This window comes from Triturus cristatus, chromosome 11 (assembly GCF_964204655.1).
Source record: "Triturus cristatus chromosome 11, aTriCri1.1, whole genome shotgun sequence".
Lineage (NCBI taxonomy): Eukaryota > Metazoa > Chordata > Amphibia > Caudata > Salamandridae > Triturus > Triturus cristatus.
Genome location: NC_140594.1, coordinates 478,602,123 through 478,674,211, shown reverse-complemented (window position 1 = coordinate 478,674,211; position 72,089 = coordinate 478,602,123). Strand labels below are relative to the sequence as shown.

The 72,089-nt window shown below is 45.2% G+C and overlaps 1 long non-coding RNA gene across 1 annotated transcript; it reads left to right on the top strand.

Moving 5' to 3' along the window:
* Nucleotides 1-13,019: 13,019 nt before the first annotated feature.
* On the top strand, nucleotides 13,020-62,679 carry LOC146784448 (uncharacterized). Its single transcript, XR_014970460.1, has 3 exons — nucleotides 13,020-13,062; nucleotides 31,099-31,191; nucleotides 62,382-62,679. It is a non-coding gene; the product is annotated as an uncharacterized LOC146784448 (long non-coding RNA).
* The last annotated feature ends 9,410 nt before the right edge of the window (nucleotides 62,680-72,089 follow it).

Here is a 72,089-nt window from a genome sequence, read left to right as displayed (position 1 = left end):
TGAGCTTCCAATCTGTACGATCTGAGAGGAATCTTGAGTTCCAATCTGCAGCAAGATTCGACTTCCCTGGAAGATATTCCGCCTTCAGGGAAATCTTGTGTTCTAGACAGAACATCCAAAGTTTCTTCGCTAAGGCGGATAAATCTGCAGATTTGGTTCCGCCGAGGCGGTTGATATAGGATACTGCAGAGACGTTGTCCATCTTGAGGAGGACAGATCTGCCTTGAAGAGAGTGTTTGAAGCTCATTAGAGCATATAATCCAGCTGTCAGTTCCAAGAAATTTATGTGGTGGGAGGATTCCGAGGAGGACCATGTGCCACCGGTGTTCTGATCGAGGAAACGAGCGCCCCAACCGTGGAGGCTCGCATCCGATTCCAAGACAAATTCCGGGACAGAACCGAAAATTGCTTTGCCATTCCACGCGTCCAGGTTCTCTAGCCACCATGAGAGTTCTAATCTCCCTTCTTGGTCGAGAGTCACAGGATCCTCGTACCAGAGACCAGAATTCAGAGCTTTCCTCTTTATTCTCTGAAGGGCACGGTAGTTCAGAGGCCCAGGAAAGATAGCTTGGATGCTGGAAGAGAGGAGACCAAGAAGATGGGCTAACTCTCGAAGAGTTAAAGAATCTTTTTTTAGGACATACCTGATTTCTTTGCGGATCTTGGCGATCTTCTTGGGAGGGAGAAGGAGGAGACAGTTCGAGGTATCTACGGTGAAGCCGAGAAATTTGAGGGATTTTGAAGGTGTAAGGATGGATTTCTCTCTGTTTATAATGAAGCCGAGGCTTTCGATAAGGTGGATGGAGGTAACGAGATCTTTCTGAATTTGGGAGAAGACTTGAGACATGATAAGAATGTCGTCTAGGTAAATAATGAGCCGGATACCCCTCTCTCTTAGAATAGAGACAATAGTCCTCATTATTTTGGTAAAGCACCAGGGTGCGGAAGAGAGACCGAAAGGAAGAGCTTTGAATTGGTAAAGACGCTCCTTCCAAGTAAACTGAAGGAAGGGCTGGTGTTCTACTGCCATCAGAATCGTAAAGTAGGCGTCCTTGAGGTCTAGCTTGACCAACCAGTCTCCTTTCAAGAGAAGGTCCCTTAGAAGATGAATACCCTCCATCTTGAAGTGTCTGTAAACTAAATATTTGTTCACCTCTCGAAGATTTATAACTGGTCTCCAACCCTTGTCTTTTTTCTGAACTAAGAAAAGGGTACTGATAAATGTTTTTGATGACCAAGGTACCTCTACGATAGCTCCTTTTTTCAGCATTGAAGAGATTTCCTCTTCGACGATCTTTTGGTGATCGACAGAAAGGATTAGAGGATTCGGGGAATGACATTGAAAGGGGATTTCTAAAAAATCTATTTTGAAACCCTGGACAGTCTCTAGAACCCAAGGGTCTTGAGTTAGGGACTCCCAAATGTGATAAAAGAGTTTTAGCCTGCCCCCTACTTGGGAAGAAGGAGAAAGAGGAGGAAGACTTACTTGCAGTATTTGAGATGTTTTGATTTCCGCGGGATCTGTAGCCTCTATTACGAGGTCCTCCCCTGGCTCGGCGGGTGTAGAATTGTTGGTTTGAAGGGTAGAAGCCTCTACCAGAACCTCTGGATGAGGAAAAGGGCCGCTGTGAATTGCGGCCGAAAGAACGGCCCCTTCTTCCGGCCTGACCAAAAAGGCTTGTGTTGAATACACGTTTCATATTTGATTGAGCCCTGTCGAGGGCGGTAAAAGTGGCGACGTATTTGCCGATGGACTTGATCATGTCCTCCCCGAAGAGAAGACCTTTAGGGTTGTCTGAAGGTTCTTTTTCCGCCAGATCGCTGAGTTTTGGATTAATCTTGGACAGAATAGTCCTCCTCCTTTCGATATTCAGACTGGAGTTGGCGTTACCAAGGAGGACGATAGCTCTCTGGCTCCAACCGCGAATAAGATTGGTATCGAGAGGCATATTAGAAATATGAGATTCCTCTGCAAGATCCAAGATCCGGGTAAGGGGCCCGAGCACGTCAAGGAGGTGGTCTTGGCAGCTCTTGAGAGCTCTTTCCAGACCCTTTCTAGGGTCTTTCCCTAATTAAAATTAAAATTTAATTAGGTCGGGGTCGAGGTTGGGGGTTTGAGACACCTTATCATGAATGGTGGGTCTCGGGCACTCAGATTTGAGGGTATTCCTGGTCTCTCTTTCTAGAGAGTTTCTCAGCCATCTCTTAATGAACTTGGAAACATGTTCTTGGGGAAACCACTTAGAGCTGTTAGGGTGAGAAATACTTAGGGGGGAGAACATTTCCTCTCCTAAAGGATTGAGGATGATGTTGTCAGAAGAGGAAGGTGATTCTCCTTCGCCAGGGTTAAGATCTAGGTCTTGGTTAGGGACATCAAGGTCCAAGACGAATTCGTCATAGGGGTTGTTGAAGTTTTCTTCCTCTGAATCAGAGTCTGCAACATGCTTCCCGTCAAAACGGGATGTACCGCGAGGGGTACCAGTCAAATTTGTACCGCTAAGGGCACCCATCAGATTTATGCCGTGAGTGGCGAAATTCTCGTTTGAGGCGCGGGGGCCTCCAAAGTCGGAAGAGGAGTTCAGACCAGCTTGGTCAACCGAGGTACCACGACCTCTTGTAGTAAAATCATAAGGATGTTCACAGTATTTGATTTTTTTAGTCTTTTTTCCATGACTTGTGAGGGAAGGGTCATCAAGACCAGGGGGTAGAGGCCTTTTAGAGGAGAGCACTTCTTTGAAGGTGGATAGCATGCAGGAACGCATTTCCCTCTGTAAGAAATGTTTGAATGAATCATTATCATGGAGGGGTGAGCTAGCAGTAGCATCATCCGAGTGAAGATCTGACATTCTTGAGACCGTAGTTAAATAGAATAAAGTATTATTAGGTTCTCTCCCCTTTATTCCACACTTTTTTTTTTTTTTTTTTTTGAGATGGCAACAATTTTCAGATAAAACACACAATTTTCAGATGGCAGAGGTATGTATTAATTTTACTCCTTTTTTTTTTTTAAAGTCAAAGGTGACAGTAAGTGGTTAAAAAACGAAGTTGTATTGTTGTTTTGGGCGAAGAAATCCGTTGAGACGCGATCCCTGGCAGCAGCAGCAGCTGATCGGCGGAGTAAACGAAGCTCTCGCACGAGATCAGCTGTTGCCAGAGATGCGTCATAATTAGAGGAAAGAGCCCGGGGAAAGGGCTCGCAAACGTGCACCGTTTCGAAGGTGTATTCCTCCGAAGTATGACGCGCTCGCTCCGATTAGCGCGAGCGCGTTGGGGAGCCCAAGAGAGACTAAGAGGGTCGTGAACGTTTGGGGATAAAATTAGGTAAGCCAGTAAACAAGAAGTTGGTAAATGGGTGAAATATGAAGAATATTGATGGCATTGAAAAATGTAACAAAACACGCGAAAATTAAGGGAATCGACAACCTAAATAGGAAGTCGATCGGGGATGAGGGGGAGGGGGGGGGTGAGCCCAGAAAGGTTAATGGTGCGAGGGAAGCGCTGTGGGAAAGACGATAGTTATGAGTAAGAGCATCTCTACGAAGAAAAACACCAATGAGAGCAGCTTGAAGCATAAAGAAACAGTTAATTGCAGTAACTGTTAGCAGTAAATCCCCCTTTTAAAAGATTAAATGAATAACAAGGTAATAGTACACGAGAAGAGTAAATGTTACTTATCTGCCTGTGAGCCGCATTTAAAAGAGGCAGTCTGTTTGTGTCTCATGCCATTTGTATCCTGGGCACTACATTCTAGAACTGTTTCCTTTCTTTGTGATGTAGTGCGGCTGTCTGTGACGCGCATTAAAAGGATTAATGCATAATGTAGCCTCCGGTCTTGTAATGAAATTCAAGGATCTCAGGGATGAGATCATAAGAGATCAACTGATAAACAGAAATAATAACATCAAAATACAAGAGAAATTATTGGATTTAAAAGATCCCACTTTAGATAAAGCTATAGAGATTGCCAGACGTATAAGAAATACATCCCTGTAGGTTAAGGAATTAGCAAGTTCAGTTCAGTTCCAAAAGTTGAGGCTGACCAGCATAAAGTGTTTGTGATGAATTCCAATAAGAAGGTGGAGCGAACCACGCAAGAAGAGAATAAGGTTCCACCAAAAAGACCAGTGAGGGGAGCTTTTAGAAGGTCATGTTACAGATGCGGCAGTACCAGACACACTGCTGAAGCTGTCCTGCTATGAAAAGCAAATGTTTTAAATGTAAAAAAAATGGGCCATTTTTCAAGAGTGTGCAAAACAGAGGAGTTTTCCAAAAACTTAAAAGGTGTTAACATGGCAAATTCTTCTGCATTATCTAGCAATGAAGGAGAGGCGTGCATTGATGATGATGCTGACCTTGAGGTGATAGTTGTCAGCAATTTAGAAATTCCTGACAAAGAATGAGTTGTTGAGTATAGCCCTCCAAAGTGTATAGTGACCATTAATGATGTTAATGTACATATGTGGGCAGATTCTTGTTCCTCTTCACGCTGATTGACAGACGAACTTGGGAGTGCGTGGGATCTGTCAAGTTAAATCCTACTGATGTTGAACCACAGGGATATTGCGGTACGAAATGACCTGTTTTAGGATACTTTGAGATGGAACTTGGTTTCAAAAAGAGGAAAACCTTTGGGAAAATACACATAGTAGAGACAGAGAGGTCCCTTTTAGATTGGAGGGAACAGAAGGCATTGGGAATAATTTTAAATCCCAACCATCCTTTACAGGTGTTATTGACTGTACCTCATGAAGTTGATATGTGGGTCAAGGAGTTTCCAAATTTGTGCAAGGAGGAACTTGGGTGTCTCAAAAAGTTTGAACATCGTATCATTTTGAAAAAAGATGCAATACCCAAAGCACACAAGGTGCGCAATGTGCCAATGGCTTTAAGAGGTAAGCTTAAGGATGAGTTGCAAAGGTTGTGTGAAGAGAAAATTATAGAACCAATAGAGGCATTGGAGTGGTTAGGTCCCATTGTGATCGCACACAAGCCAAATGGAAAAATTTGTATGTGTGGAAATTTGAAGGACTTAAATAATTGTATTTGGGTGGACCAACATCCTTTGCCTCGAATCAATGAAATGTTGTCCAGTGTGGCTGGTGGGAAGTATTTTACCACTTTAGATTTGTCCAGCGCCTTCCATCAGGTAAATGTAAATGTAAATGTATGTGTCTTGTAAAGCGCACTGCTGCCCTGAGGCATCGTGGCGCTGTAGACCGCTGGGGAACCCGTCCTGGCTATCCCTGTGAGATGGTCCCTCCTGGGTATCTCCAAGGTGAAACCAGGCATCCCCGGCGAATGTGGGGGGCCGTTGTGGAGATGAGGCAAGCTAATGCCCAGAGTTGCCAAGTGTGTTCCTGGTTAGAGTAGGTACCGAGGCGAGAATTATCGAGTCCGTTTTGACCCTGGTCCACAACCCTGCCGGGAATTGAACCCTGGTCCCTGGCCGATTCTCTGCTTGCGGATCTGCCGCCTCTAACCAGTGAGCCACACCTCTCTACTCCTCTCTTCAGGTGCGGTTGCAACAAGAATCTAAACATCTAACGTCTTTCATAACGCCAGAAGGGGTGTTTCAGTTCATTCAAATGCCTTTCGGCCTTGCTTCGGTATCTGCCGTGTTTCAAAGAATAATTCAAGGAATATTAAATGGCATAGACAATGTTTTGGTATTCCAAGATGACGTTGTGGTTTGGGGTAAAGACAAATCACAACATGCCAATGTTTTGCTAGAGGTTTTGACCAAATTGGGGCTAGCAGGTTTAACTATCAGTCTACAAAAATGCAAATTTTGTGAGGAGGAAGTGGAATATTTGGGACACACTTAGTCACAAGGCAGAATTAAACCAACGTTGAATTTGGTAGAGAATTTGGAGAAAGCTACTGCCCCTCATGACAACGATCAACTAAGATCTTTCCTCGGTTTGGCTGAGTATTATGAAAAGTTTGTGCATAATTTTTCTGAAAAAGTACATAATTTGCAAAAATTGATGAAGAACTGTGTTGTTTTCAAATGGTCTGATACATGTCAGGTTGTGTTTGAGGCTTTTAAAACTGCACTTGTAAATGCCACTGCACTGAGACCTTTTGATCCAATGGACAAAACGATAATTGTAACAGATGCAAGCGGATATGGACTGGGTGCCGTGTTGATGCAAGAGAGTGAGGGTAAAGAAAGAGTCATAGCCTTTGCATCACGCACTCTTAGAGGTGCAGAAAGCACATATTACACTATAGAAAAGGAGGCATTAGCCTGCTGGTGGGGGGTCCAACATTTCTGGGTATTTGTGTGGGGCACAAAGTTCGAGCTCTGCACTGACCACAGGCCTTTAATTGATATATATTCCATGAGTGGTGCAACGAGAGCTACTCCACGTATAGCTAAGTGGCTGTAGCGCTTACAAGAATACTCTTTTGTGTTAAAATATGTTCCTGGCATTAGAAACGTTAACGCAGATTGTATGTCTCGCTTACCTGTTCAAGGAAAAAAGGATGAGTGTGTGGTAAGAGAAGACTAGGTAGTGGCTAACGTCGAGGGTGTTTGTAATGCCATTAACGCGAAAGAGTGGAAGGAAGCTATTTTGGCTGATATAATTCTTGTTAAAGTTATGGAAAAATGTCCTCATCAGAGGAGTTGGAGATTTGATGAGGACATTGTAATTTACAAGGATGTCTGGGAGGAGTTATCTGTGGTGAATAGAATTGTGAGGAGAAATGATAAGTTGGTAGTCCCTGAGAATCTTAGAGAGAAACTAATGTTATTGTGGCACGAAGGGCACGGAGGCATGTCGGCGATGAAGAGGAAAGCTAGAATGGATTTTTGGTTGCCAGGGATGGACAGACAAATCGAAAGATTTGTGAGGGATTGCGTGTCTTGCACATGTAGTGACAAGTCACGTGTTAAGTGAGACACCCATTAACCCCATACGTCTGCTTGAGAGAACATGGGACAAAATTGCTATGGATATTTGTGGTCCTTTTGTGGTTTTGGGTTTTGGAGAAAGATATGCTTTGGTGATGATGGACTATTTCTCCAAATGTCCGGAGGTGGCATTTGTTAAAGAGGTCAAATCTTCTAACATTATTAGTTTTTGTGAAGAGATTTTTCATAGGTAAGTCTGTCCTGCGGAAGTGGTGACAGATAATGGTCCTTAATTTGTATCTGTAGAGTTTGGTGATTTCTTGAAGAGGTGGGGTATCAAGCATGTCAGAACTCCTGTATATCATCCCAGGGGTAATGGTTTAGTGGAGTGTTTAACCACGTTCTAGTTGAAAATATTCAGTTAGCTATCTCCATGAATAAGTGTTGGAGGAGCCAGGTAAAGAAAATGTTATGGAACTACAGGACAACTCCCCATTCTACTAGTGGAGAGACTCCATTTTGTTTGCTTAAGGGAAGAGTTCCCTGCACTGTGGCTTTGCCTGCTTGGATGGTTAGGTGTGGTAAGAAGGATGTTGACGACAAATTATTGCATGACAAAGTAAGTAAATGTCAAGATATTTAAGAACCAAGACACAATGACAAATTAAGGAAGTTGGAGAAAGTTTTTGTGGTTGGAAATTTCGTCAGGACATGTTCAGATAACATAGTAAAGAAGGTAGGTTCCAAGTTGGCCGAACCCAAGAGAGTTGAGGAAGTCAAAGGAAATTACATGAAATTATCTGATGGAAAGTGGTGGAATGCGAGAAGAGTTGCTATGTGTAGTGATGGGAAGTACGTGAATGGAAGAAGAAGAATTATTTCCCAGTGCGGTGGTGTCTTATGGATGTAGTTTGAGACGTCCTAGTGAGCGTTTGAGAACCAACCCTAGAACATTTAATGATTACATTTGCACTTAGAGTTCTTCATCAATATGTTGTATGTATATTATTGTATGTTTTTCTTTTTAATGTTTTTTTTAAAGAAATGAAGATATCTTATGTTTGCATTTAATGATGCATCCTTTGGAAGTCTGCCATATCCTAGCAACCAGTTCTGCTGTTGGAATTCCGGTTTTTGAAGCCAATGGAAGAGCTTGGCTGGGAGCTGAGTGGTTGACTGCTGGGGGTTGCGGCCTTCATACAATAAACCTAATTCCTGGAAACCTGTGTCCTCTCATCCTAAAATATATGAACAAATATTATTTTAATAAATATAACTTTTGTCCAAAGTCATGCTTTTTGATGCCTTTGGGAAGCCATCAGAATTCATATGAAATGCATTAGTGGAACTCCGGAATTAGGCATCAGGAGCATACATTTTACACCACGAGGTCTCCTGAAACCAAACTACCTCTTGGTGTAGAAGGCCGCAGCTGTAAAGCTGCCTACTAGAGTCACCTGAGCGCTATCTTCAAAGGTCCTTCGTGGTTCAGCAGGCAAGTCTTTACAAAGTACAAAGTCTCTCCCATCAATTTAGAACAATTTTAGCATTTTGAAAGCAGGCAGGTGACATACTTACTTAAGCATCATGATGGCTCAGAACTCCGGGATACTCATTACAGGTTTCTCATTAATCCTACTTCAGCTGGCAACATAGGTTGTTGGCCCAATTGGATTACAAGTTCTGTGGTAACTCTGTGTATCTGTGGTTCTTCACAAAGAGTCTCCTCTTGCTAACCACAGGTAGAATTTCTGGGTGAAATAGCATGGGGAAAGGAAGAATTTCTGGGGAAATTGGAACCAGATATACCGATTCCCCTGGTAATGCCTCAATTGTATTCCCTGATAACTCTGAACTTCCAAAGTTACTGAGACATCCAGTATTGATAGCTCCAAGGAAGCGGAGTTACAGGGGATAAAGAGGGCCTCATGATGATGTCCCAAGTGAGCTAATTTAAATTCATCAAGCCTATTACCCCAACAGGTATAGAGGGTCATTCATGGGCCATACTAGGTCTAGCAGCAACAACTCTGGATGTTATGAAAACAGAGTGTATGCATACCAAAGGGTGTCTTGGTGCTGCGACAACCGGAGAGAAGAGAGTGTTCAGGCTAATCAAATTCTTGCTTAGACAACCAGGCCTTCATATGCTTTCTGAACCTCATGAAGTTAGGTTCCAGTCTGATTGAGGAAGGGAGTGAGTTCCATAAGTAGAGGGCCAGGAAAGATAAGCTTTTGCCCCCCGCTTTCAGTTGATTGCAGCAAGGGATCCTCGACTGGTTGGCAAGAGAGGATCTGAAAGGTCACAGAGGAACAAACCTCTTAATTTTGATTGTTACAAAGGCTGGAGCCTGCTCATGAATTGATTTTTAAATATTAAAAACTGTTTTAAATAGAGCTCTCTGTTTAATGGGGAGCTAGTGAAGCTTCATTAAGTAAGGAGAGATATGTGCATGTATATGCAATTTAAAAATTATCCTCACTGCTGTATTTTGAACTATTTGCAATGTATGTAAGGAAGTTGCAGGGAGACCCAAATACAGGGAGTTTGCCACATTCAAAGCTTTGGGTAACAGAAGAGGACTAACCTTCCTGATGGATTTCAGTAGTCCAAAGCACTTTACTGTGACTGCCTTGATCTTGGGATCATGGACATTTGATTGTCTACCATGACACCTAAGCTCTTGGCAGAGGTTGCTGGAACCAGAGAGGCACCAAGCTCATAGGGCCAGTAGGTGTGGGCCCAGAGATTTGTCCTGTGATTGAGAATAACCATCTCAGTCTTATCGGTGTTTAGCTTGAGGGAGTTAGTCCCCACCCAATTACAAATTTACTTCAGGGTAGCTTGAAATTCCTGGTGGGATTGGGCAGTGCCCTTAAGCCAGAAAATGGATTGAGAGTTATCAGCGTGGTTATAGAACCTACAACCCTGACTAGCTAGGACTAAAAGCAATGGGCAGATGTAAACATTAAACAATAAATGAGATAATGCTAAGCCCAGGGGGACACCACTTGTCATGAGCCACCCACCTGGATCGGGCACCTAGGTGAATCCAATGGGCCGGCGACGCTAGTTCCCAAATCCCCTTGAGACTTGCCCTCGGTGTACAGGAGGAGACAATGCTCTGTTGGCAAGTCCCAGGGGAAAGGGGGCTGGGATGGAGAGAGTGTGTGGAGTAAAAAGATGCTGTGGCTCGTCTACTCAACCGCAGCACTGCAGCGGGCATTAACAACAGTCTGATGAATGGTACCAGCAGGCAAGTTATCTATAAACAAACAAATAACAAAGCTTTAGTCTATTATTAGTTATTTCTTTTAAGGTAATGTAGGAAGTTGGGTTTCTGTGCCATGCCTGCATCCCACAGCCTATGGGATAGGTAAGACACGCTTCTAGCTGGGTGCACTATACCACTGGGGAGGGTACAGTTGCATGAGCACTGTACCCCTACAGTTTCTAAGTCCATTCTTAGACATTGTATGTGCAGTAAAGCCATAAAGAGTATATGGTCTGGGAGTTTGTCATTACGAACTCCACACCACCATAATGGCTTTACTCAATTCTGGGAAGTTTGGTATCAAACTTCTCAGCATAATAAACCCACACTGATGCCAGTGTGGGATTTATTATACCCTGCACTCAGTGGGCAACTTAGAGATGCCCTCTCACAAACGAAAATCTTCTGGTGGGTTCCCTGACTGGTAAACACCGGCCTGCCACCATGAGACATGTTTCTGGACCCATGGGGTGGGAGCCTTCGCTCCCTGAGCCCAGAAACAAAACCTTACCTGGGCGGGGATGTTCACACCTACCCCAGGTCAGGAAGAGCCATCTGTAGCAAGGGAGCTTTAAAGGCCGTGCCGCCTTTGTAATGCGACCCCCAGCCTCTCCTACTATCAGGCCCCCTCCTTGTCTCCCCTCCTTTTCGGCCTGAAGACAGGCAGGAAAAATTAGAGCAGTCTAGAAGGTGTGCCCACCTCTGCCAACCCCACCCCTCAGGTGGGGGAGGCGAGAGCCCACTTTTCAGTGCCTACCATCTTGTAGATGGCAGGCACTCTACAATCAGGGTTAGGGATTGTGCCCACTCCCCCACGTGGGTTGAGCACACCAAGGGTGTAGTCACCCTAAGGTCAGTAGCCCATTGGCTACTGACTATGAGACCCCTAAAATGCCCCCCGAATACTGTATTTAGAGGGGCAGCCCTAAACCAAGAAGGCAGATTCCCGCAACCTATGAAGAATAAGGACGAAAGAGGATGGCCAGCAGAGGAGACTGCAGAGAAGAACTGACTTAGCCCCAGCCCTACCGGCCCATCTGCATTTTCCAGAGATCCTGTGCCAAAAGTCATCTAGTCCTGCAGGTAGCAACCTCCAGAACCCCTGGGAGGACTGACTGTCTTCCACAAAGACCGAATCTCCTGTGAACAGCAGCTCTGTTCAAAAGAGTCTCCAAAGTAAGACTCGGAGCCTGCTAAGGACAAATAAACCCAACGCCTGGAACCACCACTGCACCTTTTGCCTATGGCTCGAGTTCGAGTGGCTCACCAGTCCCAGTGAGGTCCCCTAGTGCTCTAGAGTCTGAGTCCACTGTGGGTTGAGCCCTCCAGGACTCCCCGACATCGCCTTCCGCCTCTGCACGGAGACCCCCTCAACCGCGAGTGTTCCAGTAGGATGAATTTTGACCTCAAAAGACACCCCAGCATCCAGCCGCCCTATGCCCTGGAGAAGAGAACCCGAGGTGCACCTACATCCACAAGCTCTCCTACTTATCTGCCCAGCTGTTGGTTTCTCCCAGAAATCTTCCTGGACTGAGCCTGCAGCCAAAATCCAAAACCGCCAACTCCCATTGAAAACAACGGGGCACCCGATGCCAAATTCGCACTCATCACCCGGCCGCTCATGTGGCTCTGTGGGTGCACCTTGTGTGTTAAGTTGGCCCTGCCCTTTGCCCTGAGCTAAACCCAAGGAGCTTTGCTCCCACAACCTTGTGGCCTGTTCTTGAGCAGCCACCAACTGGCGGCCCTCATCCGCCATTGGATAACATTAGGCCCCAGCACTCTACACCCAGCCACCCTAGTGCCGCTGAGGATGCTTTGAGAGTGCATCCTTGACCCTGGGGGAACCCTCGTTCTAATCCCAGAAAACCAAATCCAAAACCTAAGTACTTACCGTAAAACCAATAACATTGTTTTCTCTCATAGGAGTGCATTGACTTCTTTCATGTGAAAATTGTTCTGTGGACTTGGTTTGTATAAAAACCTAAGAAACTGCAAATGTACAAAAAATGAATTATTTACCCTTTCTCTAGTAGTGTCCCAGTGTGATATCTAGGCATATCACACTGAGTAGGAATAGTAGCTTAAAAAGTAATCTGAAAAGTAACATACAATGTAATCACAATAGTAACTGAAAAGTAATTTTGACTGTTGACTTACCTGTAAACAAACCAATTGCATTCTACTGCATTTCAACTGTATTCAACTGCATTACTCTTGCAAAGAATTACACTTTGCTGTACCAGGCCCGGCTTGGTTCTAGAAAAATAAAATACCACTAAATAATATTTTTATACAAACAAATTGGTCTGAGTTCAGTCTTTGAGTGTGTGACATCATTTCTTGCCTGAGCATGTACAATAAATGCTTAACACTACCCTTTGATAAAGCCTTACTGCTTGCCCACACTACTACAAATGGAGAGAAAAGTACTATCTACTTTTACCTTTTCCTACTGTTGGGGCTCCACTGGACTCTGTGCACACTATACCTTACCTTGGTATAGTATAAACAGAGCCAGCTTCCTACAGGTATCACCTCTCAAAAGCTTTTTATATCCCAACCAGCCTTTAGTTTTGCTGTCAGTTGTTTTTAGATAGTCCATAGAGGTTTCTTCATTAAAGTTTAGAAACTATTGTGAGTATGATTCCAGCATCATATCCACAAGCTAATTTGGATGGGGTTAGCTTCATCCAAGTCCTTCTCGGCAGAAAGTAGAAGTTTAATAAAAACACTGGTTACCTTGTCTGCAAGCATAATGTTGTGACTGAGCTCAGCGAGTAGCGAAATGAAGTCTGGTAATGCGTCTCTCCTTTTCTACTTGTTTTTCCATCCAGGTGCAAGACTGATTTGGGACGTCCTTTGCAGTGAGGTTGAAGTGAAAGGAACAGGAAAGCTAGCTTAAACAGAGTCCTGGAAGCTGGAAAACAGGTAAATGGCAGGAGAGGCTAAGAGAAGGGTGGACGTTTTTTTAAATAAAACTGCTTTTGAACGTTAACTTCTTGTGGATTTTCTGGATGTTTCTGTGGCGCCTGACACCTGACATTGCATGTGCATGGTAAATCATTTGAAAAAGCTATTAAGCCTTTTCAAACAAACCAGGGAACACCAGCTGCAGCTAGCTATTACCAAAAGCATGTAATATGGTCAAAAGACAGAGTACAAGATGTTTGTTCATTCATGTGTTTGGAGGAATGATATGAGTAATATTGGTATATTGTGATAGTCAAGAGAGGTGAGCTGTAGCAGGAATCCTGACAGTCACCCCTCCCAAAGGCAGGTTTACAGGTCGTGGTTTGGTGGGATGGGGGGCATGAAATCGTCTCACAAGACAGGAGGGCCTGAACCAAGGTTGCCAGTTCCCAGGAACGTTCTGAAGGGTCATAACCCTTCTTATCTATAAGGTAATACAGTTTCCCTGAGAGAGTTGAGAGTCCAGCATCCAGTGTACTTCGTACTTTTGTTGGCCATTAATCAGAATGTGTGGGGGTAGGGTATCATGTGTGGAGGGTGGTATTGCTGGATCAGTGAAACTTGAAACACTGGGTGAATAGTGTATTCAGGGAGAAGCCGTAGATTGACGGTGACTGGATTAATTATCTTGATAATGTCATACGAACCTATAAACTGTGGTCATAGTTTCCTTGAGCCATCTAGTTGTAGGTGCCGTGTTGATCGCCATACCATGTCTCCTTCCTTGTATATAGGTGCTGGGGTTCTGTGCTTGTCAGCTTGTGCCTTCATTACCAATTTGGCTTTTGCTTAACTTGTCCTAGGATGTTTTTTTAGGCTTTGCAGACCTGCGTTGCAGCGCGCATGCGCTACTCGCGTCCGCGAGACATATTATGGGTGAGTATATTTCAGAAGGGGGCTTGAAGCGCCGCCCCTCATTTTTATTGGGTAGCGTCACCATTTATGGTAAACGGTGGCTTCCCATTGAAAATGAGGCTTCTGTGTTACCGTCCTTTGTCCTTTTGAGACGGCCCATCGGACTGGGTCTCCTGCTTCACGGCTGTCATGAAGCAATTTCTTATCTCAGAGGCGTGTTATGTAAACAAGCATCTGAGATCCAGTCCTGATGGGCCTACCAAAAAGGAGACAGGGCGCCGCATGCTTATTTTTGCATCGTGCTTTCGCTTTCACTGAAAGTGAAAGCGCTATGCAAACATAAACAGCGCTATGTTATTCTTTATGCTTGTGTTTATACTGAAGCTTTTTAAAGCAGTGCGATTCTCGCTACCGAAGCTGCCTGTGTAAATACTCAATGATAAACTGTAGGGCGATGCGCAGGAGTCATTGGTTAGTCTCGCCCTGCCTCTGCTCAGCCTCACCAAACTAATCCACGAGCATATTGAGAAAGTTAGAGCTGGCAGTACTTTCTTCTCTCGTTTAACTGCTAAGGTCTGCAAATTCAAAATGTATTCTAAATTGATTTCAGGCTTGTTGATCGTTCAAAGGTACGCGGGGCTGGCTCAGAGCTGCAGAGAAGCAATGATTTTACATTTTCCGCAGCACCCAGAACCACTGAACGAGAGACATTTGTATCTCGTGGGGGAAATGATAGCACAAGGTCTTGACGACTAATCTGCCTGCAGAGGATGAGTTCGATCATCCCCGCTGGCGAGCCAAAGGTGAGGAATTGAAAGCACCAGCCGGAGTGTCGGTGAATTTGTATGCCTAAACAAATGTGCAATTCAGAAAAAGGAAGTAAGACTTCCGGGCTGCAAAGACTCTTTCACCTGGAACAGGATTTTCAATCAAGAGTTTGTGCAGGCTGAGTAAAATGGGTTTGCTGTTGCTTTATTGAATAGCAAGGTGTTGTACAATCTGGGACAAACCCAACGGGCTAATAAAACACGCGTCCAGGCCACGGTAATACACCAGTGAGTTTTTGTTACCAAGACAGGGATATTGAATGGTGTCTGTAGCATGGGGTTCTCAGCGGGTCGTACATCAACAAAGTAAACATGCAGAGCCAATGTAAGTGGCACTTGCATCAGAGGTTGACGTCCTGCAGGGGGCAGCACATAGCGTGTTGTTGTGGTCTGATTACACTTCCACCAGAGAATGACCCAGTGCCCTTTAAGTGATTCACACAGAGACGGCAGTGGACAAGCCCAACAAGGACATGGTGGCTGTAGCCTTCCTTCACAATCTTTAGGTCCCCTGTTGAACTGTCAGTATAAGCCTTCTGGCGACAGGGAATCCCCCGAGGTAGCCCTAGTTTTGCGGCCAGCGACTGCAGTACAAGACAAACCATGCAATCAACTCCCAATCACTATGTTTTAATGTATTTGATTGTAATTTGCATCCTTCAACCTTGTTGCTTCACTTAACTTAGGGCCCCTAAGCGACTGCCGGGTCACCTATATAGAAAGGATACACATGGTTACTGGTTACTCACTGAGCAACTTACCCACAGCTCTACATCAGTGAGCAACTCACCCAAAGCTCTACATCTGGGAGCAACTTACCCACAGCTCTACATCTGGGAGCAACTCACCCACAGCTCTACATCTGTGAGCAACTCACCCACAGCTCTACATCTGTGTGCAAATTACCCTCAGCCATACATTTGAGAGAAACTCACCCCCAGCTCTACATCTGTGAGCAACTCACCCAGAGCTCTACATCTGTGAACAACTTACCCACAGCTCTACATCTGGGAGCAACTCACCCACAGCTCTACATCTGTGAGCAACTTACCCTCAGCCATACATTTTAGAGAAACTCACCCAACGATCTACATCTGTGAGCAACTCACCCAAAGCTCTACATCTGTGAGCAACTCACCCACAGCTCTACATCTGTGACCAACTTACCCACAGCCCTACATATGAGAAAAACTTACCAACAGCTCAACATCTGTGAGCAACTTACCCGCAGCTCCAGTTACATAGTACGCAATTCAACCTGCAACTAAAGCAAAGTAAGAGCCATCTATCTTGGCTGGAAATAATAAGAAGACACAACGCACATTCAATCACTCTATATTATGTTTCCTTTTGCTCCACCACAGTAAATATTCTGAAATGTACACTGCAATGCACGCTGATGGTGTGAAGGCTAAAGACTTTCATTAGATCCATCGACAAGGATCTGATGCTGCTTTGTGAATAATTTCCCTGATACTCTGTGGGGCTTATTTATGGGATTTTGGTGTAGGGCAGCGCAGCAAGGCATCCTATTGTTGAAGCCTGCATAACAACTGATTGCTCCCGATGCACACTGCAGCAACATTCTGCAAACTGCATTGGCAGCAGCAGGCTGACGAAATTGCTTTATGTCGGACCTCTGTGCAAAGCAACCTTTAATTAGGGTTTGACAAATGTTACAAGGCGGTTCCTAATACACCATTTGCCAATTAATTGCAAAGAAATCCTTGCTTAGAAAACCCACAACACCCTTGGTAAGGTAGTCCATACATCCCACAGATAATGACCAATGGTGTGAGTCCAATGAGCAAAGTGCTCTGAAGGGATGCCTTCGTAAGCACTAAAGAAAACAATTACTAAAATACAACAAGCATTTCCAATGCAATAGGTCTCGCATTTACGCTAGTTTGAGCTATTGGCATTGCAAATAACAATCCCTTTTATTTTTGTTTTTGTTTTTAAAACATAAATAAAAGGCATTCTTATTTACAATGCCAATAGCTTAAACTCGCATAAATGCAAGACCTATTGCATTGCAAATGCTTGTTAATCTCTTGCACTTCCTCTAATCTTTCTGTGACTGAAGGTAGCATAATAGAAACTCCTCATATATCAATGCGAAGGGCCTGAGGATGTTGTACTGACATGAAGAAGAAAAGTGTGTAGTTTGTGGCTGAGTGGGTGCTATTATTGTAAGTGAATTCATCTAGGGATAAGGCCTGATCACATTGTCCTGTGTGTGTGGATAGTAAGCATCTTAGTTTAGTTTCTAGGGATTGGTTGCCCCGTTCAGCTTGCTCATCGGTGTGTGGGTGGAAGGCAGATGACAAGGCTGCCTCCATTCTTAACTTATCACAGAGTATTCTCTAAAATTAATATGTGAACTGAACTTCGCTATCTGAGATGATTTTAGCCTTAGACTATTCAGTCTTATAATATGATCAATGAATATTTGACTAAATTCTGCGGCGGTGGGTATCTTTTAGAGGGGCTGAAATGTGACATTTTTTATAACATGTAACAACTACTAAAATGATAGTGAAAGTATTGCTTGCTAGAAGGTTAGTAATACAATCCAGTCTGGTGTGCCAAGGAACTTGGGGTATAGGCAGAGGCTGTGATAAGCCTGCAGGTGGAGTGTGAGTATTCTTGTTTTATGCACTACTTGGGCAACCAGATACATATTCTTGTATATCCTTCCGAATGTTGTTCCACCAGAAGGTTTTTTGACAATTCCTTAGGGTTCTCGTTATACCTGGGAGCCCTGCTAATGTTGTGTCATGATTCAATTGAATTACCTGATGTCTTAATTGTATAGTAGGAATGTAGAGTTTATGAGCGTAAAGGAGCAGCTTGTCTGTGATATTATGGTTAGGTGTTTTGATTCATTCTTCGGCTTTTAGTTTTTTATATTTTTCTTGTACGGCCACTATAATGGTGTCACCCTCGCTGACTGCAACTATGTTTACAGTGTAATGATAGTAGGGGAGTCTAATGTGGAATGGGAAGAGTGAGCATACCCCAGTCTAGAAAGATCATCAGACTGTAACTGCTTGGTCCCAGGCAATAGGTGAAGATGAAATCGAACCCACTAAAGAAATGCAACCATCACATTTGATGGGTGTAAGAGCCCTAACAGAGCTAAAGAATTGCACATTTTTATGATATGAGAATATTGTGACTGTCTGTTTAGCCCCCTGTAGGTAATGCCTCCATTCAGTGAACACCAGAAGTTCTCTTTCAGCCACCGTATAGTTTTGCTCCACTGGTAGATGTTTTTTTTAAATAAAAGGCTATGGGATGCAGGTGGCCAGTTCTTGGGTTATTTTGAGATAAAATTCCTCCTACAGCACCCTGTGAAGCATCATCTTTGACGTAATAGGGCTGGTCTGGATCGGGATGCTGAAGAATGGGTGCATTGGTGAATTTAGTTTTTAACAATTGCAATGCCTGGTTGGCTTCTGGAGACCACGCAAATGATTGCCCTTTTTTTAGCAGCTGTGTTATGGACACCAGTATCTCTTACAAGTGCAAGATGAAACAACAATAAGAATTGGTGATGCCAAGTATCTGTTGAATTACCTTGACATTTGTTGGAGTTGGCCAATTGGTAATGGCTTCTACCTCTTTGGGGTCCATAGCGATGCAAGATGGTACATAAATGCGGTACATGTTCCTGTTCTATGTTTGAGTAAATCTGAATGTCATCTATGTAGACGATTACACTAACATCCAAAGACTCCCTCAAGACCTCTTTAATGAAATATTGAAATGCTGCTGGAGCATTACATAGCCCAAGAGGCATAACAGTGTACTCAAACAGCCCAAACTTAGTCCCAAAGGATGGTTTTCTATTCATTGCCTTCTCAGACACGGATTAAGTGGTAAGCTTCCCATAAATCTAGTTTTGATTAAATGGTGGAATTTCTGACCTGATCAAGTAGTACCGGAATTAACGGGAGAGGATATTGGTTTTTAATAGTCACCTTATTGATTGTCCTTTAATCCACACAAGCCCTCAACTCCCCATTCTTCTTGGGTACAAAGAAGAGTGAGGAAGACACAGGTGATGTGGAGTGGAGTATAAAACCTATCTCTAGTAGTTCATCCAGATATTTTCCTAGATATTGAGTTTCAGGTTCTGTCAACACGTAAACTCTACTACAGGTCAGCGTTGCTCCCAGTAGAAGATCAATGCATCAATCAAAGGCTCAAAAAAATCTTGAAAGTCCTGGAATTCTTTGGGTAGTTTAAGGTATTCTGTTCCTTGGACAATGCAGAGGTATTCCCACTTCTGGAGCCTCTTGGTAGTAGGCAGTAGTGCAGAATGGTTAGTCCAAGGTTACCGTGTGGTGTACCCAATTGACTTTTGGATTATGGTGTTCTTGCCAAGGTACTGCCAAAATTACCCCAAAGGTGGGAGTGTCTATTAGATCAAAGACAAGTCATTCATTATGTCCATTATCTCACACTAAGGTTAAAGCCTCTGCCTGAAAACAAATTAATCCAGAAGACAACTCCGAACTATCTGCTGCTTGCACAGGCTCAGTTTTTTCTTTGGGGACTTTTGTGAGCCCGAGCCTGGCAGCTAGGGTCAGATCAAAGAAATTGACTGCGGCCCCTGAGTCAATAAGCATGGATATTATGTGCTATGCTGTGGGAATGGGATTACTGTGACTCAGATAGTCAGATGCCATGGAATTTTTGTTCCTACATTGGTCAGATATTGTAAGATCTGTACTGCTTCTCTCGACAAGACAATATCCCTTCTGGTCGAGAGTCTTAGTTTTCCCTGTTCTTGTTCAACCTCTACACTAGCCACAGCCTTAGTCTTTTTTGGTTTTGCAGAATATTCCCTAGTGAAAGGACCAGTTTTTCCACAATAAAGACATAGGCTTAATTTGTAGCCAAGTTCCTTTTTCTCATTAGATAATGGAACCCTTATACTTCCTATCTGTATAGGTTCACTGTCTGACTCCTTCTCAGTTTTGAGAACAATTACTCTAGTGCCACTGTGAGATTAGTCACCCTTTCGCTCACCCAATCGGTGATTTAGCGTAACCTCAAGATCAATCAATTCTGCACAGTCGGGGGGGGCGTGGCCAAGCTCCGACGCAAGATGGCCGCTTAAGTCTTTGGCTCCATCGAGACCGCATCCCTGACACACATCCTGATGGAAATCCGAAGCTCTAACTTCCCCGAATAGATAGCTGAGGGTGAGCGGTGCCCAATTGTACTTTTTTAGCTCTGACGCTGGTGCGGGACCGGAGATACGAGCCCCGTTGCCTAGGGCCTAGTCACACCTCCAACGCCTGGGGCTAAAGTGTCACTACAGGCCGGCATTGTGTGCAGTTGAATCGGCCCGCTCGGACCGGAAATCACCGGTCGGTGACAATACCGGAAGTGTGCGGCCGCTGCGAGGTTCGGGTGCAGAGGCTCTCAGCGGGGGTACACATAATAACACACATCCCTCCCGAACTGCTGCTGGAGTGTTTGAGCTGCCACAGTTCCGATGGCACCCACAACGGAGCCCGCCCGGAAGCTGCACCGTCTATCTGGGGAGTGCATAGCCCGGTTCATTCACCCCCTATATGATGCGGGACTGCCGCGCTCCACTAGCGGCCCGAGACTAGTATCTGGTGAGCGCATCTGGGGACATCTAAAAGTGTGAGCTCGTTTTCTGGAAGCCTCAAGGGAGACGCACACCTGGTAGTGGTGAGAACTGTGGCTCTAGATGTCACTGCCTGTGCCTGTGGGAGCCGTGTACTTTGCAGCTGAGGCCCTGAGTAAAGGTCAGTGTGGAAGAAGTCCCTCTCTGACATAAGAAATGTTGCCATGCCCTGAGTCCTGGCTGCGCTGCCTTGTGAGGGGGCGAATGCAGTTGTGGAGAGATAGCAGCGCACTTCATATACACAGTCAAAGCATGCCAGGGGCTGCCCCTGTCTCAATGCCTATAGCTAGAAGTTATATAAACTGCACTGCAACTGGTGCCCTTTAGGATGCCCTCCCGTGACTACGCTGAGACTGCGACAGGTGAGAGGCAACCACCAGGGGGAAAGTCCACGACCATCATTTGAGATCATTTTCATATCTGTCTAGGGGCCACCCTGCCAGCTCTTTCCACAACAATTACCACCTGTGCCAGTGGAGACTCAGCAGCAATACCCAATAAACGATCCCCCTTTTTATCCCCTCCCGCCCTGCTCCCCGCCAGTGGGGTGGAGGCCGGAGTGGGCGCGACCACCAAACCTAGCTCTTTGAATACGCAATGGCAGGGGGAACTGAGTTGGAGAAGGGCCAAGCCCGGGGTCCCAGAAGCATTAAACAGGTTCAATAAAATAAGCTCGATCGCTACACCCTTCCTAAGGGTTCGCCTGCAGACATGCGTAGCACACCTAAAGCAGCGGAAGACCCCGAGAGCGCCATCCCAGAACTAACGCTTCAGGACGTTATGGCAGCCATCAATGGAGTCAAAGATTCCCTAGAGCATAAAATGGACACTATCTCCATTGACGTGAACCTAATCCGAGCTGACCTCAGGAAAATGAATGAGAAAGTCAAATACTTGGATATCAAGACAGCCAGTCTAACGGACGATGTCTCCCTACTCCAAAGAGAAATGCAAGATCTTAAATCCTTCCGCGAGATGGCCGAGCGCAAACTGGATGATTACGAAGGCCGTACGCGACGCAACAACATCCGCATCCTTGGTGTGCCGGAAAAAGCGGAGGGGCCAGCACCAGATTTATTTGTGGAAGACCTCATACTTAATTACCTTAAGCCCAAAGGCTGGGGGAAATTCTTCACTGTTGAGAGGGCGCATAGAATTCCAGGCGGGCGGCCCAAACCTGGAGCTCCTCCACGCCCGTTGATAGCACGTGTCCTTAACTTTCGGGACAGAGACGCAATCCTTCAGCATGCTCAGACCGCAGCCCCCCTCCGCTATGAAAACGCGGATCTCACATTTTTTCCGGATTTTATGCAACTGGTTCAAAGACAGCGTAGGAAATTCATGACCCATCAAGAAGAGGCTCCGGGAGAGGGCACTTAAATACGCAATGATGTTCCCGGCCTGTCTCCGCGTGGAGGCGGAGGGACGGGCTTGGTTCTTTGACAATCCTGCGATGGCTTCAGACTGGCTCAATAGCCGAATGAACAATGGATCCAGAGGCGGAGATGGTGATGGTGATCCGGACTTGCAGGCTCGGGGTGAGATTTCCATGGGACCATTAGCCTTCATGTAGATTTACTCAGGTTGCGGGATGTAAATGATTCAATTGCCAGATTCAGATTACTATGTTCAACCTCGCACCTGGGGTGCTCAGTAGACACCTTTGTTAGAGATACACTCTTTAAAGAATTGTTGGGGATGCAGGGGGACAGAGCGATGATATCCCCCCTTTTTTTCTGCTTTTAGTTAAATTCATAGGGGCGACAGGCACAAGTTTGGACTGGGCAGTTGTACGCCAGGGGGCAGGGTAGCAGGGTGGCGGGTGGCGGGCATTGGGAGAGGGTAGGGAAAGGGGACGTGGGTAGGTGTGTAGGGGGCTTATGTGTTGTTTGTGTTATAGTTGTTACGTCGGCAAACATTGTACTTCGCATGACCGAGGCTATGGCTGTCATTAACTGTTGCAATGCATACGCAGTGGGATAAGAGTGCAAGGATCCTGAGCTGGAAGGTCAACGGGCTCGGGGATAAGATTAAACGCAGTATTGTTCTTCAATATATCAGGACACAAGCCCCAGATGTCGTCCTACTTCAAGAGACACATTTGATGGGAAGCTCATGTAAAGCTCTGTGTAGGTCGGGATATAAGCTGGTGGCACATGCCAGGTTCACTACAAGCTCCAGAGGGGTGGGTATAATGCTTAAAAACACTTTCCCCTTTAAGGTTGATCGTACATGGATGGATGACAGGGGCCGCTGCGTAGGTATCACGGGGTCCTTGGAGGGACGAACCTTCACGCAGGTGTCTGTCTATGTACCGCCTGGCCTCCAAACTACCACATTCCAGGACCTACGTGCCACTCTCCTCTCGCTGCCTGAGGGAATGTTGTTGCTGGGAGGTGATTTTAATTCCATGGGGTCGGGCACACTAGATCGCCACCCTCCACGTGAGCTAGGACCCTCACACAGATGGTTGCCAGATTTTCTTGAGACCATGGGATTGGTAGACTGCTGGCGCACTGACAGTACTGATAGTATACAACACACGTTCCACTCGGGGGCCCACGACAGTCTATCCAGATTAGATTATATTTTGATCCCTAGTCCCCAAATCTCACTTGTCCATGAAATCAGACACCTGGCTTGGGGCATTTCCGATCATTGGGTACATATACTCCTTGATCAGACCAGGGTGGGTAGAGTAGTCCCTATTAATCCTTGGTATCTTCGCAACCCCAAAATTCGCCAAAGCCTCACAAAGACGATAGACACTTATTTTGATGAAAACTCGGGTACAGTGAACTCCTCCCAGACACTCTGGGAAGCGTTCAAAACAGTGATCGGGGGGGATGGTCTGTCCTTAATAGCTGGACAGAAGAAAGAAAGACAGAAGGAAATAGCTAGCATAGAAGACGAGATCTATCACTTGGAGAAAAAGATGGAAACGATGATCACACCTGACTCAACTCACCTATTACAACTCAAACAGGAAGAATATAAGGCACTAATGACAGAAAGGCATTGGGTGGGGAGCAACTCTGTAGGACTTATGATCTCAGGGATAATTAATAGCCTGGCTTGATAAACGCGAATGGGCAAATAGATTGGTCCCAATTTTGCAAGATGTTAATAATGCCTGCGTGACTGACCCCTAGGAAATAGTAAACCGCTTTGCCAGACATTTTGACCGAATATACAATGCGGTGGCACCCTACAATGAGGAAGACTCTACTGAATTGTTCCGGGACATTAAACTCCCCACTCTCTCCTTAGCGGACCAGCGCCTACTAGATAGCTCTCTGATGGCAGACGAGATAGCGCAAGCAATAGGATCACTAAACCCGGGAAAAGCTCTTGGCCCCAATGGCATCCCAATTGAACTATATAAACTTAGCCCTGATAAACTGTCTCCTTATCTTAAAAGCATGTTGAAGAAAGCTGAGAAATGGGTGAGCTGCCAATTGACCAACGATTAGCCACCATAGTAACCATACATAAGGAAGGCAAGCCCAAAGCAGACTGCGCATCCTACAGACCGATCTCCCTCCTCAATGGGAGCCAAAGATCCTTGCCAAAGTCCTAGCTAACCGTCTAATTAATGTAATTTCGGAACTGGTACACCCAGATCAATCTGGTTTTATACCACACAGGAACACAGCGTTGAACTTGCGCCGAGCCCATGGGGTTCTAGGCAGAGCGGACATGATCCTAGAGCCTGCTGTCCTTGTTTCTCTGGATGCCACCATGGCATTCGATACTATTGAATGGCCTTATCTCATAGTGGTCCTCCGAAAGCTGGGGTTTGGCCAGGAATTTATTCGATGGGTTTGTCTCCTCTATTCGAAGCCAATGGCACAAGTAGTGGTAAATAATAAAAAGTCAGATACATTTGACTTGAGCCGGGGCACCCGTCAGGGGGAAACATCGTTTACAATGCGGGGATTACATCGCGATGCCATTACATCGCGGTTTTTACAACGCAAGCCGTTACAACGACTTGCGCTAGATGGCGCTCTAGGACAAGGAATAGTATATTTTACTATCCAACACCTTCCCTACTGTACATAGACTGGAGTTGGAATAGTAAATTATACTACTCCTAAGTCCAGCGCCCTCCAACGCAAGTCGTTGTACTGACTTGCTTTGTCAAAACCGCGATGTAATGTACCGCGATGTAAACATATGCGTTGTAATGTCATACATCTACGTCAGGGATGCCCTCTCTCCCCACTCCTCTTTGCTCTTGCACTGGAACCCTTGGCTGCCTGGGTTCGCCAGGATCCGGTTATTCGGGGTATGCGGTGGTCACCTGACTGGGAGGACCGCATTTCGCTCTATGCGGACGACATTTTACTTTACTTAACGGAGCCCAAAAAGTCTTTAATTGTGGTTCTGGACATATTAGCTGAGTTCGGTAGATATTCTGGTTTTAGGATTAACTGGGCTAAATCCCACCTCTATGTCCTTCGGGGAGGTTCCCCCGCCCTGCCCCGCAACTGTCCAATTCAGATCAGTGCCACCGGCTTTAAATACTTAGGGATATTCCTCTCCCTAAACCCTACACTTCGATATGAAAAAAATCTCCTCCCTCTGATGCTCCGCTTAAAACAAGATATTGCAAGTTGGAAGTCCCTTCCCATCTCTCTTCTGGGCAAGGCAGCTCTTTTTAAAATGATGTCCCTACCCCGTTTTCTTTATGTTTTGCAAAACTCGCTTGACCCAGTCCCCGCGACATATTTTAAAGAAATTGAACACCTTCAGAGAGAGCTGCTATGGAACGGATCGCCACGTATAGCCTTGGGTAAACTCACATTAAAATGGTACGATGGTGGCATCAGTCAGTCTGATATAAAGAAATATTACTGGGCTGCTCACCTAGCAGCTATCAATCACAGTAAATATGGAGACCTTAACAACCCAGGCTACAGGATGGATAAGTGGCTTCTCCCCGGAGTAAATTATAATAGATCTCTTTACTCGAGTCCGAGTCGGTCCAGATTAATGGGGCCCACTGGGCACTCCATCAGAGTATGGCATGCTGCAAATAAACCCCTCGGATGGGAGCTTAAGCTGACACTAGCTACCCCCCCCTATGGGACTCGGCACAACTTGGCAATCTGTGGACATCAAAAGGGTTTGATAAATGGGACATGATTGGCATATCACAAATCAAGGACATGTGGGAGAAGGGAGGGGTGAAACATTTTGCCGCCCTCCAGACTCAACACGAACTCGTTGAGACTGAGATCTTTCGTTACAATCAGGTTAGCCATGCACTGCATTTTCTCATCCCAAGAGGTACGTCCCTTCCCGATTCATCCCTATTAGAGGACAGGATACTAGATGGTCACGTCCCTGATAGGACTATCTCATTAATCATTAATTTATAATAAAATAATACACCACATGGAAGATCCTCTCTCAGCTTTGAGGCAGAGGTGGGCGGCAGATTGGATAGAAATGGATGACGAAGATTGGCAAGAAGTGATTTCTTCTCCTCGAGTGGTGGCCATTCCAGCTCGATTATGACTAGTCCAGCTTAAAATCCTACATAGGATTTATATGACCGGTCCCCGGCTAGTACTGATGGGGAGAGCCGAAACGGGAAATTGCCGTAGAAAATGCGGCCTAACTGGTACGTTTATGCACATTGTGTGGGAATGCACACTAATCCAACAGTATTGGAGGGAGGTACACGAAGTAATGAGGGCTGTCCTCACTGTTACTATTTACCCTGATGCACGTAGATGCCTACTAAACATATGGGAGCCGACTGATCTTAACACCTACCAAACACAATGGGCCACTTTGGGTTTCATGCTGGCAAAAAGAAACATTGCTCAGGCCTGGGGTGCGGCGGCCCCTCCTACTCTGGAAGCCTGGAAGAACAATATGGACTGGTGTATGTTCAGAGAAAAGACGGTGTACACTGCCCAAAAAGTGGGCTCGTGTCTCGTCGCAGTGGAACTCCTATTGTGAAGATATTTGCGTCCCCCCACAGAATATTGAACATGATGATTTGCTTCCTCCTTGAAAGGTCTTCACTGCATGTAATTTGTTGTAGTACTGCCTCGAACTGTCATGCATGTATCTATATTGCACTGATTGTAAATGTCGATATGCCGATGTTTGTCTAATAAAAAGTTATTTAAAAAAAAAAAATTCTGCTCAGTCGTTGGACAGATCTACAATGTGCTAGAGGGAATCTTTAAGATCATCTCTTAACCCTCGATAGAATAAGAATGCTCTTTTCTCTTCTGGCCAGCATGTTTCTACCACCAGTCGATTGATAAGTCAGCAGGTCCTTAGAACCTTGTGGTAGGTTTAATTACTCATTTTCACTTGCTTGGAAAAAAACATGTTTTGCAAATTACTTAGCAAACACAAGGAAATGATGGACGTAGCGCTGAAACTTCTTTTCAGACACTAACCCCCAGTCACAGATCTGGGTTGAATCCATCATCATTCTTTAACTCACTTCGCCACCTCAGTTCAGACCCAGCTAAATGCAAATCAGTCTTGACCCTGTGCCTCATGGGAACAGTCCAGCCTGAACTGCCAAGCCAGGTCTTCCCTGATTTGGAAACAAGCATCCTGGGACCGGTTTCTGGGTAACACCCTTCATCAGCCAGGCTAGCTTGAATCCAGTGGCACAGTGAGCAAGGGACCCATGTCTGGGCATACCCTGCCAATTTAGGGCGAACAAAGCAAACACAAGGAGATGATGGACGCAGCGCTGAAACTTCTTTTCAGACACTCACCCCCAGTCACAGATCTGAGTTGAATCCATCATCATTCTTGTTAGAAATTGAATTTCTGGTTGGCTACGGTTTGCACCAAAGCCAGGCAGAAACCACCACTCTAGTCAGGATAAGGGAGTTACGCTCCTAAAATAACCCCTGCTCACCCCCTTGGTAGCTTGGCACGAGCAGTCAGGCTTATCTTAGAGGCAGTGTGTAAAGCATTTGCACAAAACCAACAGTAATACAATGTAAGCACTACAAAAGGACACCACACCAGTTTAGAAAAATATCCAATATTTTGATATACTTAAAACAAGACCAAATATGATAAAAATCCACAACACAGTGCTTCAAAAATAGTTACTTCTGAAGATGTCTTTAAGTTGCAAAAATACGTTGAAAACAAAGTTCGTGTGAGTCGATAGCTCGGTCCGAGCCTACCGCGATGCTGAAAACAACCAGAGTCTCGCCGTTCCTGCTGAGGGCGTCGGTACGGGCCGGCAACAGCGTGAACAGACTCGTTGACAGTACCTTTCTTAGTGCGGCTCGCACAGGCGTGACGAGGCGGTCACAGGTGTCGAGCCAGCGGCGATCGTGTCAGTGAGACCAGGCCAGCGAAGTGAAGCGAGACGGTGCGGGCTGCGGTGTCTCTCGATGCGGTGCAGGCAGCAGCTCGGTGACGATCGTGCAGACGGTGTCAGTGAGACCAACGCGTGCGGTGCAGGGCGAGACGGTGCGGCCTGCGGTGCCTTCAGGACATGAGGCCAGCGATGGAGTCGGTGACAGAGTCGGTCGCGGTTCCCTCTTCTCTGTGGCAACTGAAACAGCGGTTCCAGGAGCAGTACCCAGAGGTTGGTGAAGTCTTTGCAGTACCTGAGACTTCTTAACAGGAGGCCAGCTCGGTTTCTGGCCCTTGGAGATACTCAGCACAAGTAGAGAAAGTTCAGTCCAGTCCTTTCACTGCTCAAGGCAGAAGCAGCAGCTGCAGGGCAACCCAACAAAGCAACAACACAGCAAAGGGGCAGTACTCCTCCTGGCAGCTCTTCCAGCTCTTCTTCTTGGCAGGGTCCTTGATTCCAGCGAGTTCTAAAGTTCTGGGGTTTGGGTCCCCCTTTTTATCCTCAATTTCTCTTTGTTCTCTGCAGGAAGAGAGGCCTTTGCCTAGTCCAAACCAGTTCTGGTCAGTCCTGGAGCACTTTGTTGACAAGTCTCCTTCTTTCCTTTCACAGTGTAGGCCAGGTACCTCAGACGTACCACAGGAGGTGGAGCCAGCATTGTGGAGGGAAGCCACAGCCCTATTCAGGTCCCAGGTGCAACTCCTCCCACCCATCTACATGTAGATCTTGCTATTCAGCCCTGTGCTGACTCAGCCTGTCTCCTGGAATCCCCCAGCCCCTGTCACTCAAATTCCAGACAAGGAATACACAACCTAGCAGAGGCCGGCTTGGGTGGTTAGACAAGAAAATACCTACTTCCTAAAAGTGGTATTTTCAAACCCAGAATGTTAAAACTAACTTCACTAAAAGATGCATTTTATTATTCTGAGTTCAGGCATACTAAACTCGACTTTCTACCATGTTCCCTGGGGCAGTTAGGATTATAGGATGTAATAATCAAACTGCCCATTCTGGCCTATGGGGAACAGGAAGCCTTACAATAGTGAAAAACGAAGTTGGCTGTAATTCACTATCAGGACATGCCACACACCCCAGGGCATGTCCTACCTATCACATACAATGCACCCTGCTCACAGGGGTACCTTGGGCCTACCTTAGGGGTGACTAACATGTAGAAAAGGGAAGGCTTAGGGACTTGGAAGTGGTTGTACTTGCCCAGTCTACATGGCAGCCCCAGGCTGCGCACAGGCTCTGCAATGGCAGGCCAGAGTTACACTTTACGGGCTGTTTGCGTGGGTGGCACAATCCAGTGCTGCAGCCCACCAACAGCATTCGATTTATAGGCCCTGGAACTCGCAGTGCACTTTACTAGGGACTGACACATAAATCAAATAGGCCAATTGTGGAAACACCAATCCATAACACATTTTATACAGGAGCACTTGCACTTTTGCACTGGACAGCAGTGAGGAAAGTGCGCAGAATCATTACACCAGCAAAAACAGAGTCAAAAATGGGAGGTTAGAAAGCAAAAAGTCTGGCGAAACAAGCCAAAAGATGCCAAGTCTAACAATTCTTTAGCTCACTTCGCCACCTCAGTTCAGACCCAGCTATATGCAAATCAGTCTTGACCCTGTGCCTCATGGGGACAGTTCAGCCCGAACTGCCAAGCCAGGTCTTCCCTGAACCGGAAACAAGCACCCTGGGACAGGTTTCTGGGTAACACCCTTCATCAGCCAGGCTAGCTTGAATCCAGTGGCAAAGTGAGCAAGGGACATATGTCTGGGCATACCCTGCCAACTTAGGGCGAACAAAGCACAGACAAGGAGATGATGGACAGAGAGCTGAAACTTTTCAGACACTCACCCCCAGACACAGATCTGGGTTGAATCCATCATCATTCTTTAGCTCACTTTGCCACCTCAGTTCAGAACCAGCTATATGTAAATCAGTCTTGACCCTGTGCCTCATGGGAACAGTCCAGCCTGAAATGCCAAGCCAGGTCTTCCCTAAACCAGAAACAAGCATCCTGGGACCGGTTTCTGGGTAACACCCTTCATCAGCCAGGCTAGCTTTTACTTAGTTATGGTAGCCTTAAAAGCAGAATAGTTGTACAAAAGGGGAACATTTGTTCTTATTAAAGGAATTGCCCGGTTAACAGATACACCTTCCAAATGAGAGATTACAAATGCTACTTTAGCAGCGTCCGTGGGGAACACAGAGGTTTGCATATGAAATATAATTGGCATTGACTCATAAAGGCTTCAAATTTAGTACTTTCGCCCTGAAAGAGTTCTGGAGCTGCTAGGGGCACAGGTCTGGGTGAAGAGACAGATACATGCAGATTCTGGTCAGTAGTTGTAAACACCCCTCTTTGAAATGGTTCTCCATACACAGGCTAGGTCAAAGCTGGGCAACTATCCTTGGGTTTAGGATCCTCCATTGTGTGAAATGTGTCCTGTCTCATTACAATTCTTCATTAAGTGTTGCATTTTCTCCTTTTAACCTATTGACATCCAGTTGCAACTGCTGCATTAGCTCAGACAGATTGTTAGCGTCATTGAGGTCCCCTGACAAGGCATGCGCTTGATCGTCCATGACTATTTGTTCTTGATTGGTCATCGGGCAGCCCGAAAGGAATGTTAGGAACGTGGCTTAGCCTTCTGTCATAACCCACCTACTTGGATCCCAGGTGATTCTAATGGAACAGTGACACTAGTTCCCGAATCCCCTCGAGACTTGCCCTCGGTGTACAGAAGGAGACACTGCTCCGGTGGTGAATCCCAGGAGTAAGGGGGTTGGGATGAGAGAGCGTGTGGAGTCAAAAGATGCTGTGGCTTGTCTACTCAGCTGCAACACTGCAGCAGGCATTCACACCAGTCTGATGAATGGTACTGGGTGATATGTTATCTATAAACAAACAAATAATACGGTTTTACTCTAATACTAGTTATATCTTTTAAGGTAGCTCCTCAGGAAAGCTTTTTATATCTCAACCAACTTTTAGTTCTGTTGTCAGTTATTTTTAGATAGTCCATAGACGTTCCTTCATCAAAGTTTTGAAACTGTAGTGAGTATGATTCCAGCATTTAACTCACAAGCTAATTTGGATGGGGTTAGCTTCACCCAAGTCCTTTCAGGCAGAGCACTGCCGAAAGAAAGTGCAAGTTGAACAAAAACACTGGTTACCTTGTCTGCAAGCACAATGTTACAACTGAGCTCAGTGCATAGCGAAATCAAGACTGTTAATGTGTCTCTCCTTTTCTTCTTATTTTTCCATCCAGGTGCGAGACTGATGCGGGATGTTCTTTGTGGTGAGGTCGAAGTGGAAGAAACAAGGGAGCTGGTAAGACAGAGTCCTGAAAGCCAGGAAACAGGTAAGCCGCAGGCAAAGAGGCTAAGTGAAGGGGAGGAGTGTGGGCGGTCTTTAATAAAGACTGCTTAAGAACATTAATAAAGGTCACATTCTAATTGTTGTACCAAGAAACAGGTGCAGATAATTAACTTGATGAGACTGCTTTCACAAATGTGTTTTAGAATGTTAACAAAGGTTGCCTTTGAATTGCTGATAGCAAGGAACAGGTGCAGGGGAATAATTTGATGAGGGCTGTCTTCCGGTAGGTTCACGTTGAGGTCATCTATGCCGGTTGGTTGGTGCTTATTCTGGTGGATTTTCTGGATATTTCAGTGGCGCCTGAAACCTGACCTTGCATATTCACTGTAAAACATTTGTAAAAACTATCAAGCTTTTTCAAACAAACCGGGGAACACCATCTGCTGCTAGCTATTACCAAACCATGTAATATAGTAAAAAGTCAGGGTACAAGACATTTGTTCATTCGTAAGTGTTGGGAGGAATGATATGAGTCATACCGCTATATATATATATATATATTCACTGAAAAAACCATAGGTTTCAGGGGCGTTATAGTTAGCTGGACTTTTCACCCGTACAAAACCATTGAAATTCCCCCGTTATAGTTAGTTCAGCTAACTATAACTCGCGCGCCCGCAATGCACTGCTGATGACGTCACATATTACATCACTCATGACATGGTCAGTGACATCACTCATGCCATCACTGATGACATCTCAAATGACATCACTGATGACATCATCCAGTGAATGTGTGTTTTTCTGAAAATTACATATGTTTTATATATGTATATCTCAAGGTCGATGGAAGAATAAATGGGTATATAAGTGTCTAAATGGATGATTTGTTTTTGAAAAATTGATTGTATAACTGACTGATTAAGTGTATCTTAGTGAATACATGGCTTAGTGAGTAATGTTTAAATGTGTAAATATCTGTATCAGTCTCTCACTTTGTGTATAAGTGGCTGCATGGGTTGGTGAGTAGCTACATGAGTGTCTATATAGGTTATTAGTTGGTTTTTTGAGTATCAGTATGAGTGTCTGAGTGTCTGTATGGTTCGGTGGGGGGTATTACGTAGTGCATAGGTGCATGAATGAGTGACTCACTGTTTGTATGTGTTGAAGACAGCATGTGTGCAGGACTGTATGGGTGGATGAGTGTGTGCATGGGTGTGTTAGTGAGTGATAGACTGTCTCAATAGTGTCTTTATGAGTAACTACATATGTTTTAAACTAGTATATGTGACTATTGGTGTATATAAGTGAGTATATGTGAGAGTGAGAGATTGAAAGAGTTCCTGTATGAATAAGTATGTGTTTCTATAAAAGACTAAGTATGTGTAAGTTTCTGTAGAAGTAAGTGTGGTGGTGTGTGTATAACTGTATATGCAAGTAAATGGATGTTTGATTCTTTATTAACATGAGTGACTATGTGTGTGAGTAACTCTATGGATGAGTGGCGTTGTGTAACAGGATGTATAGGTGTATGAGTACATATGAAGAGTGAATACATGTATGAGTGACTGTATAGGACTGTTGGTGAATGAGTGGATGTGTATGTGAATCTTAGAATTACTGAATAGGTTGTTGTAACTGGTATTGGTATGTCCATTGTTTTGAACATTGTAGTTTCTATTTTTGAATGTGTGCATCAAAGGTTATATTAGGGGAAGAGGAGGTCTGCCACTCTATCACAAGGATGATGTCATCAGTGATGTCATTAGTGATGTCATTTGAGATGTTATCAGTGGTGTCATGAGTGATGTCACTGACCATGTCATGAGTGATGTAATATGTGACGTCATCAGCAGTGCATTGCGGGCGCGCGAGTTATAGTTAGCTGAACTAACTATAACGGGGGAATTTCAATGGTTTTGTACGAGTGAAAAGTCCAGCTAACTATAACGCCCCTGAAACCTATGGTTTTTTCAGTGAATTTCTAAGGTTTTTTAAATGCCAATTCCTAACTATAACGTGCCTGAAACATATGGTTTTTTCAGTGAATTTCAAAGGTTTTTTAAATGCTAATTTCTAACTATGCCTACAGAGATAGGACATGTGAAGAAAGAAGAAAAAACGCACAGAAAGAAAAAAAAGAAATGCAGAAAGAAGCAACAGAAGTCCTCAAAGACGAAGAAAAGTGCCGGAAGAAGGATAACGTGCAGAAAGAACAAACAGAAGAGCAGAAAGAAGCCTTGTTGCAAAATCATCCTGTACCCTCAACATTTTCAGACGGATACTGGTGGTAACTGAGTCTGACTAACCAGTCCTAGAGCCAGTGCTATGTTAAAAGACACTCAGAATACAGTGAAAACACCTACATACACTAGGGAACACTATGCGTTGGGTCCCCCTGTGATCAGCATGACCTCCTCTGTAAGCCCCTAGTATATAATAGGGCAGGGGATTAAAACTACCTCTTAAAACGCGCCACAGGGCGTGTTTGCACACGTCACCTCTGGCCCCGTTCCCTCACTTCCCCACTGTGTAAACACGCCATGTGGCCGTTATAAGTTGGGAGATTAAGTCCCCTTGAATCCTGAGGGTCCCTAGGGTCCAACTAGCCCACTATGTACCTCCAGTATGCGCCACAGAGCTGCGTTGCAGAGAGGTGTAAAAAGTGGCACGGCCTGGACCACCTCTCTGCAACGCAGCGGAGTGGTGCTTACTGGAAGCACCTGGTGGGCTAGTTGGCCCCCAGGGTTCATCAGGATTGAAGGGGAATTATTTCCCCAACTTAAAACGCTCCACAGGGCTTGTTTGCACACGTTAACTCAGGCCCCGTCCCCTCCCTTCACCACTGTGTAAACACGCCCTGTGGCCGTTTTTAGTTGGGAGATTAAGTTCATTTGAATCCTGAGGGTCCCTAGGGTCCAACTAGCCCACTAGGTACCTCCAGTATGCGCCACAGGGCTGCGTTGCAGAGAGGTGTAAAAAGTGGCACGGCCTGGAGCACCTCTCTGCAACGCAGCTCAGTGGCGCTTACTGGAAGCACCTGGTGGGCTAGTTAGCCCCCAGGGTCCCTCAGGATTGAAGGGGAATTATTTCTCCAACTTAAAACGCGCCACAGGGCTTGTTTGCACATGTTAACTCAGGCCCCGTCCCCTCCCTTCACCACTGTGTAAACACGCCCTGTGGCCGTTTTTAGTTGAGAGATTAAGTTAATTTGAATCCTGAGGGTCCCTAGGGTCCAACTAACCCACTAGGTACCTCCAGTATGCGCCACAGAGCTGCGTTGCAGAGAGGTGTAAAAAGTGGCACGGCCTGGACCACCTCTCTGCAACGCAGCTCAGTGGCGCTTACTGGAAGCACCTGGTGGGTTAGTTAGCCCACAGGAGCCCTCAGGATTGAAGGGGAATTATTTCCCCAACTTAAAACGCGCCATAGGGCGTGTTTGCACAAGTCACCTCAGGCCCCGCCCCCTTCCTTCCCCACTGTGTAAACATGCCCTGTGGCCGTTTTTTAAGTTGGGAGATTAAGTCCCCTTGAATCCTGAGGATCCCTAGGGGCAAAATAGCCCACTAGGTACGTCCAGTAAGCGCCATTGCAGAGAGGTGTAAAAAGGGGCACTGCCTGCACCACCTCTCTGCAACGCAGAGCAGTGGCACTTACTGGAAGCACCTGGTGGGCTAGTTGGCCCCCAGGGTCCCACAGGATTGAAAGGGAATAATTTCCCCAACTTAAAACGTGCCACAGGGCGTGTTTGCACACGTCACCTCAGGCCCCGTCCCCTCACCACTGTGTAAACGCGCCCTGTGGCCGTTCTAAGTTGAGAGATTAAGTCCCCTTGAATCCTAAGGGTCCCTAGGGTCAAACTAGCCCACTAGGTACCTCCAGTAAGCGCTATAGAGCTGCGTTGCATAGAGGTGTAAAAAGGGGCGTGGCCTCAGAACACCTGTCTGAAACGCAGCTCCCTGGCGCACACTGGAGATACCTGTTGGGCTAGTTGGCCCTCAGGGACCCTCAGTATTGAAGGGGAATTAATTCCCCAACTTACAACTGGCCAGGGTGCGCGTTTGCAGAGTGCTGCAAGGAGGGGGCGTGGCCTCCAGCGCGATGCCGGTCTTTTATTTATTTTATTTTTTTAAGAAGGAGGGCTGTGTGGCCCCCCTTCTTTTTCTAATTTACTGGCCCTGGGGACCCCATCCCCCAGGGCCTGCACCCTACTTTTTTTTGTTGAAAAAAACTAAAGTTGGCCCTCCCAAGGCCTTAATCGGCCCCGGGGACCCCAACCCCCGGGTCATGGCCTTTTTCTTATTTAAATTCTTTAGGAGGGGGCTGCGTTGCCCCCCTCCTCAGGCCACTTATTGCTCCAGGGACCCCATCCCCCGGGGCCGGACTTTGTTTTTTATTATTTTAAAAATATATATATTTATAGAAACACCTAGGACATGCTGGACAAACCGTATGTACCTATCACCATGACGATTTGCGTGATATTCATTAAAAGGCGACTATGCATAGAATGAATCCACATGGAATGTATTTACACCGCTAGTGAAGCTTTGACGTGTCTGACGCCCTACCGTGCCTAATCCCGGCGCCCCCGCCGGTGGGAACTCTCCAAGTAGACACCCTTGTCGTTTATTTATACAAACATGGGTAGCTATTGACGGGCACATTTAATATACACGCACACCATGCAATTCAAAGGGGATTCGACAAAAATTCGACCAAACTATGCAAGAAACCCCTCTCACGGTTAATAAAAAACACATCCACCGCCGGATGTGTAATACTTTTTATTTTACTCTCTGGAAAGGAGACGAACCTCACTTGAGAGTCACAGCATGCTCCTGGCTGAGCCCAATGCTGTGTTACACCCACCAGTGCCCGCCGATTGCCTCACACCTCTGTGTTGTATTCCACCAGCTAGTGCGTATGCTATGACACTCTCTAGCCCATGTGCACTGTAACACCACCCGTGAATGTCATGCCACACTTGCCTTCGCACGGGTTATATTGCCCCATCTAACGTACCTTCCTCGATGTGTATGTTATAACGCACAGCGCTATGCCATACATATTACAATCTGGGATCCATATCTTTGTCACAGTGCATATGCAACGTTACACTCCCCAGCACATATTTTATATTACAACTTTAGAGACTAGTTATGTTACACAACACTGCGCTGTGCATATTACACTCCAAGGCGCATATCGCATAGCACGCGCTAGTGCCTGTGCTATCTCGCGCTCTCCAATGAATCTGTCATTGCGCACAATGTATTGCATATTATATTTCACGCCCCGGTTCATCTTATATCACACTTTTTGGTGCATAGTTTATACCATATACTACATCTAGTTTTCATTTTCAATCGTGCTCTCAGGACTATGTTCTATATAACACTGCGTCCACCTGCCCTTTTCACGGGCATTACATTTTGCGATGGGGGTGGAGGGTCAGGGGGTGTTTCTGCCAAGTGAGCCCAGAGTCACAGTCACAAACGTCCTCTTCTTCCTGAATAAAAGTGAGATTATGCTGCATACTTGTTCATATTTTAAGTAGTTCGCACAGACACACATTTTAAAAACAATAAAGTTCCTAACACCCACCTTCTCTGAACAGTTAGCTTGCTGCCCCATCCACCTCCTCCCTATCCTCTGTTGTCTGAATCCATGGACTAGCCTCCTCCCTCCTGCCATGCATGTTCTGATGTGCTGCCACTGCCCTCCATTTAGCATGATGTACCAGTCCACTCCTCCTGCCCTCCATTGCCCAATTCTATGGCCCATCATTGACCTCCTGCTTAGCCTCTGTGCTTAGCTTGCTGCCCCTATTCTCCTTCCCCCTGCCCTCCGATGTCTTTGTGCATTTATTTATTTATTTATAGAGAGCTTATAGAGCGCTCAGTAACGCCATCTCGGCGTGTCCCCGCGCTAAAGCTACCAGCGATCACCATGAGAGCCTGTGACCTACACAGTGTATAGATGTGTTTTAAGCTTGGCCCTGAACAGCGCTTCACTGCTCTCCAGTCTCAGAGCAGGAGGAAGTTTGTTCCATTGTTGAGCTGCTTGGAACGCAAAAGATCGTCCACCCATTCTAGCCTTCCTTATCCTGGGGACTGTCAGCAGCCCGGCAACCTCCGACCGGAGGGTCCTTGTTGGTTCGTAGCGGCAGACTAGATCTCTAAGGTAGGCGGGCGACCTGCCCCAGACAATTCGGTGACAGACGAGGAGGCACTTAAACAGCACACGTTTCTTCACAGGCAGCCAGTGAAGCGCATCCAGCGCCTTTTGAGAATTAGCCCTCCTAGGTCTTCTTAGCACCAATCTAGCGGCGGAATTCTGGATAACTTGCAGGCGGCCCAGGCAGCCCTCGGTGGCCCCTAGGAACAAGATGTTTCCATAGTCCATCCGAGAGGTCACCAGTGCCTGCGTCAGTGTCCTTCTGGCCGCTATGGGTAGGAGGTCTAAGGTTTTGTTTAGGGTCTTTAGTACTCCAAAACATTTGCCCACAAGACGCCTTATGTGGCCATCATAGGAGAGAGAGGAATTCATCCAGACTCCTAGATTCTTAGCCTCCTCACAAGGTATGGGGGTAGGGCCAAGGCATGGAGGCCACCACTCGGCTGACCAGTTTTTGCTTTTTCCCCCCACCACCAACACCTCTGTCTTAGAGCCATTGAGTTTTAGGCAGTGGGAGTCCATCCACTCAGCTAGTGCCTGCATACAGGACTTAAAGTTGGTGGGGGTGTTGGCGGTGTTCTGCGATAGGGAAATCAGCAGCTGGGTGTCGTCGGCGTAAGACACCAATTCCACCCCAAATGATTGTACAACCTTCGCCAGGGAGGCCATGTAGAGATTAAAAAGAGTAGGGCTCAATGCTGAGCCCTGAGGCACTCCCTGATCTAGTGGCATCTCGACCGAACGACATGTCCCTTGCTGTACCTGGAAACATCTTTCAGTGAGAAATGACTGTAACCAGTACAGCGCAGGACCCACGACCCCAGCTTCGCTCAGACACCGTAGCAGGATGGAATGCGCTACGGTGTCAAAAGCCGCGCTGAGGTCGAGCATGATCAGGGCCATTGTATGTCCTGCATCCGCCCCTGCTCTTAAAGTCTCAGTGGCCCGTAGGAGAGCTGTCTCCGTAGAGTAGCCCGCCCTAAATCCTGATTGTGAGGGATGTAGTAAGTTCCCTCTCTCCAGGTGCTCAGTAAGCTGAGCATTGACCACCTTCTCAGCCACTTTCGCCACATACGGCAATAAGGAGATAGGTCTGAGGTTTTCCAGCACTTCCATGCTTACATTCGGTTTTTTCCTTATTGGCAGTACTATGGCCTTCTTCCACTCCTCAGGGACTCGTTGCGTGGAAAAGGAGGTCTGTAAGACGTGTCTGATGTGTGGTTCCAGGGCTACCAGGCCCTCTGAGATGACCCAGGCCGGTGCCGGGTCGTTAGGGGAACCGGACTTCACACTGCGACAGATCTTTATTAGCCTGTCAGCGGCGGGTACCTCGAAAGTTTGCAACGAGGAGTCAGGGGCCACAGGCGAGCTGCCTGCTATGAAATCTATGCCCTTATCTGGTTGTTGGGGGAAGGAGGCATAAATAGCTTTAACTTTGTTGGAAAAAAAGTTAGCGACTCTATTGCATCCCTCCACGGTGGCCCTTAGGGGGGTGTTAGAGCTGGAGACTAAAGATATTTCTTTGTATATTTTAAACAGTTCGCGTGAGGAGCTCTCGGCCGCCTCAATGCGTGTCTGGAAATATTTAGCTTTAGCTCTACGCACCGCATACTGGTAGCTTTTGTGTGCTAAGCTATAACTGTTTTTACCTTGTTCGCTCGGGTTCCTTCTCCAGCTCCTTTCAAGTTTTTTACAATTAGACTTGATTTGCTGGAGTTCTGGAGTGAACCATGGGGCAGTACGTTGTCTGCCTTCTCTTGCTTTACCCTTACTCATGGGGGCTAGCTCATCCAGGGTGGCAGTCACAAGCTGATTAAATTCATTATTCGCCTGATCACTGTCCATAGCAAGCGGTAGTTGCGCTTTCTGGATGGCGCATATGAAGTTTTCTTGAGAATATTGTCTCCATTTACGTCTCATAATATTTCCCATCCCATTCTCAATGGCCCTAACTGGCTGGTAAAAACATTGGAAAGGGACCAAGAAGTGGTCTGTCCAAGGGAGCTGACAGGGTGTAAGTGCCTTTATCAAGTCCCAACTAGCTAAGATAGGGTCCAAACAGTGACCCCTCTGATGTGTAGCTGCAACACTTAGCAAGTCCAGTTGTAGTTCTTGTAGGACTAGACGAACGTCCTCTGCCTCCTTTTGTAGGGGATCCTCTAGATGTAAGTTCAGATCACCCAACACCAACACTTTATTGTGTTTGATCGCAGTCTGAGTAACCCCTTCCAGTAAACTACTTCGGAAGTTGCCCAGAGAGCCAGGAGGTCTGTAAATTAGAATGCCCGAAATTGCCTCGTGTTGGGTCAGTTTGATGTTAAATTCACCAGCTTCGCAGTTATCAATTTTTACTGGTTTTAGAACACACTCAAAAGGGTGTTTGACAATGATGGCAATGCCACCTCCCCTTCCCTTTTCTCTATCAAGTCTATGGAGGGTATAACCTGGCGGAATGGTATCCACTATATCTGGATCAGAATGTTCTCCTAACCAGGTTTCAGTTAAAAATAATATATGCAGGTCCTCATCTAGTAAGAGATCCCACAGCTGAAGGGAATGTTTGCTGAAGGATCTACAATTTAAGAGCCCCCCTTTAGCAATAATCGCTTCAGGGTCAGGGACGGCAGGCGATAGACACCTCCCTCTGAATGTACAATGAGGACATGGACCCAGGTCAAGTGGCTCCATCAAGTGGCGACAGATCGTGAGTGCAGCGGGGCCAAGGTCTCGCAGCCTCTTACTTGTGTAGGACTGCCCGCGGCACGCCCGAGATGTAGGGGTCTGGGCCCCTGGCCACGGTCGGCCGCGGACGGGCGCATACGGGCTTGGCTTAGGCGCGGCTTCGGCGCGCGTCCGACGCGCCCGCTGCGCCAGCCCGCTGCGCCGTCTGAACCCTACACACATATTATAGGTGATGAGGAGGGTGGGAGGCCGGCGCGACTAGAGCGCAGCCCCTGCCCACACCCAAGATGGCGCCCGCCGCCGCCTCAACCGGGAGTAAAAAACGGCTGGGCGAGGCTGTCAGCGAAGAGAGTACCGTGTGTAGGGGTGTCAGAGTACCTCAAAAACAATTCCCACTTAATTCTAGGAATAAAAGCCCCCCTCAGAATAAAATTGCATCAGTCACAAAACACGATCTAAAATCACAGTTAATAGCGCTGGTAAAGCAGAGACTCAATGCTGCTCGTGTGGTAGCTCGCAGCCCTAGTCCTCCCTCTAGGGAGAGCTCTAACAGGCAGCGAGCAGCTGAAGAAACCCTGCTAAAATAGTCTGGGAGGGCGGGAGGCCAGCGCGACTAGAGCGCAGCCCCTGCCCACACCCAAGATGGCGCCCGCCGCCGCCTCAACCGGGAGTAAAAAACGGCTGGGCGAGGCATGCCCCTGCTCCATCCTTTTTGCCCACTATGTTCCATGGACCTGCCACTCCTATCTACTCTGAGTGTTCCGTTGAGCTGCCACTCCCCTCCCACCTGCCTAGCATTGTCAGATGACTGTAACCTGTCCCTGCCACCTCCACCCTGCCTGTCCACATGCCATGCCCCTATCCCCTTCCTCCTCCTGTCCTCCATGGTCCATTTTACTGCCACACCCTTCTGCCCTCCCTGATCTGTTGTGCTGCAACTGCTCCTCCTGCCTGCCCGCGCGGTCTGTTGTGAGGCCCCTTCCCCTGAACTCTCTTGTCTGTGCCCAGGTCCTGACCCTCCCTTCTATCCTCCATGGTCCTTTGTGCATGCCCCTGCACCCTCCTTCTTGCCCATCATAGCCATTGTGCTGCCACTAACCCTCCCGCTTGCCATGCATGGTCTTCTGTGCTGCCATGGCCCCTCCCACCTTCTCTGTGTGGTCAGCTAGCTGCCCCTGACCCCCTCCCACCTTCCCTCCATGGTCTGTGTGTATGCCACCATAGTCTCATTGTTGCTCTCCATGGTGTGTCTTGTTTCTAGTGCCCATCCTGCCTGACCTCCATGGTCATCTTGCTGCTCCTGCCCTGCCACCTTGCCCCCAGCCCTCTGTTTCCATGTGCAGACCCCCTATTCCCTCCCTCCTGGCTTGTCTGTTCCATTATAATGCCCCTGATCCGTCCCTCCTGCCCTTTATGGTCTGTTATGCTGCAGCTTTCTCTCCTGTCTGTGCATTATGGTCAGCTAGCTACCATTGCCTCTTTCCATCTGTTCTCTGTTGTCCATGTGCATGGTCCTGTCCCCTCCCTATTGCTTTCTATGGATTGTTGGGCTGCACTCCCGTACCGCATGCGCTGTGTGGTGTATTGTGCTGCTGCAAACCCTGATGCCTGCCCTGTAGGGTCAGTTTGGTGCACCTCTCCATGTCCCTCCTGTCCTCTGTTATCCGAGTCCATGTCCCTACCCCAATTCCTCCTGCCTACCATGATTCAATGTACCATACTTGCGAACATTTTGAACTTGGTAAGAGGGAGATTTTGAAAAAAAACTGGGGTATTGATTTTCCCCTTTGAGTTACATTGCAAAAGAGGAGATTGTAGACAGGAGACAGATCAAATAAAGCCCATTTGAGCTTAAAAACATTGGACGTTTCCTGGCTGAAACGGGTCTGTTGGCATGTATGGTGTAGTACCACTGCCTCTTCCTTCTGCCCACAATGGTCTATTATATTGCCACAGCCTCTCTTGCCAGTCCTGTATTGTTGGTTTGTTGCCCCTGCCCCCCTTTCCACTGCCCTCCATAGCCTGTTGTGCTGCCACTGCCCTACCTGCCTGCCCAGTGTGGTCAAATTGTTGCCTCTGCACTCTCCTACCTGCCTTCAATTTTCAGAGTCCGTGCCCCTGGCCTCTGCCTCTCAACAGTATCCCAATGAACAACTAGATTGCTAACATTCTATATTTATTACAAAAGTGTGGAACGCCTGACGTCATCTTGATGTAATCAAAACTGTAATACCCAGAGTATCTCCTTTAGAAATTACATATATGAGAGGGTCTTATTTGCATCAAAATTATGGTTAGTGCTCTAAAAAACTAAAATGAGGACATATTTTCTGAGTTTTCAAATAGCGACAAAGAACTTTTAAATTATTTGTAATCTTTGTTTTTTTATCCAGTTGACCACTTGATTAAATGTTGCACCTTGGCGAGAGGATGTGGTGTTACTTCCAGAGCTGCAGACTTTGCAACTGGGGACCCAGGTTGGAGTTTCTGCTTCAGCTCAACATTCTGTGATTGTGGTCAAATCACTTAATCTCCCCATGTCTACAACCAAAATAAATTTGATCTTGTGTGATGTAACCAATGCTCATGTAAAGCATTCCAATACCTGACAAGTCTGCACTATATAAAACTGCAAATACACAAAAAATAAGTGTTTTGAACACTTCTGTCATTGGGCTACATGTGGGCTACATCTGGGTGATATTTGTGCTGCATTTAGGCTCTTTTGTGTCTGGTGGCCATCTTGCGAGATTTATTTGTTATGAAGTTTCCTAATTTCCTCATTTACTGCAGTCTCCTCAGTAGGAAATACTTTCAGTTTTTTACTTGGTTCCATCAAGAATGTATTCAGATGTGTCACACATTTGCCATAAATTCTGAATGTTAGCACTCTAGTTGCTCATTAGATCACTGTAGTAAAGCTACTGCTCACCAGGGAAGTCTACTGCTGGTATTCAAAGTGCATGTTTCAGTCTGCATGTCAGAATTTTTTTATGACATAGAAGAGGATTTGAGAAGTCAAAATGTGCCCTAATTTTTCTTTCTGCAGCACTAATCATAATTTCTATGGCAAAATGAATCCCCTCATTGTGTTCCTTTGTAAATTAAATGTTTTAAGTGTTACCATTTTATTCCAATCAAGATGGCTTCAGGTGTGCCATACTTTTGTCATAAGTAAGACTGTTAGCGCTCTAGTTGTTCGTTAGAACACTCTGGGACATTCTGTCATTGGGCTATACTTGGGCTACATCTGGGTGATATTTGGGCTACATTTGGGCTCTTTTGTCTCTGGTGGCCATTTTGGGAGACTTATTTGTTATGATGTTTCCTAATTTCCTCATTTACTACAGTCTCCTCAGTAGGAAATACTTTCAGTTTTTTACTTTGATTCCATCAAGAAGGCATTCAGATGTGTCACAAATTTGTCATAAATTCAGAATGTTAGCACTCTAGTTGCTTATTAGATCACTGTAGTAAAGCTACTGCTCACCAGGGAAGTCTGCTGCTGGTATTGAAAGTGCATGTTTCAGTCTGCATGTCAGATTTTTTAATGAAATAGAAGAGGATTTGAGAAGTCACTCAAAATATCCCTAAATTTTCTTTCTGCAGCACTAATCATACTTTCTATGGCAAAATGAACCCCCTCATTGTGTTCCTTTTTAAATTAAATGTTTTAAGAATTACCACTTTATTCCAACCAAGGTGGCTTCAGGTGTGCCATACGTTTGTCATAAGTAGGACTGTTAGCGCTCTAGTTGTTCTTTAGAACACTCTGGGAAGCTGCAGTAGAACACAAAGGAATCAACTGACAGTCTCTGCCCTTGTTGGATGTACATGTTTTACTGAGAATGTCAGACTTCATTCTCACATGACTGAGAAAGATGATGTGAATTTACAGAAAATATGCCCTCAGTTAGCTTATAGATCACCTTCCAAACCTCTGTGGGAAAAGCATGAGAAAATAGTTTTCTCTCAAACATGATTCATGATATCACAGCAGAAGGCTTTTTCACATGGTAAAATCACCTTAGAACACACCACAATTCCTAAAATGAGTATGGTACCATCAACAAATGATTTATAATGTAACTAAAGTCTTAAAACCTTCTATTAACTGCAATGCTTTTTAATGAGGTGCTATCATGTATATTGGTCCCAAGATGGCTGCCAACACTTCTTGGATGAAGTGCTGACAGCCAATCAGATCTCACGATGAGATGTGTGGTTAGGCTCCGCCCAGATATATATGTGATTTTACTTTTGATTTTCTCAGGAACTACTGAACGGATTTACACCATTTAAGCAAAAGGCACATGCCTGACCTGAGGACTACCTCTTTGCCAAATTTCAAGTAATTCTGTTCAGCCGTTCGGGCTGTACCTTCGACTAAAGGTCCTATGGGAAAATGCATTTGGGAAACGCGTTTTGGGACCCCTCTTTTTTCTCAGCCCCCGCTTGACGAATCACCCTGAGACTTTCAGGGTAGTAGCTGAGCAGAGCGCCCCATTAGTTTTGAAAATTTCACGAAGATAAGTCAACCGGCGCTAAAGTTATTCAAAATAGAATTTTCAGATTTCCTATGGGAACTCGGTCCTAACTATAACTATCTACTTGCGACCGCCAGTAGATAAGATATATATATATATATATATATATATATATATATATATATATATATATATATTTTTTTTTTTCATTCCAAAAACAGGATTTGATATGATCGATAGTTTTCAGGAAATGGTCATCCAGGATTTGGACAAATTGAGAATTGCATCCAACCATAAAGAGGTGAAATTACAGAACATATCCAAAAATCAACGTGAGGCCATTAAATCACTTCAGTAAGACAAATCCTTGGAAATTAAGCCCTCAGACAAGGACAGTAATGTCGTTGTCCAGGATAAAGAATTGTATGAGTTGGAAGCTCTCAGACAACTTGGTGATGTGGACTGCTACAATAAAATTTCTAGACAGCAATGTAATGAGAGTGTCTTAGAATTTTATCATTTGATTAATTAGTGGCGGGACAATGGAATTTTACATCAAGATGAGTATGAATTCCTAAGAACAGATCATCCTAATATTCCTACTTTTTACCACATCCCCAAATTGCATAAAAATGACAGGAATCCTCCTGGAAGACCTATCGTGTCCTCCAAAGGAAGCCTTTTGGAGAACACCTCAACATTGATTGATACGGTATTGAGTCCCTTTGTTGGTAATCTGGTATCCTATGTTAAAGATACATCTGATTTCATCAGACAAATTGCGGACATACCATGGGAAGAGAACTATATGTTGGTAACCATGGATATAACTAGTTTATACACCAGTATCAATCATATACAAGGCTTAGAAGCAGTTGAGAGTTTTCTGAAAACAAGATCAATTCAATATATTGAACACAATAAAATGATCATGGAGTTTATGACCTTTTGCTTACACAACAATATTTTCCTTTTTGGTAATCAGTTGTATGTCCAGAAACAAGGTACCGCGATGGGCACGTGCTTCGCCCCCAGCTACGCGAATCTTTTCGTGGGCTGGTGGGAGAAGCACGTGGCCTGGTACGGGGCAAATGAGCCCTGGCTGAATAAAATCGCCGTCTGGATTAGGTACATCGACGATATTTTTATCGTCTGGAAAGGGTCTCATCAAGAATTTATGACATATCTAGATCTCCTGAACCATAACATCTATAATTTGCACTTCACCAGTAACATAAGTGACTCAAACGTGGCCTTTCTAGATCTACTGGTATATGTGAGTGAGGGGCAATTAATGACCAAGTTATACCGAAAAGCCACAGCAGGCAATGCAACCTTACATTTTACCAGCCAACATCCAAGATGCCTGGTGAATAGCATCCCCTATGGAGAGTTATTAAGGATAAAACGAAACAGCACACTAGACACAAATTATCAAGGATCTAAGAAAGAAGCCATCAAACGCTTCAGTGTAAGAGGTTATCCAGCAAAAACACTGAAAGCAGCAGAAGTCAGAGCAGATATGAAAGAAAGGAACCTGCTCTTAGCAAAAAAACAGGATGAGCCACAAGGTGACATAACTAGGTTGATTTTGACGTTTTCCAGGAATTCTCCTCAGATTCGTCAAATTATTAACCGACATTGGAAAATTTTGAGGGCGGATATGGTCATAGGCAAACAGTTGCCCCAACATCCTAGCATCACATATAGAAGGAATACGTCTCTACAGGACCTACTAGTACACAGCCACTTCGAAAAGAACATCAAAAGCAGAAATGAAATCAAAGGGTTTTTCCCATGTTTTAAATGCAAAGCTTGCAAAAACAGTAAGAAGGTTAAAGAATATAAGGTCCCAGGTAGACCGACTGCAAAATTGATCCCCAAATTCCTTAACTGCAACTCAGAATTTGTGGTATACTGCCTGAGTTGTCCTTGCAACTTGCTTTACATTGGAAGCACGGTGCATCCAGCAAAAAAAAGGGTGTTGGAGCACATGCGTGCCATCACCAATAACGACAAAAACTATCCAGTCGCACGTCACTTTGCTTTACATCATCAAAGTGATAGCCATTTGTTGAGCTATTTCTGTCTGGACCAAATTCCAGTAAGACAAACAGGCGGCGACAGGGTCAAGAGATTGCGCCAGTTAGAATCTAGATTTATTCTAGAACTGAGAACCATGACACCTTCAGGCTTGAATAGCGAAGAGGAACTGTGGGTACACGTAGGCTAATGTAGAAAGAAAGAACAACAAGATATAAATGAGGCAGGTTTTGGTATACATACTGATATTTGTATATATATGTATAGGTGTATATGCTTGCTTCTCCAACCCTTTCTCTCCTCCTTGTTTCCCCTCTTCCCCCTCCCTCCCCCCCCCTTTTTTCCGCTTCTTCCTCTTTGTCAGCTAGAGTATACACTTTTACAATAGTTTTTCTCCATATGCAATATTCAAGAAATATCAAAACGACATTAGGCATAGGGAGCAACTATAATTTTGAAATGAACTGAAATGTATGAAATTTATGCTATCTTATATTCATATTTATTTTTATTTGAATTGATTCAACATAGTATTGTAGAGCCATTTTTCACTTCTTATTTCGTCTTCTTCCATATAATACACGTTGGTGTTTCACGAATGGAAATTAATGGTGAAAAGAATGTCATAGCCCATTCAGGGCTTAATAATTCGTAACATAAAGGTACCAACAAAATTGTTAGAATAATGTTTGTATTAGAAACTGTAATCACAGTGGACAAAAAATATCATCAAAGAAACTGCTAACAATTATATGCAAATGACTGACAACAACTTCGTTGGTTACAATACCAGTGATTTTGGAATTATATGTAGGCTATTGGCCAAAGGCAATTCCAACATGGCGACCATTGCTGCAATTCATGAGCATAGTGGCCCTTTCTGAATGTTCAGTCAAACAGTATAGTCTGTCCTTTATGTCACTAACATCCGTGTATTTAAGAAAGCAATTGGAAATTGAACTCTGACATTGAAAAAGGTCGTAAAGACCAAAACCGGTTTGTCAGCAATGGTGGAATAAAGCTTATTTGAAAACTTACCGGCTCGGAGTGCATCACCGGCTTCAGACGGCTAAAGCGTTCTTGTTCGAATATATATATATATATATATATATATATATATATATATATATATATATATATATATATATATATATATATATATATATATATAATTCTTTTTATTAAACTTGCTCATGACATCATTAGATAAGTAATGATTACACATACATCATTGGGTTAAGGTTGACAATAACTTTATTACATGATGGAGTCATGAGAGTACAATTACATTAAAACAATATGATAGACTTCTGCCGTTCTACCTTGGATATGAAGTGGGCTGCGTCCAGCTTACATTTTGTCTTGGAGGCTCATATGATTTCGTATTAGGAAGCTCACACTCCCCTATATTTTCTCCAAGGAGACCACATATTTTCCCACTTCTTCAAGCATCCCCTGCTTTTATATACTACTTCTTCCACTTGTTGGCACCAGTCCAAGTCAGATTCCCACTCAGCCGCTGATTGGGGGAGGGATGGTCCCCAACGTCTCGCTATATAGCATTTTGCCACCCATGCCGAAAGTGCCAACCAGAGTACATTATGTCTAGGCCAGTCCCCTTCCCCTTTAATCATCAATACCCTTGACATTACCGCTGTTACTTCCCTACAGAAGGAGCTAATTACTGGGCAGTCACATATATGGAAGAAGGAGCCTTCCTGTTGACAGCCTCTTACACATAGTGCCGTCTGAGCCTTCCCCCACCTGTGTAGTGCCATGCAGGGGTACTATGTGCAATGTAATATTTTAAGCTGCACCAGCCTAAAGCGTGCTCGGATTGCTATATCTCTGGGGTTCTGCAGGGCCTCTGACCAGGTCATCTATACATGCTCTCCTAAGGGAGATATATTGTGGATGTCGCTTTATCTGGGATAGGGTCCACTAATAGTCTGCCTTCCTACGGTGAGTGATCAGGTATAGTCATGCCTCATTGTATGTGGGTTTGTGGGCATGTATGAATCTTGTGTAGGAGAATTTTTTGAGGGGGTCAGGGCATATTCTTACTGGAGGACGTAAAAGGAGAGGGGTCTCCATCCCTCCACACATCTCCCAAATGTCCTATGCCAATAGTCTGCCATCTCCTGAACCCCTCAAGCATGGCAATCTCTTTCAGTCCACAGGGGCGTCAAGCCAGCCAGTCGGGGCTGCCATCCCAGGCACCTATGCGCCTCATTACGGGCATTTAACTACTACTGTTGTGTGTGTTGGCCAGTCTGGATCTATCTTTCTCGTGTATAATAAAGACTTGTAGTTCCCACCTGGCATTGCATCTCTATCTACTCTATAGGCTGGCTCCTCTCTAGCTGCATAGACCCATTTGTTTATTACCCTAAGTTGCGAGGCCCAGTAGTAAAGTTTAATGTCCGGGATCGCCAGGCCTTCCTCGTAGATCCCTCTTTAAAATTTATGTAGGGCTATTCTGGGCGTGCCTCCTTGCCATAATAGTGTGTGTAGTTCTTGGGCTAGCTGCTTGAAAAGTGCTGCTGGAATCGTGTAGGGGGTATTTTGCAGAGTGTACATGAGGCGCGGCAGGGTCATCATCTTATACAACACTGCTCTGCCCATTAAAGTCAGCAGCGGAATGTGCTAATGTATTATGTCCGTGTGCGGCCTATTCAGGTGGGGTAAAATGTTTCTTTGCAGAAATATTTGTTGGTTTTGCGGTACGTAAATGCCTAGATAGTTGAAGCCTTCTATAGCTATCAGGGAGGCACAGCTCGCTGGGAGCCTCAGAGAGGGACTCGACAAGGAGAATATCACTTACTTGGACCAATTTATGGGTTAACCTGAGTAGCTCCCAAACAGTTAAAAAATGTGGAGGACTCTTGCTATAGAAAAGTAAGGTCTCGATAGAAATAGGGATATGGTCAGCGTACAGGGAGATGCGTTCCTCCCATCCCCCTGGTGCTGCAATGCCCCAAATCATCGGGTCTCTGATCCAGTGTGCCGATGGCTCCAATGCCAGAGCAGAGGCGATAAGGGGCAGCCTTGTCTAGTGCCTCTGCGCAGCTTGAAACTTCATGATAGTGCTCTGTTAACCCTTACTCTAGTTAATGGATTATGGTAAAGCAATCTTACCAAGCTACAGAATTTCGGGCCAAAGCCCAACCGGGAAAGCATAGCAAATAAATACGACCACTATATACTATCAAAGACCTTTGTGGCATCTAAAGACATCAGCGCCGTTTTCTGGGATGGAAGGGCCTCCGTCAAGTGGAAGACTACGTGCAGCCGCCGCAGATTGTGGCAGGTGCTTCTATGTGGCATAAAGCCAGACTGGCCTCCATGAATAATGGTGGCCAGGGCCGTCATTAGGCTATTTGCTAGGGCCTTGGCAAGCACCTTTGCTTCTACATTTAGAAGCGAGATTGGTCTATATGAACTGCAGCTCTCTGGGGGTCTACCTGTCTTATGTATTACAACAAGTGTTGCTGTACACTGGTCACTAGGCAGTGAGCCTCTCTCCCTCACCTTCTCAAACATTTTGAGCATATGTTGTGTAATTTTTTAAGCTAGGATCTTCAAAATCTTGACCGGAAATCCACTAGGACCTAGCGCTTTCCTGGATCTTATTTGCTGCTCCCCTAGTCTCTGGCTTTTAGTGGGGGTTACCTCTGTCTTTGATTGCCTCATGTGGGCTTCAGCATTGATCTGGCATGCATACGGGGCAATATCTCCACTGGCTCTATCCCTGGGTGTTTTAAATTTCCCCCTTTTCTGATTGTCTTGTCCTTGGGTGGGGAGGAGACCCAGATATAGGCCCTGTTTGCTGCCCTCTGCACTGCCGCATTGCACGCCTCACTGCTTCAACTTGAGGCAGTCTCTTTGCCCCCGCTAGCCTTGCAGCACCGGGCTTGATTCGTGCTATTCCCCCGCCACTCAGGAGTCTCTGTGATTCCGTCCGGCTCTACGCATTGCTGGCGTAAGCGCTATTTTGGGGCGGCGTCACCGTGCTTGCAACTATGCTTCCCAGGGTCTCAACAGGGAAGTCCCACACATCTCCTGCAGTCCCAGACTGGATATATTCAGGCCGGTGCGTACCTCACTTAATTGAAGGGCACAGCTGGCGCCATGTTGAATTACCAGGTGCTGCCTCGGTGTTTTGTTTTTCTGTGATCTTGCCTTTCTCCGTGGCTCTTGGGGCTGTTCGCCCGCTTTGCTTTCTCACCACCGGTGTCGGCGTACCTTGATGCGTCCTCCTGAACATATTGTGACGGATCTAAAAAAGGGGTTATTTGGTGATGGTTAGCTGATCGCACTCAATGTGCGGCCATCCTCGCCGGCTGCAACCCAAGGCCCCCCATACTGCTATATTTTGATAGTCAAAAGAGATGAGCCTAGAACCCTGGCACCACTGTTGACATGGGTTTTAATAGAAAAAAGGGGCCAAATGGTGCATCCTGTTTGCAGCCTCCTAGAAAGGAGGATATCCAAGTTAGAGCCTGACCTGATAGACCAACCACCATCAGACAATTCAGCAGAATCGCCTGGTTGACAGTATCGAAGGCGGAGAATAAATCTAGGCGAACTAGTGCAGACACATGTCCTGAATTCAACTCCCATCATAGATACTCGAGAACAGAAAGCATCACTGCCTCTGTACTGTGGCCTGGACGGAAACCAGCCAGCAATGGATGAAGAAAGTTGGCTGAATAAAGGAACCTGCTTAGTTCCTGAGTACCAAAACTTTCTCAAATGTTGGCTGCATAGGGGAGAAGTGAAATTGGGCGATATTTTTTTAGCAGCTTAGGATCGTCGCCTGACTTCCTCAGCAAGGAGAGTATCACAGCAACTATAAATCTGTCAGGAACAATGCCCTGAGCTAATGATTTATTCAAAAGGTCTAACAGAGAATTGGCTGTTATGATAGACAAAGCTCACAAAATAATATGGGGGCAGAAGTCCAGCAGGGTATCTGTTTTCACCATGTGCATGAGAGAAATAAGGGTCTCATGCTGGTGCTGAGGAAACTGTACTAAGAAATGAGAATGAATGGTGCCACAGTCCGCATTCTTCTCAGGTTGTTGAGGCAGACAAGTGATCGGAATTCTATCCTTAATTGATTTAATTTTCTCACTGGAAAAAGTGCTGATTGTGTTGCACATCTGCTGTGTAACCTACCTGGAACAAGTGAGTTTACTTAACATCTTAACATTTTCCTTTTGTTTATTTGCCACTAAATTAATGTGGTTAGAATACAAAGAGGATTTGGTAGTGAGGAGCAAGCTTTCATACTTCCTCAAGCCCTCACTAAAATGTTATCTTCCTAAAGTGCCATAGTTCTTGCACCACTGCTTTTCAAGTTGGCATAGATTGAGCTTTGCCACTTTCGTTTCATCATTGAACCATGGAGTGTGTTTAGAAGAAAGGCGCATTATTCAAGTACGCTCTGGGACATGTACATCACAGATGTGCTGTAGCCAATAAAAAAAAACAAGAGATGTCTGTTCAACAAAGGAGCTCGGGCTGGGCAGGTTTCATGGAGGGTATTAGCGATATCCTGGAGATTCAGGGCCAGATGCATCAATAGTGGATTTTGTGATTCCATAATCGCGAATTTTACCGATTCGCTATTATGGAATTGCAAAATGCATTGTATGTAGGTTTCGCAATATTAATTGCGATTCCTACATATTCCTTATTTGCGACTCGCAAATTGCAAGTCGCAAATAAGGAATGGATTCTCATTCATTCCTATGTGCCTAGAGGCCCATAGGAATGAATGGGAATTGCATGCGCAATTAGCGAGTACCCAATAGGTACTTGCAAATTGCACATGCAATTTCAAGGGTGCAAGGGTGCCAAATGGACACCCTGTTGCACCCCTGGAATGTGCATGTGTGCATATGTGGTGCACATACATGCCCTTAGGGCATGTATGTACGCCACATAGCACCTTGAAAAATGCAAAAAAAGTGCATTTTTCATGGAATTCGCATATTACCACCAACTTGAAGTTGGTGGTAATTTGTGAATCCGTAAAGGCAGCTCGCAAATCTTTTTGACTTCCTGCATTTCATTTAAGGAATCGCAAATTATGATTCCTTAAATGCATTCGCAAAATAGGGAATCACAATTTTTGGAATTCCCTATTTTGTGAATGCCTTTTGGGATAATACATCCCAAAAGGCTTTTTCCTGTTCGCAAACAGGCCGATTCTGTGAATCGACCCATTTGCGAACGGGAAAAAGGCTTGATACATCTGGCCCTCAATGTGCTCCAGTTGTGGAAAGTGCTCAAGCACGTATTTCTCAATGCAGTGCCAGTCCTCAGAAAGGCTTCAAATGTAATGAGGTCGGGTTCTGACCATATGCAAGGGAGGACCAATACTTGTTGGTAGATATGTTGTGAGACCATACCAAATCCAAAATTTGCCCCTTAGCATGGGTAGGTAATTGGACCAGTTGTGTGAAAGATAAAGAAGACAGGAGGTTAACAAACCCCTTTGTCCTTGGAATTTGCTGGAGGTTTGTACCAAAAATTGAAACCCCCAATGACCAGCAGATAGTTATATGAGGTGCCAAGACTGCATATTAACTCAAAGAAGTAGTCGGTAATATCGGACATGCAGTGTGGTGGCCAATATATGTCCATGCATAGATTGCTAATTGTAGCCTGTAGTATGCCTACAAGTGATTAACTGAGGGACATAATAGAAGCTGGTCACCATATGTGTTGTAGTTTTGCTGCTAAAGTGGCCAGACTTTGTTCTAGTATGTTTAAGAGAAGCCTCTGTTTGTTATGTGTATACATGTTTCATACTCGGGGCCAATGGAATTATGTGATTCTCTGGCCTCAGCATTTTCCACTGAATTACGGATTTGCAGCTTTTGCTACATAATCCATCATCTGCTGCATAATCTGCAGATTTTAACCAAAAGAAAATTTTGTTTCTAGCTCAAACGGTCAAAAGTTACTAAAATACGAAAAACATTGCGACATATGTTTGTGCAAAGTGGAAGGCCCTTCGCAATGGATAATTGGTCATTTTTCAGTTGCTTATTTCTGTATTTGTTTAGTAAACTGAAACTAATAAGGTGAAATCTTTGCCAACACGGTATTACCTTGTGAAAAAATTACAAAATAATGAAGTGACACTATAAATAAATCTACTGTGTTATACTGCACAATTTCCTTTTTCTTGCTGTATAATTTAGTCAACCCTGCTGCCACCTTATATTTCCATTGGCCCTGCTTATATTCAGGTACACTATATACATAGGTGCAAGCGGTCTGCCAAGCTATGCTTTTTGCTTTTGGATCTTCAGTATGAGGTATGATTGTTTGGAGCTTGAATAAGGTTTGCAATGTGCTTGTTGTATATATAGTATTGTACATGATACCCAGTGTTAGATGCCCGATGTGGGCATATAGTGTTGTGGTATGAATGACCTCTGTGGAACTGGATCTCTGCTAGATATCCCCCCAAAATATCAGGTAGCAGCAATGTTTGCAGCTATTGCCTCTAGTTCTTTGCATGGCTTTTCTGCTTGGCTGCCCCCCAGATTGCATCACTCTCTTGTCTGCTTATAACATGACCTACACCTTAACAGAGGGTCATTATTTTAGAAGGAAGGTCATTATAGAATAAGGAAGGTACAATTAATCTATCCCGTACCTCTGTGGAAATCACATGGATCCAGTTATCAGTGGGAGCCCTGTTTTACAGAGTTGATGACAAATCCTAGTATGCAAAAGACACACAATTGATGGACGGAATGCAGAACAATTCAAAACATTCACCCCAAGTCAGGAGATCTAGGTTAAATCCATCATTCTTTTGCTCACCATGCCACCACAGTTTAGACCTGGCCCTATGCAAATCAGTATTGAACCTTTGCCTTATGGGAACAGTCCAGCCCGAAATTGAATGGCACGGTGAGCAAAAAAACAATGGATTTAGATCCCGGTCCTCATTTTGGAGAAAGCTGACTACAAGCTCTAGCAGGAACTTAATGGCGAACAAGAAGGCTACCACAGATACAGTGACCCCACCAATCACGTAAAACATCAGTCCCTTCAGAGAATGCAACGTGAGGTCAGACCATCGTACTGGACCTGGAGTCACACGGAATGCCAGTGATTACAAATTCAACTTCTGTGCAAGATTGAAGACTATCAGGCCAGGACCCATTTTTGAAAAACTTTGCTCGCGTCACAGTTCACCATACAGGAACACAGATTAATGGTCAGTGAAAAGAGCTGCTCCACAGAACCATGATGGGGACTTCCATGAGACGACATAATATGACTTGAAGGAGCAGGTTAAGCAACATGAGGAAATTCAAGGTTACGCTTGCAATTCAGCAGGCCCACAAAGATAGCAAAATTCCCTTTGCTGATGTCCAGCCTCTACTGCTCTCCTATTCCCTCACCTCTATATCCTCCCCTAGAATCTTGCTTCCTTTAAGCTTCAGAACCTCTGGATTGGGGTGAATGCAAGACATTGTTCTGCATTCTGTCCATCAGTAGTTTTTTTTGCATTTGTCACCCCGAGTGGGAAGGGTTTGCCCAGACGTGGGTGCCGTGCTCTCCATTTCACTGGAATCAAGCTAACCTGGCTGATAAGGGGTGAAACCCCGAAACTGGTCCTCGGATACTTGATTCCAGTCCAGGGAGGATCTGGCCTGGCAGTTCGGGCGGACTGTGCCCATTAGGCACAGTGTCAAGACTGATTTGCATATGGCTGGGTTCAAACTGGAATGGCATGGTGAGCAAAAAAAATGGATTTAGGCCCAGATCTCTGTACTGGGGTGAATGTATGCCATTGTTCTGCATTCTGTCCATCAGTTGTCCTTTTTGCAAATCCTAGTATGCTGCACACAAAAGATTTGGGTTGAACCTGCAAATGTTAGAGAACAGTGCAAATAATTCAATCAAGCCAGAAGCTTCAACTGTTGTGTACATTAGAAAACTGTGTAATTACTTGGCAACATCAATTGCATCCATCCAGAATGACTGAAAAGCACATCGCTCATAGGAGACGACCATTCCACATGTCACTTGTTGCAGGATCCAACTAGTTAATCAGAGACAACAACAACTATCATAATAGTAGAAACCAAGTGATTCCTCTGAGACAAACATTGCAAAGATCTCCTACAGCACATACGTGCAGAAGACAGCTGCTTTTGATCTTACATCTTAAAGGAAAACCATATCACTTAAAAGGGGCAACGACTCACACCCTTGAGTCAGAAGAAATGGAATTGTTCATGCAGTATGCAAATCCTGTCGAGCAGAAATGGAAAAATGGAAGATAGAGCCTAACTCTTGTTAACCAGGCGCATTCTGGTCTCTGGTCACCCCGATACAAAGGCCTTTAGCGATGACAAGTTGTGCGATTCTCAAAAACCTAATGTACAAAAGCCCTGTTAGGAGTCAGAAAATTCTTTCCCCTCTGTAAAAAGATTTTTGACATCCCTTCCGAATTATGGATAGGAAAGGCCTTAAAAGTGGCATCCTCTCCTATTTCAGATTTGGAAAGGAATTTATCATTGGTTTAGGACTACCATTGCGATTGCAAACCATTAATTAGTCACCCCCCCCCGGGGTTGGCGTGTTAATTGACCCCTTCCCCTTTGTGGGTAGGTAGTGATCCAGGGGACCACTGCATACTCCCCTTGAAAACATTTCTTTTTTTAAAAAGCATCAATCGCTCCTTTAAGGAACATGGGCTTTGGCTGTTTTAAAAAAAAAAAAAAATCCATATTGAAATACATTCACTGGAATGGTGGTCTACTTTTGCTTGTAGGCCACCATCCCTGTATTCGCAGCTAGTCACATGGGTTGTTAAATTGTGACCTACCTAATGGATATTAATTAAGCAGGTTGTTCAGCGAACCTTTGCGATTCGAAGTATTAGTACATAGGTCAGTTCACAAAATACTATTTGCAAAACAACGGTGTGGAATTTGGGACCACTTTTGTCAAATTAAATAATAGTACATCAGGCGTCTTAGTGTGCAAAGTGCTGCAGGTAGATTGGGGTATCAATTGTCATGACTTTGCATGATCCTATAATTGGGGGTTGTATAGCATTGGTCCAGAAGGGCCAAATCTGTGCCGTACCACATTTTTAGAATAACCACTGACTATATAAATTAGTTCCATTTTGAATCCGAGTACATATATTGATCTTGTGTGAACATCTCGAAAAACTTGGAATGGATTTGGTCCTCCTGGATTTACATTGGACAGCCCTGATAGAAAACATGAATGAAATAAGCAAGGCATGCTTGCATAGGTGTCTTTGGTAATGTAGCATGCCATGAGTGGTATTTAGGCTATGGATGCAAGGCGCTTTTGAACAGCTCACTATAAGTGCTCTTCCATGTCTCTGTTTTCTGATCGGTTGGTCAAATATGTCTTTTATCAAGATAGGTGAGCACAAATATGGACATACTAGAGATGGAGATGTGCCATTCATGGATCAGGCTGGAATTGCATCACTATGAGACAAAGGGGGAAATGCTTTGGTATTTGTCTTTGTGTGTATAAGCATCGATAGCACTATATTAAAAACTGCCACGCATATCTCAAAGGGGTTAAAGCCACGCACGTTTTTTCAAAGGAAGAAGTCAGGGAAAGGTTGGTAATCTCCATCATTACAAGAGTGGGGCATAGACACTGGACAAGTATCTATAAATTAAATCTGTATAGTGCCTTACCTGAGGAGCACAAATACAACAACAAATTGCCATCAGCCCAAAAGACCATAGATCAGGGGTACAATGCCTAATGTTTGAGTAGTCTAGATGCAATCACATGACTCGGACCAATCGAAGCAAGCCACAAGCCACACTTTGGACCTGATCACAAAAAACTCTGACCCCTGTGCAAAGCTCTGTTTAAGCAGGGGGTCGGAATTATGAGTTGTGCAGAGTTTACCACATCCAGCAATTACAGGGTATCTTACGATTTCCATGTACATATCGGCAAGTCAAATCTGTTAACATTTACTTGGAGAAAATGCTCAGAAAATACTGGGCCATGCAGAGTTTGGTGCCAAATGCAGCAAATTCTTCATTTTATGCCACATTTTTAAAGGCTTAACTTCTAATTAGAGATATGTATCACATTCGATAAACTGTGAACCCTGAGATATTTAATTTTATTGGGTGCAATAAATATCGCATACAGAACAGGGGCACTGGTAATCAGTGCTTTTGAGGGTCCTTTTAAACCTCCCAGTAATACTCCAGAGGGTAAAATGTATGCTGAAGTGGTTTGCAGTGCTTTCTTCCTCTCTGGATAGGTACAGACATTTGGAAACAAATAATGAGGGGGGTGGGAGGGTACAACAGTACTCCATCACAACTCCCAGTTATTTCCAGAAAAGCAGTCTTGTTGCTGGGGTTGTGGTGGATGTGTGGTAATAACTGCTGAAAGCAATATTTTTTCCAGTTATTCTCCTAATCGCAGGACATCTTTTCCAAATAATGTAGAAAGGGCTCTTGGGACTGTTAATAATGGACATGCCATTTCTGCGGTATTTTATGACATGATTTTCTGTGCCCTGAAATAGAATATATTCAGAAAATATTGTGAAAATGTCTGGTGAGGAATTAACATTTCAGTCATTTTTGCATTGTTCAGATTAAGTAAGGAAGTTTCTGGTATTAATCAGGGGGTGTTTAGACAAAATATCAATTTAAAAATATCAGGAGACAGAAATATCAGGAATTAAATATCATGGCACACAGATATTGTGATGTACAGATATCGTTGAGAATAATATTGTATTTTGAGGTAAGCAGCATTGTTGTAAATAATGTCCATGTTGTTAATATTATTTTCACCAATATAGTGTTTACATTCTTTTTTATTATTATTTTAAGGTGTTTCAGTTGGTATGTTCATTTTATGTGTTACTATTGTTAATATACATTAGAATTATAAGTGAGTTAGAATTTTGAATACATGTTTAATAGTAATTTCTAGGGTTGTTGCAAGTTGTTGGGTTTGTAGGGAGATAGGGTGGGAAGTTAATGAGGTAATAATTAATAATTATTTAATACGTTTTATTTTAATTATATGATTGATATTTATTATGTAATACTGATTTATGTTCATTACATGCTAATTGTGGGCTGTTAGGTTTTGTAGGGGAATAGGGTGGAAAGCAAATTAGGTAATAATGAATGAACAATTAATTGTTAATTATTTAATTGATTTTAATTATGTAATTTATGGGATACTTAATTATTTTACCTATATTTTAGTTGTGGGCTGCTAGGTTTGTAGGTTTGTAGAATGGGAATTTATTTGAGTCCCTGAAGTCGTAATCTTACTATTAAAATGCAGTATTATAAGTACCAAAAAAGAGTAAACGTATGCAAAATTGTATGTTTAGCTTTGTGACTCAGGCTCACAGAATCTGCAGTGATCATATTAACTAATAGAAGTTTCATAACATAAAATATTGATCCGTTTAACTTGCATGAATTATTTCACTTCTGGTGTGTGCATTAATTTATATGTAGTTACCAGAAAGTGAAAGACCAACAAAAAGTTGCATAATATTTTGTTCTTTTAGCCACATCTGTAACTCCGTCCCACACTCACTGACCTCGCTCACCTGGACAACGACTGCAGGTTTAGCCAAATCAATGCTACACAATTTTTGAACCCTAATCCTGATCTGCCAACTACAACATAAAATTTGCGTTTTGAAAAATGGGTGTAGCCATGGAGTTGGCAGGACATGATGCTGAGAACTGCCTGAGAGGCATGTTTGCCCCATCCTTTGCCCCCATTGGCCTGAGGCTGCTGCCAATGTGCTAGGGTGTTTTCACACCACTTAAAGGACATTGGCTTTTAATAGCCTCCAAATATATATTTAGAAACCCAAAGAGTGAAGGGGTTTCCAGCTCTCGTTGCCTACCACTGATAGTGGCTCATCACTGGTTGACTGTGTCAACATCGTGGGACACACGCTGGCGCTGTGCGAGTTGGCTGTTTTGTCAATGCATGACAGGCTGAGCAGGGAAAAAAGGTAAGGCTGAACTAAACGTCAGTGTAAAACAGTAAATTAGTCATTGCACAAGGGCGAATGCAGGTGTGACACCTCTTGTTAGGCTATCGTACCCTTTTTTAACAGAAGTATTTTCAATGACTGCTAATTTTAAAGAGGTTCGTCTGGAAGGTATTCTGCCTAAGATCACTCAAACCTCTAAAAAAAAAAAGTGGAAATTCGAACTAGCTTTTCCTTCACCCAAAACAGGGGTGCTTTATATGTGCGGAGTTCTCCACCCCGACTGCAGTCGTAAACTTACTATTAAAATGCAGCTTTGCTAATACCAATAGAAAGTAAACTTATGCAAAGGTGTAAGTTTATCTTTGTGAATGAGGCCCTGTGTGTGTGCAACCAGGGAGTTACTGAATTGCATCCTGCTTGATGCAGTGGGGAAGAGTGCCTTGTGCATTTTAAGTGCTAGGCGATCCCAGCCTGTGACAAAAAGCACTGTGACTATGTAAGTCATTATTTTTAAACTTGTATTACTCACAGGATGATATAGGCTTCCACAAAATGAGCTACAATATTTAGGTTTAACATTAAGACTGTTTTTAAAATATAAATGTTAGTGATACATAGTCAGACTGTACATTTTTATAACTGTCCTTAGAGAGCACCCACTCTAAAACTAAGCTCATAGCAAACCTACATTACCTCTCAATAGGAATACATTTTCGTCAGCATGAACCTTCCATTAAAACCAATAACGCCTCTGAAGCAGCCTTACATGTGCAGATTAACCAATTTCACACATTTAGATTTCTTTCAGGTAGCAGGCACTCGGCGAGATGGCTTAGTTTTCTTCTTACCCTGAAGATTCTCCCCTTATCCTTTTAGCCGATGCATCGCAACTGTCCGAAATAACCATTCCACACGGTTGCCTTTTAACAAAGGTAGGGGATCTCTTTTTCTTACATAAAAATAATGTATGAGCACATTGGTCCCCACAGATCCCGCCCGCTTCGACTTCTGGGCTAAGCAGTACTGTCTCTCCCAGTATAACTGCTAGACAAACACGACTGACTCTGCCCTACTCTCCTGGCCTTTTCAGGAGCACCGGCATGTCCATCGGAATCTGTTGCTATTCTGCCTCTGTTCCAGCTGCAGCGGCCCAGTACGTTTAGGGCCGCAGGGGACGCCTGGATCGCAGGTCCAAGGCGTCTCGTTTGGCAGTTAAGGCACTTCAAAATAATGCTCCCCCTTTCTACCGCCTCCACCTCCAAAGCTTGATTTATTCCCTGCTGCAGCAGTTGGCAATGGTATTTCAAATACAACACAAGCACTTCCGGTAGATGTCAGTGCTGCGGCCTGATCTGCAGGTGCGCACTCGGCCAGTATCAAACATGGCTCCCATCACGTCAGACCTGTGGAATGCGCGGCTCCCCAGCGTCCCATCTGTATCCTGATATGCCCACGTCTTTCCTATGTGTGTTTTCCTTTCTTAAGGAGCGCTCGTTTCCTTTCAATAGGATATGTTTTATTTCATCCTCCTTCCTGCATTCACTCATATTAATGTCACCGCGAACACTGTAATAGCCTCACTTGGCAATAACCCGTGTATCCATGTAAATACCGAGGCCCTGGAATGGAGGCCTCCTCGGCGGATACCGCAGAGGGAAGCCTCACCACGTGGGCTGGCTCTTTGGAGATGGGGAGAGGCGCTGCCCTTTTTTCTCTGCGACGTTTCACTTCATCCACAAACCATAGACCTTTATGTCCAGTTTAGCAGCAGCGACCTGGTGGGTCCCCCTCAAATCATGGGGAGGGGCAGCTTTCTCGTCCAGTGAAGGAGGAAAACTGCTGAGACCTTGTTGTTGAAAGCGAACAGAAGCTGAGAAAGGCCAGGACGGGGGTTGGGAATAAATGGTGTTCACTCTGCCGGGGTCTTGGAATGAATGGTGTTTCCTATGCGGTGGTGGGGGCTTGAAAGAATGGCATCCAGGTGGGGGTTCAAAATGAATGACATTCGCTAGGTGGTGGTCTCGGAAAAAATGGAGTTCCTTAGGTGGGGGGCGCAAAGGTAATGATGCTGACTTACAGGGGAAAGGGGCGTGAGAATGACAAAGAGTTATGGGTAAGCACGGCATATGTTTTTATCGTAGAGTAAAGTGGTGAAGGATGGTAAGACCATAAGTTCGTAGGCAGTGCTTCATTTGTAAAAAAAAAAAAAAGTGCCAAGGCCCTCGTCAGGAGGCCACTGCAGTTTGCAATGCCGGTGCTGCCAATTCCGTGTCAATACAACTGATAACCATCGCACTCCTACAAGTGTGACAGTTAAGACTATTCCAGGCATTCAAAGGTAACAGAATGGCTTGGGCGGCAGATATTGGTTATATATAATGTGTATTAAATTAATAAAGGATTGCTGTTGTGCTTATCTCTGAATTAGGCAAACAGCGTCACCATGTGGCACACTGTTATAAGTGCTGGTGTTGACAATTAAGTGGCGGTACTGAGCACTGAAAACCACGGCTCAAATTAAGAACTGGTTGCAGGAATACTGAGAGGGAAAAATAATCAGTGTTCCACATTTTACAGTGTGGTCCAACCTGAGGTATGAAATTTGCAAAGTTATATCCTAGTGTTCTGTGCTGTGTTGTGATGAATGCCCTTTTCTCTTTATTATGTCAGCATGCCAGGTGAAGATACTAGAAATTTAAATGCTACTGATATTCATAGAAAAAACTTTACTTGAGTGAATGGTAGGGTTTGCTTTCAACTATCAGAAAAAACCACTTAAAGACCCTTTATTATCTTTTGCAGACATCGACTTTCTCCTGGGCCTCCTGTGCGGCTAGAAGCAAAGGAAACTGTCTCCAACAGAGCAAACAATTTAACAAAAGATACACCATTATGAGATGCTTCCAAAAGCCTTCAGGGCCTTCTTACCAATGGTCTGACCACTAGTAATGGTCCTTACCAGTGAATATCGGATTGCTCAACTTCTTAAATTTATTTAAGCATTTCCTGAAATCATTATTATCCTAGAAATACAGTGAGGATGTGCCCCCCCCCATCATTATTATCCTAGAAATACTGTGAGGATGTGCCCCCCCCCTCAGTCTCCATTTTGATGTATTATTGTCTCTCTCAAATTTCCTTCTGGAGTGAGTGCCTTTAAGACCAAGAAAATGCTTATTTATAAAGCTGCAAACCTCTTACTTGTAATTCTTTACCTTTTTGTATGGGGAATTTTTAATGCAGTGATACTGCAAGCTCACTCTGTATCCAATTTACAATGCATGGAAGCCAGCAATGCCCTTATTGTTGTGTATGTTATGATTTTGGCACAACTCTACAAGGTGTGCTTACCCAACCAAGGGTGTCACGTGTGAACTTGGTTCAAGGCACCAGCGATGAATGTGAAAGACAAGTTATTGTAGCCCCACAAGTCACTATTCAATGTGTAATTGGCATAGAGATATAGCTGTTGGATTACTAACAATCCCACAAAAAGATCAGGGGCACCGTGGAACCAGAAGCAAATCTTATTTCGTTATCCACAATGTCACACACACTGTACTAAGAATAGTGAACACTTTTAAGTTGAAAGTATTTATTACTACAGGAATAATCTGTATATCAGTGCATCTAAAACAACTACACAGTTTATTATAAAACCAGCAACAAGACACGTTATAAATAACAAGAACAAAATGAACATTTCCAGCATTTGTTTAATTTAGAACCTAATACCCTAATGCCTACTTCTATGAGCTACACTATGCCAGCATGAAAGGCAGAACAGCTTGCAATCTAGAGTTTCTTAAGGAGAAGGGACTCACTGCATACCTTTCGCATACCTTTCGCATACCTGCGTGAAGACAGTGTTCCCCACAAAGGGCAAACACCCACTGCAGTAGCAGTCAGTCGATCTTCCTTTGGGACTTGGCTTTATCAGCTTCATTCTTCATGTGAGGTGTATCATCTGTAAAGTGTGAAGTGCCCTGGAAGCGGGTGAGACCATCTCTGGCAGAATCGTGGGTGATAATCTGGGCGAAGGACCTGTCCTGACAAGTGGTAGAGTGACAGTCCTTATATATTAAATACTACCAGAAATTGGAATTTCTGACATAAAATTGGGAACGACTGACCCAGATTAGTTGTGGCAAGGTATGCTTCCTAGGCGTTTACTTATGAACATATACGGCACAAGGACTTCAATACAGACTACATTATTCTGATTATATGTCTGTATGTGTTCTTATTAACCATGACAAGGTGGGAAGGAGACATTGGCACAGACCAATGTCACCCTAGATGTTGTATCTATGTCGTTAATTGAAGAACTTGTCAATATCACAGTTCCTAGAAAGGGAAGGTCTGGCAACATCTGTGTTAAAAGGCAAACATTACAATGATTCTGCATAAATCTGGGAGTATGGCGGTTTCCATTGTTTAAGTCAGGAAAGATGAGGTTTCAACTAAGGTTGAGTTGGGGTCTACATAGTATGGAATCAGACCATAGGGATTTGTCTACTGGTATAAATGCATGCTACCCACACAATGGGGAATAACATTCTATGAGTCAAGATTGACAAACCTACGGAAAGAAGTGCTTCATTATTTTCAATAGGAGGTAACCACAATTACTACGAACATCTCTCTAATGACATAATAATGGTTCAGGTGTGTGTGGTAACTGTAAACTGCTCAAGACGTAACTGTAAGATTTGAGTCCCACATTGAGTGCCAACTGTTGCATATGTTATGACTTTGGCATAACTTTACAAGGTGTGCATTCCCACCCATGGCTGTCACTGGTAAACTTGGTTCAATGCACCAGCTATGAATGTGAAAGACAAGTTATTGTAGCCCCACAAGACACTATTCAGTGTTTTATTGATATAGAAGATTTGCTTTAGGTTACTAACCATCCCATAAGGGGGTCAGAGGCACTGTGGAAACAGCAACAAATCTTATTTCATTATCAACAGTATCACAAACACTTTACTAAGAGGAATGTACACTTTCACGTCAAAGGTATTTATTAAAACAGGAAAAATCTGTTTCTCAGTACATCTAAAACAACTACACAGAATATTATAAAAACAGCAACAAGACACGTTATAAATAATGAGAACAAAATGAACATTTCCTGCATTGCTATTTTTTTTAATGAAGAACCTAACACCCTAATTTCCACGTCTATGTGCAATACTCTGAGAGCCTTAAAGGTAAAGCAACTTGCAATCTAGAGTTTCTTAGGGAGAAGGGATGCACTGCATACATTGTTGACAGCAAAGGCTGCCTTTATCAGTGGAGGCATGAAGACAGTGTTGCTTGCGAAGGGCAAGCACCCACTGTAGCAGCAGTTAGTCGGTCTTCCTCTGGGACGTGCCTTTATCAGCTTCATTCTTCAGGTGAGATGTATCATCTTCGAAGTGTGAAGAGAGCTGGCAGCGGTTGAGACTGTCTCTGGCGATAATCTGGACGAAGGACCACTCCTGACAAGTGGTTACGTGGCATTCCTTATTTATTAAACCTTTTCAGAAATTGGAATTTCTGACATAAGTTTGGGAATGTCTGACATAGATCAAGTGTACAAGGTATACTTCCCAGATCTTTAATTATGAACACATAAGGCAAAAGGACATCAGTTCAGACTACTTTATTCTGATTATATGTATGTATGTGCCCTTTTTAATCTTGACATGGTGAGGAGGAGACATTTGGCATGGGCAAATGTTGCCTTAGATGTGTGTCTATGTCAGTAATCAAAGAACTTGACGATATCACAGTTCCTAGAAAGTTAAGGTCTGGCGACATCTGCTTTAAAAGGCAGACTTGACAATGATTTTGCAGAAATCAGGGAATATGGCACTTCCATTGTTTAAGTTTATGAAAGATGGCGGTCTCCATGAACTAAGATTGAGTCGGGGACGTACATCAGATGTAGTCAGCCCTAAGGGTCTTTACATCAATAAAAAAACATTTTTCAATGTTTTTATATATTAAAGTTTAGTAGGAACAGCACAAGCAGTGTCTGTGCAAAAAAAAAGACAACAATAGTTATGCTTCACGGTTTCTTCAGAAAGACGCTGGCAAGGAAGGTAAGAAAAATCCAGGAAAATGTTATAGGTGTGGTGATCTTGGTCACTATCCCAATTTTAAAGGATTCTGTGGGTTGTAAAGCTACCTGCAAGAAATATGGGAAGAAAGGGCATGTGTCAAGTTATTGTCGAAGCTCAAATATAAAAGGCAGTGTTGTTCAAAAGAAAAAAATTAATGAAGTCAGTTGTGAAACTTGTTTACAGGTTCAAGATGGTACTGGAGGTCCTTGGGAAGTAGTAGAAGTAGAAGTGGCCTCTGTTTCAATGTTGTTTTAATCTGGTGCTAAGATAACGCTAATACCTAAAGTTCTCCTCAAAGTAAATTTATCACAGAAGGTCAAATTGTTCAAACCTGACATTTGCCCAAAAGGATATGGTGGCCAACCAATAAAGTTAGTGGGCTTCTGCAATGTGTCTTTACACTTCAAAAATAGATTAGTTGTGGGGAACATTTACATCTCTGTGAGAGGTGACTTTATTTATAGAGAGCTTATAGAGCGCTCAGTAACGCCATCTCGGCGTGTCCCCGCGCTAAAGCTACCAGCGATCACCATGAGAGCCTATGACCTACACAGTGTATAGATGTGTTTTAAGCTTGGCCCTGAACAGCGCTTCACTGCTCTCCAGTCTCAGAGCAGGAGGAAGTTTGTTCCATTGTTGAGCTGCTTGGAACGCAAAAGATCGTCCACCCATTCTAGCCTTCCTTATCCTGGGGACTGTCAGCAGCCCGGCACCCTCCGACCGGAGGGTCCTTGTTGGTTCGTAGCGGCTGACTAGATCCCTAAGGTAGGCGGGCGACCTGCCCCAGACAATTCGGTGACAGACGAGGAGGCACTTAAACAGCACACGTTTCTTCACAGGCAGCCAGTGAAGCGCATCCAGCGCCTTTTGAGAATTAGCCCTCCTAGGTCTTCTTAGCACCAATCTAGCGGCGGAATTCTGGATAACTTGCAGGCGGCCCAGGCAGCCCTCGGTGGCCCCTAGGAACAAGATGTTTCCATAGTCCATCCGAGAGGTCACCAGTGCCTGCGTCAGTGTCCTTCTGCCGCTATGGGTAGGAGGTCTAAGGTTTTGTTTAGGGTCTTTAGTACTCCAAAACATTTGCCCACAAGACGCCTTATGTGGCCATCATAGGAGAGAAAGGAATTCATCCAGACTCCTAGATTCTTAGCCTCCTCACAAGGTATGGGGGTAGGGCCAAGGCATGGAGGCCACCACTCGGCTGACCAGTTTTTGCTTTTTCCCACCCACCACCAACACCTCTGTCTTAGAGCCATTGAGTTTTAGGCAGTGGGAGTCCATCCACTCAGCTAGTGCCTGCATACAGGACTTAAAGTTAGTGGGGGTGTTGGCGGTGTTTTGCGATAGGGAAATCAGCAGCTGGGTGTCGTCGGCGTAAGACACCAATTCCACCCCAAATGATTGTACAACCTTCGCCAGGGAGGCCATGTAGAGATTAAAAAGAGTAGGGCTCAATGCTGAGCCCTGAGGCACTCCCTGATCTAGTGGCATCTCGACCGAACGACATGTCCCTTGCTGTACCTGGAAACATCTTTCAGTGAGAAACGACTGTAACCAGTACAGCGCAGGACCCACGACCCCAGCTTCGCTCAGACACCGTAGCAGGATGGAATGCGCTACGGTGTCAAAAGCCGCGCTGAGGTCGAGCATGATCAGGGCCATTGTATGTCCTGCATCCGCCCCTGCTCTTAAAGTCTCAGTGGCCCGTAGGAGAGCTGTCTCCGTAGAGTAGCCCGCCCTAAATCCTGATTGTGAGGGATGTAGTAAGTTCCCTCTCTCCAGGTGCTCAGTAAGCTGAGCATTGACCACCTTCTCAGCCACTTTCGCCACATACGGCAATAAGGAGATAGGTCTGAGGTTTTCCAGCACTTCCATGCTTACATTCGGTTTTTTCCTTATTGGCAGTACTATGGCCTTCTTCCACTCCTCAGGGACTCGTTGCGTGGAAAAGGAGGTCTGTAAGACGTGTCTGATGTATGGTTCCAGGGCTACCAGGCCCTCTGAGATGACCCAGGCCGGTGCCGGGTCGTTAGGGGAACCGGACTTCACACTGCGACAGATCTTTATTAGCCTGTCAGCGGCGGGTACCTCGAAAGTTTGCAACGAGGAGTCAGGGGCCACAGGCGAGCTGCCTGCTATAAAATCTATGCTCTTATCTAGTTGTTGGGTGAAGGAGGCATAAATAGCTTTAACTTTGTTGGAAAAAAAGTTAGCGGCTCTATTGCATCCCTCCACGGTGGCCCTTAGGGGGGTGTTAGAGCTGGAGACTAAAGATATTTCTTTGTATATTTTAAACAGTTCGCGTGAGGAGCTCTCGGCCGCCTCAATGCGTGTCTGGAAATATTTAGCTTTAGCTCTACGCACCGCATACTGGTAGCTTTTGTGTGCTAAGCTATAACTGTTTTTACCTTGTTCGCTCGGGTTCCTTCTCCAGCTCCTTTCAAGTTTTTTACAATTAGACTTGATTTGCTGGAGTTCTGGAGTGAACCATGGGGCAGTACGTTGTCTGCCTTCTCTTGCTTTACCCTTACTCATGGGGGCTAGCTCATCCAGGGTGGCAGTCACAAGCTGAATAAATTCATTATTCGCCTGATCACTGTCCATAGCAAGCGGTAGTTGCGCTTTCTGGATGGCGCATATGAAGTTTTCTTGAGAATATTGTCTCCATTTACGTCTCATAATATTTCCCATCCCATTCTCAATGGCCCTAACTGGCTGGTAAAAACATTGGAAAGGGACCAAAAAGTGGTCTGTCCAAGGGAGCTGACAGGGTGTAAGTGCCTTTATCAAGTCCCAACTCGCGAAGATAGGGTCCAAACAGTGACCCCTCTGATGTGTAGCTGCAACACTTAGCAAGTCCAATTGTAGTTCTTGTAGGACTAGACAAACGTTCTCTGCCTCCTTTTGTAGGGGATCCTCTAGATGTAAGTTCAGATCACCCAACACCAACACTTTATTGTGTTTGATCGCAGTCTGAGTAACCCCTTCCAGTAAACTACTTCGGAAGTTGCCCAGAGAGCCAGGAGGTCTGTAAATTAGGATGCCCGAAATTGCCTCGTGTTGGGTCAGTTTGATGTTAAATTCACCAGCTTCGCAGTTATCAATTTTTACTGGTTTTAGAACACACTCAAAAGGGTGTTTGACAATGATGGCAATGCCACCTCCCCTTCCCTTTTCTCTATCAAGTCTATGGAGGGTATAACCTGGCGGAATGGTATCCACTATATCTGGATCAGAATGTTCTCCTAACCAGGTTTCAGTTAAAAATAATATATGCAGGTCCTCATCTAGTAAGAGATCCCACAGCTGAAGGGAATGTTTGCTGAAGGATCTACAATTTAAGAGCCCCCCTTTAGCAATAATCGCTTCAGGGTCAGGGACGGCAGGCGATAGACACCTCCCTCTGAATGTACAATGAAGACAAGGACCCAGGTCAAGTGGCTCCATCAAGTGGCGACAGATCGTGAGTGAAGCGGGGCAAAGGTCTCGCAGCCTCTTACTTGTGTAGGACTGCCCGCGGCACGCCCGAGATGTAGGGGTCTGGGCCCCTGGCCACGGCCATGGTATCACCAGAAGGATCTTGGTGTCTACCTTGACCCCAATGAAAATCCTTCGATTAGATTGAGACAGATCATTCAGGTAAACAGAGTAGGACCTAATAAGCCAGACTTTGAGAAAGAGTTTCCTGATGTTTTTAACACCAAACTGGTCTGTTTGAAAAAATACATTCACAAAAGAAGAGTTAAAAAGGGCGCCACTGCTGTTGTAAGTAAGGTCAGGGGGGTGCCATTACTCGTTAAAGACAAGATGAAGGCTGAACTAGACAAAGGTAATGGCATTATCGAGGAGGTAGAAGCCACGGAATGGCTAGCTCCTGTGGATATGGCTAGGAAAGCTGATGGTGAGGTTTGCCTTTGTGTGGATTTACGTGATTAAATAAGAATATCATTATTGATCTCTATCCTTTGCCAAAAATAAATGAGATGATTTCTCTGTTAAAAGGGGCACAATGTTTTACGACCGTTGATCTCACGTGTGCATACCATCAAGTCAAACTACACCATGAGTCTCAAGACCTGACAGCATTTGTTACCTCGTTTGGCCCGTATAAGTTTGTGTGCATGCCTTTTGGACTAATATCAGCAGCTACAGTTTTTCAGCGTGTAATGGTGTCAGGTGGCGAGAACCGGTAGTACACCGCTCGCATCCCCGCCACGCGGGGGAACTACGTTTCCCAGGACGCCCGGCAGAACACGCCCCACGTGTTCGGCGCCGAGTGCGACAGCGGTTAAAACCGCCAACAACCACCAAGCGGTGCCGATGATTCCAGCCAGTCCTGTTCGCACTCTTGTTTCGGAAACAACGTTCCAGCCTTGTGTTCCTGGCCTTACCCTCGTCCTGGTATCCAGCCTCTCCGTCTCCAGCAGGGTTACCTCGCCGCCTTCCCTGAGGCAAGGAAGACCGCGGGGAGCTCCCAAGCTTCAACGTTCCAGACTCCAGGGAACCTCCATCAGCGCTCCTCTGCCCAAGGATTACCGGGTCCAGAGTGGTAGCGCGAAGGTGAAAACCTCGCCGGTGAGCCCCGACGCGGGTACGCGTCGGAACAACCTTCCACGTTCCTGTTTTCTTCCCTCATCCATTCCACGCGCTCCTCGGCCCACGGAGTTCCGGGTACAGAGTTGTAGCACGGACTGGAGCGCTCCTCTGCCCACGGAGAACTGGGTCCAGAGTGGAAGCGTGAACTGGGGCGCTCCTCAGCCCATGGAGTTCCGGGTTTAGAGTAGCAGCGCCCGTTCCTTTTTTCAGCACTACACCACTGTGAGTACTGTTCTTTACTTTAGCCTTCAGGGAGGCGATTTCCTCGTTCTTTTGGGAGTGACCCTGATCCAGGACGCGCTCTGGGGGGCATCAAGCACTGCCGTTCAAGTGCTGGCTATTGCTCCCAGGGGGTAGCGTCCCTCTGCCCGTCCGGTACAATCCCAAGGGTTCGCCCGGGCTCTGCGGTGATACGTCAGTGCTAACCTCAACTGAGCGTCACGCAGGCCAGGCCAGAGAACCCCCAAAACCCCAGGTTGGAAGGTGACAGGTGAGAAACCACTGCACAGTGGGAGGGGGGAGGCAACAAGTGGGTCACTACTGACGGGTGTCTGACGGTGTGCTTGTTTCGTTCCAGATCCCTTTTCCCAGCTGCTCCTTCCCTTCCTTCCCTCGCCCACCTGTCTCCATAGTCCGTGTGTGTTACACGTTCTCCGGACTGGGGACGGATGGGAGGTGGACCCCATTAACTTCAGCGTCATCCTGAGGAGAGAATTCCCGGCCATCGTGACAGAATCATCGGCCCACGAATTACCGCTCCTCCCGATCTCGCTGTCATAAGGGATGACCACCTTAGAGGACGTAGTGGCGGCCCTGGCTCTTGTCCAGGGTGAACTAGCCGCCTCACGTCAAGAAACCGCTGCCCTACACTCCCGGATGGACCGTATCCAACGGAATCCCTTTGATGCCGGGAGTATTGGCCCAGCCTCCACGCCCCAGGTAGTGGTAGAGATGCCCGCACATGTTCCCCTGGCCCCTCCTGAACGGTTCCATGGGGATATGCAGAAAGTACAGGTCTTCATGACTCAGGTCCTCCTCAACTTCCATTGTAAACCCAAGCTGTTCGCTACTAACCAGGCTAGGGTGGCGTTCCTCATCTCGTACCTGTCAGGAGAAGCGGCCCAATGGGCGGTTCCTATCGTCAGTAGGGACGACGCCCTGCTCTATGATTGGGATACGTTCCGCGAAGAGTTCGAGAAAACCTTCGACCGAAGAGCCGATACCTTCTCCGCGGATCGCGATCTTCTCGACCTCAAACAGAGCAGTTCCGATTTTCTCGGATACCACAACAGTTTCAGGAGGCTGGTAGCGGAAACTGACTGGCCTGAAGCAAAACAGTCAGCCATCTTTTACCGGGGGTTGACGGAAGAATTGAAGGACGTCATTGCACAAATAGATCCCCAACCACGCTCCTGTGCCGCGATGATGGAACTTGCCTCGCGGTTGGAATACCGCCTCCAAAAAAGGAAAGGAGACCATAGGAGAAAGGACAGGCCCCCTCCGTCCTCGGATCTGGCACGAGCACCTGATCACGGGCCGCCCGGCCCGAACCCATGGAGATAGGGGCAGTGAGAGCGTCCCTAACCTCGAGTGAGAAGGATTACCGCCGGAAGCAGGGCCTCTGTCTGTACTGCGGCAAGAAAGGCCATTACCTCAGAGAATATCCCGTTCATCCTAAGGTTGGGAGGCCTCGCGCAGGACAAGCAGCGACAGTGACGGGAGAAGTGGAGGTGGGAAACGCCCGGGCTTGAAGGACCTCGAAGGGAAGCCTTCAAGCCACCACTCCATCCCTTCGGTGGAA